This window comes from Ammospiza nelsoni, chromosome 19 (assembly GCF_027579445.1).
Source record: "Ammospiza nelsoni isolate bAmmNel1 chromosome 19, bAmmNel1.pri, whole genome shotgun sequence".
In the NCBI taxonomy this organism is placed as follows: Eukaryota; Metazoa; Chordata; class Aves; order Passeriformes; family Passerellidae; genus Ammospiza; species Ammospiza nelsoni.
In genome coordinates, this window is record NC_080651.1 from 5,364,208 (window position 1) to 5,435,906 (window position 71,699).

Here is a 71,699-nt window from a genome sequence, read left to right on the forward strand (position 1 = left end):
GGGCATCCCTGCATCCCTGTACCTCCGGAACAGCCTCCCGGCCATTCAGGGCATCCCTGCACCATCCGTGAGAGCCTCTGGGCACCTCAGCACCTCCCGGCACAGCCTCCGGGGCATCCCTGCATCCGAATACCTCCGGAACAGCCTCCCGGCCACCCACGCATCCGCCGGCACGGCCTCCCGAGGGGTTCCCGCATCCCCCGGAGCATCCCCCGGAGCATCCCCGCATCCCCCGGCACGGCCTCCCGGACCCCCCCGCTCCCCCCTAAAGGGCTCAGCAGCGGTTTCCCGGCGGGTCCGCCCGCTCCGGGCTTGGCTTGGCCCCCCGCCCCCGCCGCGCCATTGGCCCCGCCGCCGGCCGCGCTCCGCCCCGCTGCCGGTGATGCCTCGGCCGAAGTTTTCCGCGGCGGGCTCCGCACGTGGGAGCCCCGCGTCGAGCCCCCCGCAGCCAGCCGCGCTGTCCCCCGCGGGGGATGCCGCCCTGAGCGCGCCGGGGATGCGGCGGCGGCAGCGCGGAGCCGCCCGGCCCCGCGGAGCGCAGCGCGGAGGGGCCGCGCCGGGCGGCGGCCGCGGAGCAGGAGCATGGCCCGGGCTCCCCGCAGCCCTCTCGGGGTAGCATGGCCGTGAGCGCGGCGGCCGCCCCCGCCGCCGAGCCGCTGCCCCGCAGCATCTTCAAGAAGTTCCTGGTGATGCTCTGCTCGCTCCTCATGTCCCTCTACGTCTTCTACTGCCTGGCCGACCGCTGCCAGACGCTGCCCGGACCCATCATCGCCGCCGGTGCCGCCGCATCGGAGGAGGACGAGGGCGGCGGCGGGGAGTTCCTGGGCGGCTCGGCCGAGCTGCCCCCCTGGCAGGCGGCGGCGGCGCGGCGCAAGCGGCTCCTGCAGCGCCTGAAGCAGCGGCGGCGGCGGCAGGAGGCGGCTCCGGGCGCCGAGGAGCCGGCCGGGGGCGGCGGGAGCCGGGCCGGGGGCTCGGGCGGCGGGGCGGGCACGGCCGGCACCCTGGCGCTGCTGCTGGGCGAGGGCAGCAAGCGGCTGCCGCAGGCCATCATCATCGGAGTGAAGAAGGGCGGGACGCGGGCGCTGCTGGAGTTCCTGCGGGTGCACCCCGACGTGCGCGCCGTGGGCGCCGAGCCGCACTTCTTCGACCGCAACTACGAGCGGGGACTCGCCTGGTACCGGTACGGGACGGGGATAGGGATGGGGATGGGATGGGGATCGGGATAGGGACGGGGATGGGGATGCAGCCGTGGCCGAGCCGCCAGTGCCCCCCGCTGGCCGCCGCTCCTCGCTCCCGAGCCACCGCCGAGCCTTTCTCAGCCCCGCGTTCGTTCCTCCGCTCATGGAGCTCTCTTCCCCGCAGCCTCTCGCTCCACCCGTTCTTCCGTCCCTGCTCTCAAATCCTCCAGCCCTCCTCTCCCGGCTGTCCCCAGGACCCTCCTGTCCCCGCATCCCTCTCCCGGGCTGTGTCCATTCCTCGGTGCCCGCATCCCTCTCCCGGCTGTCCCCATTCCAGAGTGCCCCGGGACCACCAGCGCTCCCGGGGTCCCTCCGGCGCTCCCCGCTACAGCCCGGCTGTTGCCTGCTCCCAAATCCTCCAGCCCTCCTGTGCCCGCATCCCGTTCCCAGTTGTCCCCATTCCTGCGTGCCCCACGACCCTCCTGTCCCCATTCCTGAGTGCCCCAGGACCCTCCTGTCCCTTCATCCCCCTCCGGGCTGTCCCCATTCCGGAGTGCCTCAGGACCCTCCTGTCCCTCCCCCGGCGCTCCCTTCTCCAAAGGGAGAAGCGCTGGGTGCCCCACTGGCCTGGGGACTGCACGGGGATGCTGAGGCACAGCTAAACCCTGCCGTGAAAAGCACAGCCCCTTAATATCTTTATGCTCCCCCAGCTCTTTGCCAAACCTGTGGCTGACCGCTGAGTCTCAGCCGAGCCCCGGCTGCCTCCCCATCGCCTCCCGCCGCTCCCAGCCCGGCGCTGCAGAAGCCACTTTTCCTGTAGTCAGTGTGGATTACTTTTCCTGTAGTCAGTGTGGACAAAACCCCCTTATTTCCCACGTAAATGTTTCGGCATCCCACTAGTGACTAACCAAAAGTGTCGCTTTCAGGAGCACACCCCGCATGCTCACCTTGCCTTTGAAATACGAGCAAAGGGTTGATCGGGTGTTTATTTCAATGAATTAGTGTTTTGTTAAACAAGCCGGTAAATGTGAAAGCCAAGAGGGTTCTCGCTGAAGTTCAGGGGTTTTTTTTGTTGTGTGTTTTAAAGTTAGCAGAGGAGCGTTTTCCCGGCAGCTTGGTTAGGGTGAGAGTGAAACTGCTGTCTCCAGAAGTGTGTCCTGTGTTTGTGGCTCTCTTGAATGAACAAGCAAACAGGAGAGGATTTGGGTACCCCTGGAGTTTGTTTTACTTTCACATAAAGCCCGGCTATTAGCAGAGAGAAGAGGATTTTGGCTCAGCTTGTGGTGACAGCATTGAAATGTGGAGTAGGGTAGTACTGGCAGTCCGAGTGTTGATGTAAAAGTCTTAACACGTGGAAGGGATGAGCTTCCTTGTGTATCTGCCAGTGTCAGAAACACTCTGGGTTCCTGCAGCCTGCAAAGTGTGACTTCTCTTGAGAAGGAAGATTTCCTTTTGTGTGGGCTGAAGCTGTCTGCAAAATTATATTTTTAGTCCGTGCTTATCCGATTTCCACATGCTGACCCTGTGGCAGAAAGGAAACGTTAAAAATGAATCTGAAAAACCTCAAGAACTCTAATCAAGCCTTGACTTTGAAAAATAAACACATGGCTGTGGGGTGGCATCTACTGAAATTTATGGTGGATATGCAGAAAAGCTCATTTGTCAAAGATGGTGTGGAAGCTTTGAGGAGCAGATGGCAGTGGGATAGACCTGCTTGTGGAGCAGTCCCTGAGTGAGGAGTGCAAACCTAGACAGAGGAGGAGCCACAGGCATTTAGGGCAGGGGATATAATTTTCCAGAGGTTTGGTCTTGATCTTGCAGCTCTTTTTGCCTGGCTGTGCTGCCCCGTGTGCTGTTTGTGTAATCATTATGTTTTAGCAGTTGGCACATGAGCTCTCCCATTAATTGCTGCAGTTTGTTTGTTCTGGTATTTGATGTGCTGAGTTCAGTTTCATTTTTTTTTTTTTCCCTTTCCTTTTTGTTTTTGTTGTTTTATTAGCCCTGTGGAGGCTGAAGTACAGTGAATTCTTTGTGTGGGATTATTCCTTTGAGACCTAATCTTGCTGGCTTTGCTTGTGTGAGTAATCTTTGCTAACACAGGATGGCAGAGCCGTGGTGCCAGCACTCTGGTCACCACTCACAAATACTCATTTACAGACCTACCTGTCTGTCTGCAGGCTTTGTTGTGATCTTTGATGAGGGTTCAGGGCTGGGGAAACGGCCAGATGTTTGCCAGAGGTCCCCATTCCTTATCTTTGCCATCAGAGGCTTAGGTTTCATGTGTGCTGCTGTTTCCCAGCAGTCAGACTAAACAGGTTTAGGGTCATTACAAGGTATAAACACTTGGGTTTGTTTTCAGTGCCCCAGGAAGCCAGCACAGGCAGCCAGCACCCAGGGAACAAAAAGCTGGTGGCTGATGCACAGATGGAAGGGGCAGCCAGCCTGTGGAGCTGTCACAGGGACAGGGTGGCTGTGGGGTTTTGGCCATGAGGAAAGCCCTGATTTTTCCCTGGAAATAAAAGAGCTGCTCCCTTAGCAGGGGGAAGGGCTGGGCTGTGCCTGCAGCAGTGGTGATGCTCCTGGAGCAGCCAGCCAGGTGTGCCTGTGGGGTTTGTGAGGTGTTCACAGGGGGCTTATGGTGAGGGAAGAGACGAGCATCTGACCCCATGTCTCAGAAGGCTTGATTTATTATTTTATGATATATATTACATTAAAACTATACTAAAAGAATAAAAGGAAAGGTTTCATCAGAAGGCTAGCTAAGAATAGAAAAGAATGAATAACAAAGGCAGCGCTCTCAGACTCTCTCTCTGAGCCAGCTGACTGTGATTGACCATTAATTATAGACATCCAACATGGGCCAATCCCAGATGCACCTGTTGCATTCCACAGCAGCAGATAATCATTGTTTACATTTTGTTCCTGAGGCTTCTTGGCTTCTCAGGAGGAAAAATCCTAAGGAAAGGATTTTTCATAAAAGTTGTCTGCAACAAGGCTTGGTGACTTGCAGGTCACCTGCTGGGGTGCATGGAAACATCCTCCAGGAAATAAAAGGAGTAACAGTGCAGCCCCTGGTCCCCTGGAGAAGCTGACTTTGTGAAATCCATCCGTGGGATTTCATTTGGTGAGTGTGACGCCTCCGTGTGTGGGTTGAACATCAAGGGCAGTTGTGTGCCCCAAGGAGCTTTTTCTGCTTTGGGTTTGAGTCCCCTCGTGCAGTGGGGACAAAAGGAGGGAGGGGACAGCCCACAATGCTGGCATTGACTTCAGTGCTGAGCTGGCTGCTGCAGCCCTGAACAAGGCTATTGAGCCAGCAGGGTTCAATAGCAGGTGAGCACGGGCTTTAATAGAGTTCAGCTGCCAACCCCCAGCCCAAAACGGCTGCACAGCCTGGGGAAAACTCCCAGGAACAGGGGCTGAGCCAGGCATGGAAAAAAAAACCTGGATTAAAGGGAAATATCTGTGTTTGCGGCTGATACTGCGAATGTGGCTCTTTCCCTCTGATCTTTTGTTAGTCTGCACTGATTGAGCTGCCTGTTGGAATGCCATTATACTGTCACTCAGCCCAGGAACATTTATTTCATATGTTTTAATCTCCCTGCCTCTGTAGCACCGATGCCACTTTCACTAGAGTGAAGCTGAGTTAATGTCATTAGATTCCATCTGATGCAGGGGAAGATGAAAGATAATTCAGAGTTACTCCGTCAGGTTGGGAGTTTAAATATCTCTCCTCCTCAGTGCTTCCAGAACTGGGGAGTTCTGACTCCTAATTAATGTCCTCTTGGGATTTATTTCCAGGTGTTTTTTGTGGGTTTTTTTGCTTCTTTGTAATCTAGGCAATGACATTTCTGAGTCAGAGGGAACAGAGAACATCTCAGATGCTGAAGGGGTCTGAGATGGAGGAAAAGGGGGAATTTTGGGGATCCAGCTGTGAGCAGCTGGATCCCACCTCGAGCTGTGTCCCATCCTCTGTTGCCTCAAACCAGGGTGAAATCAGAGCCTGATGGGGATGGAGGAGTCAGGGGCTCCCTATCCCTGATGGGGATGGAGTTAGGCTGCTCCTGGGGCAGGGGTTTGAGGTCTTTGTGATCATGCAGAGCATTCTGTGAGTGAATTATTGTGGGAGGGAGGAGAGGAGTGTGTGGATGATGTTGGAGGGACATCAGGGCAGTAAATTCAATTTATGGAAGATGGAGCAGGACCGGGTGGCCTTCAGGAGGAAAGAACTTGCTGCAAACGCCCCTGTGTGAGGGAGGTGCTGCTGCAGGAATTGGTTTCCCCACCTTCCTTCTGCAAGAAGCACCAGCTCAGCTCTGTGCCTGTGTTCAGGGTGTGCCCAGCACAGAGCATTGCCTGTTTTATTGGACATTCAACCAGTTTGGGTTCTCCACTGCCAGCTGCAGGTAGGAAGGGCTGGTTTAGCAGCACCTTCTGCTTGTCCTGGGAACATCTCATCCATCTCATCTCCCAAACACATTTGACTCACTAATAGCATCAAGCACAGCCTGGAGCAGTTTCCCTGGAAATTGCAGCCTTGCACGGCCACATGCTGAAGAGGATCAAGGTCCTTGTTTATTTATTAGCTGTGTAATCAAACACCTCCTGAACCGAGCTGGCAGCACCAGGTAATGTATAAAAAGGAAACAAAAGGTGGTTGTGGCCCCAAAGTGCAGCAAATTCACTGTAAACAGCAGATGGAGATGGGCTGAGGCTGTGCTGGGTCTCCTGGGCAAGGAGTCCCTGCAGGTGGAGGATGAGGAGGGTCTGGGGGTGGCTGAAGGGACCTTTCTGTGCTGGGGAAAGGAGCTGGAAATGCTGGGGAAATGAGGGCTGGGAAGACAATAACTGGTTCTGGTGCTTTGCCACTGCCTGGAATTGGATATTCCAAGGGTTTTCAGCAGAGATCTGAAGCAGTTTGGAAGTTTGGGGAGATGTGGTGTGCCCCAGTCGCTGCAGGGCTGGGAGCAGCAGGGCTGTGGTGGGACACATCTCTGCAGCACAGAATGAGGAGGCACAGGGATTCTGATGGGTTAAACACCACCCAGAGCTGTTGGGGTCTCTCGCTGGTCAGAGTGAACTCAAGGAAAAGTTGGAAAGTCTCTTTTCCCAGCCCGGCACTTGAAGAAGCAGTCAGGGCTCTTCATTTCTCAGTCTCAAGGTTGTTCATTTTACCTTATCTATAAAATTCTTTCTCCTGCCCTGCCCAGGTCCATCCAGCAGGACAGTTCCAGGCACTCTGCCTGCCCCCAGGGTGGTGTTATGTCTTTATACTAAAAACTACATGTACAATGTTTACAATTACTTCCCAATACCTATCACCTATGTTAGACAGTGAGCTTCTACTCTAAACCAATCCAAAAGTGCCACCATCACAGCAGAAGATGGAGGCCAAGAAGAAGAAGGAGAAAGGCAGGACATGCCCAGATCCCTCCATCTTGCCTCCTGAACCCCCATACCAGAAACCCCAAAATCTACATTTCCACCCTGTGATAAATTCACTATTATTCTACCTAAACTGTTGTGGCTTGCAAATTACCAACCATATAAGTTTGGTAATTTGCTCTACCAGTCATAATCAAACCCTGAGGTGTTTTGGGCTCTGTGCCAGGGTCTCTGAGACCCCTGGCAGGGGTCTTGGCTGCTCAGGACAGCCAGAGGGATGTCCTGGGTCCTGACAGGTGCTATTTAACCCATCAGAAACCATGGCACAGCTTTGGCTGTCCCCTTGCACCTGGATGTGCCTCCAGGGATGGCACTGCACAGACACTCCTGCAGAGAACTGGGCTCTTTCCCCTCTTACTCCTTAAACAGACCCCAAATGGTTATTGGTTTTTGGTGCGGTTTTCCAAGCAGTTTGTGTCTCTACATATCCCTTCTGTTTTGTGTTAATGGAGGAGTTCATATCTGGGGTTTGTGTCTGTTCCTGGTGATGGAGTGAGCTCTTGAGTTGGCATATTAGAAGTCAACCACATTCCTATCAGAAAGCACCAAAATAAATACTTCAGATTTCACTGGGCTCTTCTTTCCAGATGTTGTGGTCTGAGCAGGGGAGTCTCAGAGGTCTGTAGCCCATCCTCCTCTTCAGTGCTGCTTCACACCCCAGTCCTGGAGAGAGCAGCTCCTTCCTCACCCACTGTGGCTCTGCTGATATGTTTGCAAATAAAGCTCCCCTGGCCCTGTCTGCTGGTGCTGAGCAATTGGGAAAGCATGGCCTTGGCTGTCCAAGAAGCTGTCAGTGAAATTCTCACAGCCAGCTCTCGTGGAGAGCAGCACAAAGCTGCAGCTGGCTGGGATGAGAGCTCATCTATGGCAAAAATTGGGATAAACTTTAGAGAAGCAGCAGATTCACCTGCTCTAACCACTCTGGCTGGGTTTTGTGAGTGTCCAGCTGTGCTCCCAGCCTGTCCTGCTGCCCTGGGGGGCTCCTGGGAGTCATTCCATGGAGTGTGGGACTCAGGGCCATGCCCTGGCCACACCATCCCTGTTGCAGACGTCTTTTCATTAAAATTCCTTTCCTTAGGATTTTTCCTCCTGAGAATCTGAGAGGCCTCAGGAACAAAATGTAAACATTGATTATCTGCTGCTGTGGAATGCAACAGGTGCATCTGTGATTGGTCTCATGTGGTTGTTTCTAATTAATGGCCAATCACAGTCAGCTGGCTCAGGCTCTCTATCCGAGCCACAAATCTTTGTTATCATTCCATTCTATTCTTAGCTTAGCCAGCCTTCTGATGAAACCTTTTCTTTTATTCTTTTAGTATAGTTTTAATGTAATATATATCATAAAACAATAATCAGCCTTCTGAAACATGGAGTCAGATCCTCATCTCTTCTCCCATTTAAGAACCCCTGTGCACACCGTCACACGTCCCCACCAGGATGTCTTTACCACAGCCCAGCTTGGGTTTCACCTTTTGAAGTTTAGAATAGGAGCAGAGAGGTCTGGGGAGGGGGAAGGGAGCTGGTGCACTTCCAGAGAGTTCAGGGCAAAGAACCAGTGATAGAAAACCTGAGAACAGCCCCCTGTGTGAGGCAGGCATTGAAACCCCTGAGCTGCCAATGATGCTTTTCCCCTGGAGGATTCTGAGCTAACCCAAACTGCAGATGCTGGAGAGGGGCAGCAGGGGCAGGGTGTTGTGGCCATAAATCTTTGGAAATTCTCATTATGTGCAGGTATTATGGGAGGGGAGTGAGTTAGGTCAGTTAAATTTGTGTTGCTGGGGTTGGGTACTGGTGATAGCGTTCAGGAACACATAATCACAGTAATGATTATATGCAGGTGCTTTTATTGAAGAGCTCTGGGTGTCAGGGGTACAAACCCAAATCTGACTCCAATATGGGTTTGGGATGAACATGTTTTATATTCTATCACTATATAACTTTCATGTTAATTATTAAACTTATATTGTATACATAGATTTCATCCAAGCATAGGCTCCTTGTGGTCCTCCTCAAACTTCTAACATAGTTTCTTATGATTAAACAAAAATTATATTTAATTACTAAACAATCATCAATCTAACAATTATATCATTTATCATATACTGCTTATGCAGGTGCAATTTCACATGATCTGGCAAACACAAAGCCTAACATTTTCGGAGTATTTTTAACATTTTTCCAGGGCCCCACTAAGTCTAGCCTTTTTCTAATTCCCCAAATTTTATGATTTGAAAACCTTTTACTATCACTGGGGCCATCCCAGGGATTGTGACAGTGGCTGGGGTTTCTGCCTTTCTCCTGCATAACCCACCTCCTGAGAAATTAACTTTTCCACGTTTTGGGGTTAAACACGTTCAGCTGCACACCCACCTGAGCCCTGTGAGCAGGATGGTGCTCACAGTGAGGGTATAAATAGAGCAGCTCGAGGAAGTGAATTATTCCTGGCATTTCTTCCATTGAATAACGAGATTCTGCAGCAGGAAATCTTTCAGCAGAAGGAATTGCTGGTTCCCCTCATGCATGGCAATGCCATCCTTCTTGCTTCCTGGAAGTGAGGAGCCTCGTTCTGTGCTCCACCATCTGTTGCAGGCTTTGAAGATCCCTGCTCAGACTCCCCCCGGCTGCTGGGTTTGTCTCTGGTGGGAAATAGAGGGGGAAATTCTCCTCCCTGCTGCCCCAGGGGAGCTTTGGAAGCCTCCTGTGGTTGTTTTCCCCAAGTGTCACATAAGGAAATCCCCCTGGGGTGATTCCAGGCATCTGGGGGCCTTTCTTGCACCAAACTCCTGCAGTTTCAGTGGGATCCTGCTCTACCCCTTGTCTGCAGCTCCTGAGCACAGCTGTGGGCTGGGATGTTAACAGCTGGATCATTTCCATCCACAGCCACCTTCTCACGTCATCCCCCCTGGGGAGAGATGTTCAGGTTCAGCATCACCATGGGAAGCTGGCTCTTTATCAATTTAATTATTTATTTCTCTCTCTCCGGCGGGGTCTTTTTTTCGTTAAAAATTGCAAAAAGCCAGGCTGGTTTGTTCTGCCATTGCCTGTTGGAAGAGGGCTCCTTCCCATAAACCAAGCTGTCTGGGGAAGCCTTTTATGGAAAAACACCAGATCAATAATTGTGCCTTCTGTGTTTTGCCACGTGTGGCTCTGTGTGTTCATATCTGCAGCTTTCAACTCTCAGTGTCGCATTTTGTCATTACCATTTCGCTTCTGCCTTCATCATCTTGTCTGGTAACACAGAGCATCTTTTGTCGTTATTTAAACACTTGAGCACAGTCTGAGCTGGACTGTTTGGGAAGCCTGATTACAGAGAGAAATCCCAAGAACTGGCTCTGTAGAACAAGTGAGGAAACATCTGGATTTCCCAGCTGTGTCCTGACTCCTCCAGCTCAGAGTTAGTGAGTGAAAGGCTGGAGATGGGATGCCCAGGAGAGATGCTGTGCCAAGGAGGTGCCTTGTTGTATTTGCAGGGATGCCCTGATGAAGGAATGAATTATGAATCTGACTCCGTGTTCTTAGAAGGCTAATTCATTATTTTTATAATTATACTAAAAATACAAAAAAAAACCCCTTACTAAATACTAAAAAAAATTTAAAAATACTAGAAAAACTCCCTTACTAAATACTGAATAAAAATGCTAAAAAATTTTAAAAACTCTTACTAAATGCTAAAAAAATACTAAAAATTTTTAAAAAACCCTTACTAAATACTAATAAAACCTCGTGGCTCGTTCTAGAGTCTTGACACAACATTAATTTATAAAACAACTCACACTAAAATTTAATAAAACAATCTCCAAACACATTCCACACATAAACACAACACAAAAAAAACCCCAAATAAAATAAAAATTACTTTTTTTTCTGAAGCTTCTCAGCTTCCCAGAAAAAAAAAATCTTAAACAATAATTTTTTTTTTCAAAATATATAAGTACCACAGGTGTTCAGTGTGTGCTGAGCTTCCCTTGGCACCAGGCACATCCTCCAGGCTGCTGCTTGTGCTGAAGGTCAGGAAAAATTCCTCTGATACCTCTCACAAGAGTTGAGGGTGCTAATCCTCATGTCTGGGCTAAATTCCATCTCTGGTAATCCTGGTCTGTGTCCCTAGAAATGAGCTCTGCTGTTTGAGCTGGCTCCAGTTCCTTTGTTCCCTGCCCATGGACCTGCTGGCAGAGCCCCACCTCAAGGCTTGGTGTGCTCTGCTTCTGATTGCTGAGAGATGGATGTTCTGAAAGCCAGTTTGGGTTTTTCTGCATGCAAAGCTGCGTGTCACAGCAAGGCACAAAGGGAATATTGCACAATTATCCTCCTGCACTGCTGAACTCTGCTGTGTGAATGTGAATATTTGCCCTTAAATGTTTGCCTGGCGTTCAGCATTCTTGTGCGTGTGTGGCAAAGGTTGTTAGAGCCTTCATCACCTCTAAAGGAGGATAAAAACACAAAGGGAAAATCTCAGTGCCTGCAGCAAGCAGAGAACAGGCAGTGACATGCAGAGCTGGGGTTTGGGGCTGTGCAGGGCTTGGGGAGCCCTGGCTTGTCCTTGTTTGTGGGAACTCAGCACATCCCTTTGGATGTCCAGAGTTGCCAAGAACCCCGTCAGGGTGCTTGGAGACCCTGGCATGCTGCCCAGAACACCTGGAGACTTGATTTTGACCCTTGCAACGAGTTGCCAGCTTTGTATGAGGACCTGAAAGTCACACAGGTTTGAATGGTGTAATAACAAGGTACTCACGGAGTGAAAATATAGATTTTAGGATTTTTGGTATGGGGGTTATGGGGACAAGATGGAGAAATCAGGGCATGTCTAGTCCTTCTTTTTTCTTCTTGTTGTTCTCCATTTTCTGCTGTGATGTTGGCACTTTGGGATTGGTTTAGAGTAGAAGTGCACTGTCTAACATAGGTGATAGGTATTGGGAATTAAGTGTAAATATGTTATACGTAGTTTGTAGTATAAAAGGACAACACAGAGAGTGCCTGTGGCTGCCCTGCTGAGCAGATCTCGGCTGGGCAGAAAGAAAATTTTATAGATAAGAATTAATAAACAACCTCCAGACTGAAAAGAGAAGAGTCCAGACTCGTTCTTCAGTTGTGCAGGCTGAACCAGAGACATCCTGCACATCTCGGGGCAGAGAACATCAACAGCAACCAGAGACTTGTTCATTCCAGGGAGGTTTCATAGGGTGCTTTCTGAGGCACCCTGGCCTCCCCCTGTCCCTCCTCCCCCTCTCAGGTCTCCATCTGTCCCATCAGCAACAGGTTGGAAAGAAGCAGAATTAGAGACTTCCTCAAGCTGTGTGAGGTTAAGCTGTGAAATTGGCTGCCACGGGAGGTTTTTTGCTAAAAGAGTCTGAAAAGTGCTTGGCAAAGAACAATGCACCAGGAGCTGCTGAGTGTGATGGACCAGAAGCAAAGCCCAGCTGAGGGAGCTGCCAAATCTTACCCTGGAGGGACCCATGTTCTGCTCCTGCTGCTGGTGCAGGAATTATCTTGTGGATCACAGGGTGACCCAGGGAGCCTCATCTTCCCAAATGTTACTCAAGGGGAATTATGGCTGGTGTTGTTTTGTGTTTGTGCTGCCCCCAGATGAGGAAGGAAGGAATGATGAATCTGATTCCATGTTCTCAGAAGGCTAATTTATTATTTTATGATACTATATTATATTAAGGAATGCTATACTAAGCTATACTAAAGAATACAGAAATTATCACTGGTTGGGGTCTCTGTACAAATCACAAACAGGACAGGACTCTAGGAACACGTCTCAAGCTGTTGTATTTTCCAGCATCAATCTCATTCCATGGTTATGACAATGGGAAGATGCCAGCAGCTCACATCCCAGGCAGCAGACCCAGAACTCAATGTCACAACTCACTTTAAAAGTTTTTTGACCAATCACACAAAGCAAAAGCACATTGACAGCAGTTCTGTCCAACCACTATAAGCACAGGTACCTTTGGTTAAACAATGCTTGCTTATTTCGAATACAATACCTGCTTGTGAGCCTTAAAACACAATGCACAGAGCTCCATTACTGAGCTTAGAACTCCCTAATATCTCACTGATAATTTTTTCTGCAGCTTAGGGAGTCATTCCAGACAAGGGTTAATACACAGAGCATTGTTCTATTTGTCCTGACTTTTCTACTTTTTACGTAATTTTTCTGCTGACCAATCTCATGGCTGCTGCATAGCTCTAATCACAGTTCTGCTGTCTCTGAGGCCTTTTGCAGCTTTCCCAAAACCCTCTGATTTTATGGATTCCCACAATAAAGGATACCTACAGAATGATAAAAAGATAATAATGAAAACCCATTACTGTTTCTAAAGTCCTGACACAGCTTGGCCCTGATTGGCCAAAGAGTGAAAACAACTCACACCAGAATCCAATGAAACAATCACCTGTGGGTAAACAATCTCCAAACACATTCCAAAGCAGCAAAACACCAGAGAAGCAAATGAGATAATTACTGTTTTCCTTTTTCTCTGAGGCTTCTCAGCTTCCCAGGAGAAAAACCCTGGGCAAAGGGATTTTTCAGAGAATGTGAATGCCACAGTGTTGTTTGGTTAAAAAATCCAAGTTGCTGTGCAGGGAGGAATTTTCCACTGCTTTGCACCATGATCTGGGTAATTTGGGTAGAAATGACCCTCAAACCCCTGCTCCCTGTCAGCTCTTGTGGTCATTAGCCCAACTCCTGCTCCCCATGCAAACCTGCCAGGGTTTAAGGGCTGCCAGAGGTTCCTGAGCAAGAAGAAAAACCCCAAAACAATCCGTGGGTGGGTGTGAACGGCTGAGAGTCAATGTGTGTCCCACAAAACACCAAATGTTTCTTGTCCAGCTGCTCTGTTGGACCCTCCCTAGGAGCAGGGATGGGATTTTGTTGGGCAGCTGGAGGTGCAGGGGCCAGCGTGGGCATTGCCATGGCTGGGACAGCATCTTCTGTGTCGCGTCAAAGGAGGCTTTGGCACACACTCAGCTGGCTGGTGCTGAGAAGGGCCTGATGAACTCACAAAGCTGAGCTCCCAAAGCAGCTGGGAGGGCTGGGACTGGCTTTCCCTGCTCTGTGTTTGCTCTGACCACAGGCAGACACAGAAGGTGCTCAGAGTCTTGCACAAGGAGTCACACTGAGCTGAAATCTTGTTTTTACATGCCCAGGGTGTGATCCCTGATCAGCCCAGCACAGCACCCAGAGCTGTTTGTCACCAGCTGTGATGGTGCTCTGCCTGCTCCTGGCTCACCACAGAATCACAGAATAATGAGCTTGGAAGAGACCTCTAAGACTGTAGCCATGATATTTTATGAATAATCCTTTTGTGAGGATTTTTTCTCCTGAGAAGCTGAGAGGTCTCAGAGGAAAAGAAAAACAATAAATATCTGTTGCTGTGGAATGCAACAGGTGCATCTTTGATTGGTCCATGTTGGTTGTTTCTAATTAATGGCCAGTCACAGTCAGTTGGCTCGGACTCTCTGAGAGTCACAGGCCTTTGTTATCATTCTTTTTCTTTCCTTTCAAGCCTTCTGATGAAGTCCTTTCTTCTGTTCTTTTAGTATAGGTTTAGTATTATGTATCTATCATAAAATGATAAAATATTATTATTTTTATAAAATAGAAATATATCTATATTATTATAAATATAATATATATATTATTATAAACAATAATATTTCTATTATTAATTATAGAAATAAAAATTACCATTTCATTATAATAATAAAATATTATAATTTTCATACTAATATTGATAATATAACAATACAAAATCATTATCTTATATTATAATGTATTTTATATATAATATATGAAAATATATATTATATATAAATAGATAAATATATAACTATATAATATATATTATGTATTTATATATAAAACATATAAAATATATAAATATATATTGTATATTGTATATAGTATATTAAATACATCTATATTTATATTTATATTTATATTTATATTTATATTTATATTTATATTTATATTTATATTTATATTTATATTTATCAGCCTTCTGAAACACGGAGTCAACATTCTCATCTCTTCCCATGTCAGGATTGGGAAATTCCCATGTAAGATCATCAAGCCCAACCTGTGCCCCAACACCTCAACCAGACTATAGCACCAACTGCCATGTCCAGTCTTTTTTAAACACACCCAGAGATGGTGATGCCACCATCTCCCAGGGAAGAGCATTCCAGTGCTTTATCATTCTTTTGGTGAAAAATTTTTTCCTAATATCCAACCTATCCCTCCCCTGAGACAGCAGTACCTCCTCTGGAATAGGCTTCTGAGGAGTTCAGCAGGCACGTTGGAGGGGCTGGGGCAGGGAAGGGCTCCCAGGCTGACCCAGATGCAGAGCAGAGAATTAACACAGAGTTGAGTTTGACCGAGCCCGGTGCCCCCCGGTCGGGTCAGCCCCAGCCCTGGAGCTGCTTTGTTTGCTGTGGGACAGCTTGAGCTCTGCCCTGCCTGCACGGGGGGCCGTGGCCCCCTGTCACATCCAGGGACCTGCTGTCCCCGTGGTGTGATGTGACAGCTCAGTGAGCTGTGAGCTGTGCCTTTGGTTGCAGCCTCATCTGCTCCCAGCCCCCTGATTGCACTCGGGCTCTTTGGCACAGGGACAGCATCTCGGGGTTGCTGCTGCTCACAGTGACTCTGAGATGTGTCACAAAGCCTCTTTTTCCCAGCCTGGTGGTCAAAGAAGGAGTTAAAACTCTTCTATTCTCATTCTCAAGGTTGTTTATTGTTTCTTATCTATAAAATTATTTCTCTGGCCTGCCAATGTCTGCTCAGCAGGTTAGACAGAGGCACACTGGTGTTATATTTTTATACTAAAAACTACGTGTGCATTATTCACCATAACTTCCCAACACCTATCACCTATGTCAGACAGTGAGCTTCTACCTTAAACCAATCTGTAAGTGTCACCATCACAGCAGAAGATGGAGGACAAGAAGAAGAAGGAGAAAGGCTGGACATGCCCAGATTCTTCTATCTTGCCTCCTGAACCCTCATTCTAAAAACCCAAAAATCTATTTTTCACCCCGTGACAAACTAATTATTACTCTTTTGTGGCTTGCAGATCCTCATATAAGGCTGGTCATTTTTTCCATGGATCATAATCAAAGCCACAGGGGTCCTGGGCTCTGTGCCAGGGTCTCTGAGCCCCCTGGCAGGGGTTTGGGCCATCCAGGACAGCCAGAGCTTTGGGGAGAGATTTACAGCTCAGCTGGGGCAGGGCTGTGGGTCAGAGAGGCCCAGTGATCTCCTGGTGATGTTCCTGCTGGAGAGGATGCTAAACCAACGTGGCAGCAACAGATCTACCCCCAGCTTTGGAGCCAAGGGAGGGCAGGGACAGTGGGGACACCCCCTGAGCCCTGCTCTGCACAGGCACCAGCCTTGGGTCACCCTGGCATTGCTGACTCAGCCACGGGCCCTTCCCTCTGCAGAGATTTCCAGGAATGCCCTCCTTAGCATCTCCCACTAGGCAAATCACAGCCAGCACATGCTTAGGGAGAAATTGGATTTACCCTGTAATCTAATCAATGTTAAATAACAGTAATTCTAACTCCAAGCTCCGTGTTTAAAGTGCTGTTGTTCTCTGGGGTTCACTGGAGTTATTTAATCTAATGAAATCCCATTACTGGCTCATGAGGGTGCACCACAGGATGTCCTTCCTAGGAAGGAAGGCAATGGTTAAAGAATTGGGACAAATATTTAGGGACAAATATCCAGGGACAAATATCCAGTAGGGGAAGGGGCTGAGTGCAGTAAGTTGGGGGTTTCACCTGGCAGGAGCTCACAACACTTTGGCTGCATCACTGCAGTGGTGCTGTCATTGCTCAGGACATGGTGGTGTCCAGGTTCCTCCTGTCACCTCCCTGGGCAGGCTGTGTCACCTTTTACCTTTTCCTGGCCCTAACAGGGGTTGTGTTCCTTAACCCATCTCAATACCCCACCCAGCATCACACTTGCTGTGCTTCCTGCAGTGTTGGGTTCTCAGCACTGGCTGTGTTGGGCTTTGATGGAATCAGAGAATCACCAATGGTTGGGTTTGGAGTGGACCTTACAGAGCAGCTCCTTCCAATCCCCTGCTGTAGGCAGGGTCACCTCCCCTAGCCCAGGTTTGTACCAGCCCCATCCAGCCTAACCTTGAACACTTCTGGGATTTGAGATGTTTCCCCCAATCCTGCTGTACTTTCCCCATTTGCATCGAGCAATTTTTCCTAATCTGCTTTACAGAGGCAGATAGGAGCTCTCCCAGGTCACGTTTCCCAGCTGGATTTGTGACAATTTCTGAGCCTTCAATCAATTCCATCCCAACAGAGTCAAGCTGAGACCTTTGCACCAGTTGCTTTCCTGCATGCTGAGCTCATTGTATTCAAATATCTTGGAATTCTCTCAGCAGAAGGCAGGGGCTGTGCTGCTGACAGATCCTGTGTGCTGGGGGAGTGTTCCTTCCCCTGCAGCACGTGCTCCAGTTTCCCTTTATCACTTCTTTAATAAGGCTGATATTTACTCTGCATTGCTCATTTGCTGCCAGAATTGGAACCATTAGAGCAGCAAGTGATAATTAATTACCTTTAGAGCAGTGTGGGGTAGGAGCCCAGCATGGTGCTGCCCCAAAGGAGAGGGATCAAACCTGATTTTGGGGTGTAAATTCCCGTCTCGCTCTATTCCTCACTTTCTAGAACAGCTGGGATGGCTGTCAGGGGTGCTGAGCATCCTCTAGAGGAAGGATTGCACCCAGAGGGGCAGGGAGAGGACACAGCTGGCTCAGTGGCAGTGGATGGGATGGGAATGAAGGGTTGTGGCTCTGTGCTGCTGAGTTATCTTGGGACATCTTCAGAGCTGCCCATCCCCAGGGAACAGCTTGTTTCCTTGAAAACCATCTCCATGCTGGAAAAAAAACCCCAAACAACATTAAAAAGGAGCAAGTCTGGTAATTTAATCATGTTAAGTGCTCCTAAAATCACATCTGCACTGCACAGCAGCATGCCAGAGCTCTCTGGAGGAGCAGATGTGGCAGGGTTGGGTGCAGAGAGATGGGGCTGGTGCCTCAGGTTTTGGCTTTTTTATTTTTCACATTCTGTGCTGCTTTAGTGTGTGAGTTTGGGTTCATATGAGGGGATGGTGAGCTCTGTGCACAGAGCAGGGAGACAAAACAATTCCTGCTCCAGCTGGGCACCAAGGACAAATGACCCAAATCTCAGCCCAAGAGCGCAAACAACATGGGCTGGAGAGAGAAAAAAAAGGATGGGACTGCATAAGCTAAAGGCATAATTAGACAATTAACTCCAAGATGCAGATGGAGCAGAACTGATCAAAGTGAGAGACCCTGTGAACACTTGTGAATTTTGGGACCATTTTGGTTCACCTTGGGTGCAGCCCTGGTGTGGTATATTCACATGGCTTCTGAACAGAGAGAAGCTGTGAGTCAAGCAGAGAAGAAGGGAAACACAATTCTTATCTCGTTTGCTGTGCCTGTGTTGTGCTAAAGCAGAATGCAATATGGAGATTGTTTACCCACAGTGAGGATGTTTTGTTCCCTTGGCCTGTCAGGGCCAGGTGTGTGTGTGTCAGACTGGCACGGGACAGAGATGAGTGCAGTTCTGAGCAGTTGTGAGCAAGAGTGAGTGCGTGGCAGATTCAGTTTAGATGAAATGTACATAGTACAGTATAATAAAGTAATTCTTTAGCCTTCTGATGATGGAGTCACATGCATCATTCTCTCTCCCCTTGGTCGGAGTCGCCTTTGATTTACAATAGCCCTGGCTGGGCTCTTGTGCTGCCAGGGTGGATCCAGTGAGGAGATCCTTTTACTAAATCCCTGCTTTATTCTCTAACTCTGCCCAGCCTCTGCTCCAGCTCAGCCTTCCCCAGGCATCAGGGCAATGGATGGAGGGGGGGGGGGGCGAGATGCCCTGTGCTTTTGCAGCACTGCAGGAGCAGCCCTGGTCCCCTAGGGGGTGGCTCTGTGTCCCCAGCCCCTGGGGGAGGCTGGCAGGGTGCCCTGGCCCTGGGCTGGCCTGGCAGCAGGGGCAGAGCTGGCTGTGCTAACGAGGAGCTGCAGTCCCACCGTGCCTGTGCTCATTACGCACGTCCCTTTCACGCCGCCCTCATTATTCCCCTGCTATCTAGTGTCATTAAGATATCAAGTTCATTTAGGTACATCCACATTGGCAGTTTAATTATGTCTGGGTACTACTCTGTATTTTATTCATGGACTATCTGGGGGCGGTTGTCAAACACAAGGCCAGGAGATAAAGGTTTGGTGGCTGCAGAATGCTAATGTCCTGCTGGCTCCCTTTTGACAAATACACATGCCAGTTATTGCCAAACTGATTATTTCATTCATTAACACCACATACATCAGCTCCCTTCACCCAGCATTATTGTGTACATTCATCTTTTCATAAACAATTACCTGACAAAGTTGAGAGGGGCAAGGATTGGGGAATGAGAGCTGTGCTGGGAAGTTGTGGTGTGGGTTAGGAGCAAGGTGCTGGGGGTGTGCAGGACGCTCCCTTAGCATGATGGCTTCATTAATCAAATTAGGGACAATGGCATGTCACATGTGTGCCCTGCTTCCCAACAGCCTGCTTGTGCTGGGCTCCCTCTTGGGCTCCCTGAGCAGTTTGTGGTGATGGGGTGGGTGAGGTGGAGCCCAGGGGACCCTGTGGGAAGGCTTGGAAAGCAGCCAGAACATGACCTGCATTTCTCATTATGATTTTTATTTTTAGTATTACCATTACTATGATGAGGACTATTTGCATGAAAACAAACATTCTTTGTTTATTGTTTCTGTCTCTTTTCCAGCTTCCTCATACTGCTTTTTCCAAAATTGGAACCATTAGAGCAGCAAGTGACAATTACCTTTAGAGCAGCGTGGGGTAGGAGCCCAGCGTGGTGCTGCCCCAAAGGAGAGGGATCAAACCTGAATTTGGGGTGTGAATTCCTGTCTCACACTGGAGCAGCTTCCTAGGGACAGCTGGGATGTCTGAAGTTGGAACCCTGTGCAATAGGATTAGAAATATTGGTAGGAATGATTAGGACATCACAAGTATGTAACCAGATGGGAACAAAGCCCCCAGCATGATTGCTTTCTGCAGTTTTTGACTGTAAAAGCTGGAGATGGAGAAAAAAATTAGCAAGGAGATGAGAGTAGTGAAGAGTAACCAAAGTCATGAAATAAGTGAATCCTGAAGCTTTCCTAGAGATGGTGGTGAGACCCTGTCGCACACATCTTTTATGAAAATCCTAAATCTTTTAGGATTTTTCCTCCTGAGAAGCTGAGAAGCCTCAGGAACAAAATGTAAACAATGATTATCTGCTGCTGCTGTGGAATGCAACAGGTGCATCTGGGATTGGTCTCATGTGGTTGTTTCTAATTAATGGCCAATCACACTCAGCTGGCTCAGACTCTGTCCAAGCCACAAACTTTTGTTATCATTCTTTCCTATTCTATTCTTAGCTAGCCTTCTGATGAAATCCTTTCGTCTATTCTTTTAGTGTAGTTTTAATATAATATATATAATAATAAATCAGCCTTCTGAAACATGGAGTCAGATCCTCATCTCTTCCCTCATTCTCAGACCCCTGTGAGCACCACCAGAAGCCCCACCAGAGGGACCTGCCCAGAGGAGATCATTCCCATCTCCAGCTCCTCATGTCCAGCACAAATCCCTGTGGAAGGGGTCAGCCCTGGAGCTGCTCCCAGCCATGCCCTGGAACACACAGCCCCCCTGTTCTCAGTGAGGTGTTTTGTTTTATTTCCTCAGATGCTTTGTGCCCTCAGCTGTTCCTGCAGGCAGAGTCTCCCTGGTGTGGAGGAGCAGCAGCTGCAGGAGGCCACCAATAGAGCCAGGATCAATTCAGCCTCTCACTCAGGCAGACACGCTCCAGAAGCAATGCTGCAGGGGTCACGCTGCTCCAGTGCACCATTTGCAAACTAAATAAAGGATCTGAGTGAGTTTTAAGTGCCTAACTCCCTTAGGCCCTTTTGGAAAAAGCCCCACTGGAGTAACTAAGAAGCTTTCAGCGTGCGTTTGCAGGAACATTAATCCCCCTTGCTATGTCAGCTCTCTTTGATCACACTTCAAAACCTTCATCTCCAGGGGTCCTGTCTGGGCTTCCCAAAGTGGCTTAAGGGCAGAAGACCTGGGCTCCCAAGGCTCAGGATCCTCTTCCAAATCCATCCACATTGGAATGGAGGGATCACACCATGGCAGGGGTCCCCCCTGTCCCCCTTCCCTGCAAGGTGGGACCCACCATGGGTGATGGGTGACTGTTGTGGTGGGTTTAAAGTCTCAAAAGTGTCAGCCTGGGCTTGGTCAGTTCTGTCTGTGCTTCCTTGCTGTTCCCAGGGAGGTGTGATGGAAGAGGAAAGGGGGTTTTGTCTTTGGATGCTGAGAAATGAATGGTGAAGGAGGGCTGGTCTTGCCAAGCAGGGCAGGGCTGGAAAAGGAGAGGCTGGAGTCACCTTCAGGAGCTGATCTGAAACCTCCAGCCCATGTTCAGAGCTGGGTGAGGAGCAGCAGTGTCTATTGACCTGGATCCAAATGACCCAAGTTGACTTATGAACTTGATGTCAATAATTGGGGTTTTTATAGTCCATCCATATTCTGGAGAACTCTTCCTTTTCCTTCCTTCCTTCCTTCCTTCCTTCCTTCCTTCCTTCCTTCCTTCCTTCCTTCCTTCCGCCACTTCCTTCCTTCCGCCACTTCCTTCCTTCCGCCACTTCCTTCCTTCCGCCACTTCCTTCCTTCCGCCACTTCCTTCCGCCACTTCCTTCCGCCACTTCCTTCCTTCCGCCACTTCCTTCCTTCCTTCCGCCACTTCCTTCCTTCCTTCCGCCACTTCCTTCCTTCCGCCACTTCCGCCACTTCCGCCACTTCCTTCCGCCACTTCCTTCCGCCACTTCCTTCCGCCACTTCCGCCACTTCCGCCACTTCCGCCACTTCCTTCCGCCACTTCCTTCCTTCCTTCCACCACTTCCTTCCGCCACTTCCTTCCTTCCACCACTTCCTTCCTTTTATATTATATTTTATTTTATTTTCCTGTATTCACTCTGAACAACCTCGGTGTCAGTGCCCCATCCTGAGCCTCCACATCCCCTCCCTGTGACACAGAGCTAAGCATGGTGCAGACCCGCAGAGCAGAGCTGGCTGCTGTGCCATTTACTCCTGAAATCTGCATCTGCTGCAAACTAAAACTCCCTGAAATATGTCAGATGGCTCTGGTAGTGGATCAGACAGTGATGCATTCCCTGGAGAAGGTGGAATTGCTGAGCTCAGGGAAGAGCTCTTGCTACAGGATCTTGTGAGAAATGGCCAAATTCCCTGCCTTGGCCCTTGCCTTGCCCAGAACTTGCACATTAGGCCAGGAAGATTTTTTTTCAGCTTTCTGGAGACTTTTCCCCCTTTTGCACCTGACTGCTTTGCTCTGGGAATGAAAGTATAGAGCCCTTTCCCAGCTCTTAAAGTTTCATTTAGCAAAAGGACAAAGAACTGGCACAGGAAGGATGCAGAAGCACTGCAAGAGTAAACTTGTGTGACTCTATGTATTTTAGATCACAGCCTGAGGTCAGGCTCCCTTTTCTGTAATACAAATAAAGGGGTTTTGGCCATGCAGCAGCAGGAGATGTGTAGTGACACATAAAAAAAGTCACTTCTCAGCAGAATTTAAGGAACAGCCTCTGTTCTCAGCAGTGAGGTCTTTGAGGTGTCTGGGTGTTTCATAAACCCCCAGCAGATACACTCACAGATGTGCACTCAGCATCTCCAGCAGCCCAGGGCATGCCACAGGAATTTCCAAAATTTATCATAATCTCTGCTGAACTGTTGAGGACTCCACAACACTGTCCTGGCTGGCAGATCCTTTTGCCTCTGTAGATAAGGGAGAAAATCCATCTCCCTGCTCCCCAAACCCCATCAGCCAGTTCACAATCTCCAGAGACACAAGGGTGCCCAGAATCCCCAGGTGTGGCTGTACAGCCCAGTGGGTCCCAGCCTGCTGCATCCACTGCCCATTTCCAATATTATTTCTCTATCTCCAGCTTCAGCTGCCTTTATTTAGCCAGTTTAGTCCCTGCACTCATTTTCAGTCTCTGAGATTTGGTGGCATTTCTTCAGATGGAAGGAGAATGGAGGAACACTGGGTTTGTTGGGATTTTTTTTTTTTTTTTCACAAATCACCTCCATTTAGTGTTTTTTTCTGTGTCCTTCCAATTTTCAGACAACATTTTACTCCCCTTTACATTGTGTGCAGCTTCTCAGCCCCCACCCCTGTCTCCAGCTCCATTTCCCACCCCAACTCCTCTCCTTCCTTCTCCTTTTCCATGGCAGGAGCAGTGAGTGTGCATGGCCTGCCCAGGCACCAAGGAAAAATGAGGCAGACATGGAAAAGGAGCAAATTGCATTATTATGTATTGCAGGCAATAATGCAGCTCCCAGGGGACAGAGATAATGCAGTGAGAGACAAAGGAACAAGAGTTTTTGCTGGCCTGAGCACTCACTTGATTGTGGCCTTTCTGGAATTATTCCTGACTTTTGCTGGGTTATTGTTTGTGTCACCCTTTTGACTTTTCACTTTTGTCTGGCTTGAATTGAGCCCCAGGGTATTGTATTTGTGGGGTGCCCTGTGGCAGGAGTGATGAATCTGGCTCCATGTTCTCAGAAGGCTGATTTATTATTTTATGATACTATATTATATTAAAGAATGCTATACTAAACTATAATAAAGAATACAGAAAGGGTAATTACTGAAGGCTAAAAAGATAACAATGAAAACTCGTGAGTCTCTCCAGAGTCTGGACATAGATTGGCCAAAGAGTGAAAACAACTCACAGCAGAATCCAATGGAACACTCACCTGTGGGTAAACAATCTCCAAACACATTCCACATGAGCACAGCACAGGAGAAGCAAATGAGATAAGAATTGTTTTCCTTTTTCTGTGAGGCTTCTCAGCTTCCCAGGAGAAAAATCCTGGGCTAAGGGATTTTTCCAGAGAATGTGAATGCCACACAATGGTTTTTGCTGGCCTGAGCACTCAGTTGATTGTGGCCTTTCTGGAATTATTCCTGAATTCTTCTGGGTGATTGTTTGTGTCACTCCTTTGACTTTTCCCTTTTGTCTGGCTTGACTGGAGCCCCAGGGCTGTTGAGGGATCAGGATGTGGGCAGAGGCATCCCCCAGCACGAGGGATAGGGGTTATTTCCAAGCTGGCTGTGATTTTTGGGGTTTGTCTGTCTGGGGGACTTTTTTTGGAGACCTGATGGTTTGGGTTCCCATTTTCTGGTGGGGGCAGATGTGCCATTGGCAAAGGGAGGGAAGCAGTGGAGATTCCCTGAGTTTTGGGTGCAGAAAGAGGCATCAGGATGGAGCTGCTGGCATCAGCCATGCAGAGTGTGTGTCCCAGGCCACATCTGGGCTTGGGGCTCCTGCAGGACGCAGTGATCCATGGGTTTGCAGGGCACTGAACTCTCCCTGAGATGGGGATGGGTTTCCTCAGCAGCCCAGGTGGTGAGAAGCTGCCCAAATCAAAGCTCCACCAGCTTTTGGAAAAATCCCATCTGAGATGTTTGCCTGGGGGCTCCCCAGGGTCCCCCTACAGAGACAGCCAAGGCTCTAAGATGTGCTTTGGACTCTTCTCTTCTCTTCTCTTCTCTTCTCTTCTCTTCTCTTCTCTTCTCTTCTCTTCTCTTCTCTTCTCTTCTCTTCTCTTCTCTTCTCTTCTCTTCTCTTCTCTTCTCTTCTCTTCTCTTCTCTTCTCTTCTCTTCTCTCTTTCTCCTTCTCTTTCTCTTTCCCTTCTTTTTCTCTTCTCCTTCTTTCTCTTCTCTTTCTCCTTTGCTTCTTCCTCTTTCTCCTCTTATCTTTCTCTTCTCCTTCTCTTCTCCTCCTCTTTCTCTTCTCCTTCTCTTTCTCTCCTCCCCTCTTTTTCTCTCCCTCTCTCTCCTCTCTCTTTATCTCTCCTGCTTTTTCTCTCCTGCCTTTCCACCTTTCTGAGATATAAGCAAATTCCAGGGAGGCATCAGTTGTCTTTAACACCCAGAGGAAAAATCGAAGGGAAGGGTTCAATTACCCACATGAAAAATGAGTCTCCTAACAGAGCTCTATCCATTTGCTAGTTGTGCTTGTTTTAAAACTGAATTATAGAGACTGCACATTTTTCCAGAGACAAAAGCATTAATTTTTCTCCAAACAGACAAGGGAGAAGCAGAGGGAAAATAAGATAATAAGAGTTTCCACAGTGATTTATATGCCTTTGTGAGAAATAATGGGGGCAGGCAGCAGCGTGCTCCAGCAGCTGGGAGGAAGGGGCAGGGGGGTGGCAGGGACAACTGCAAGGAAAACTGCCAGAAGTCCAAGTCTGATTGTTGGTTTTAGATGATATAAGATCACTTTATGTCTCTGACTGGCTTGAAAAATCTCTCTTCCTCTCTCTCTCTCTATATATATATACACATATAAAATATAGACCATATGATGCACTTAGAGCCAGCCCAGACTGTGGTGTTTATACAGGAAAGGATTGTGTTTCTGGCCGACCTCTCCTTCTCCTGACCAAGGATAAACTGGGACCTTTAGAAAACAAAGTGGTGGCTGCAATTTTTAACAGATTTGCTCTTGTATATATTTATACAGGGCAGGCAGGCCCTTCCCCAGGGCAGCCTGCTTGTGCCTGTGGGCAGAAACCAGGGGGGTTGAGTTTATTTTTTTTTTTTTATCTGTTCACTTGGGTTTGATTTATATGGTAAAAGAGATATTTTTATTATAGTGCACAGTAAATTGGGTTTCTTTATTGCTCATGAGAGCTGTTTCCCAAAATTGGACTATTTATATAGCACACTGATTGCAATGTATTTCTGATCTTGATGTCTAACTGTAGGGAATAAAAAAAAAATTACAGAAAATCAGATGTTTTTTAAGAAAACCTGCAACTTCTCTTGAAATAAAATAAAACTTTTTCTCAAGATGATGATGTAGCTCTCAGCATCTCCCAGGAAATCATCTTGGGTTGGTGACTAAAGACTTTTGGTGGGAATTGGAGGCTCTGAAGCAGTTTTGTGGTTTGTCCATTGGTGTAATCCACAGGAAACACATCCGTGGGGCCAAAGGCCACCCTGGCTGTGGTACCTCCACTGATGTTTCCCTGCAATTACGGGAATGATTCAATGAATGAATTCCCACTTGGTTTCCCAGCAGAAAATCCTGCAGCGTTCAGATGGACGTGAGGGTGGAGGGAAGTGATGCTTTACAGCAAATCTTAAATCTGTTCCAGGGCAGATGGTTAATTGTGGAGTTCCATTTATTTGCCTAATGCAAATCATGTCCCATTTGCCCATGGCGCCAGGGGAACCAGATTCCTGTTTGTTTTTGCTAAAAGCTGGATTTTCAGGGAATATTCCGCAGCTCCCATTTATGGCCTAGGGGAGGATGACTTGCACATAGGACAAGCAGTGGTTCCTTGGAAAGGTGCTGGGATGAGAAATAAACCCAAATTTCTGTTTGTTTTTGCTAAAAGCTGAATTTTCAGAGAATACTCTGCAGCTCCCATGTGAAGCTCCCATTTATGGCCCAATAAGAGGATGGCTTGCACACAGGACAAGCAGCATGGAAAGGTGCTGGGATGAGAAATAAGAACCCAAATTCCTGATTGTTTTTGCTAAAAGCTGATGTTTCAGGGAATATTCTGAAGCTCCCATCTATGGCCCAATAAGAGGATGACTTGCACACAGGACAGGCAGCATGGAAAGGTGCTGGGATGAGAAACTGAGAAATAAGAACCCAGATTTCTGTTTGGTTTTGCTAAAAGCTGAATTTTCAGGGAATATTCTGCAGCTCCCATTTATGGCCCCAGAGGAGGATGACTTGCACACAGGACAAGCAGTGGTTCCTTGGAAAGGTGCTGGGATGAGAAATAAATCCAAATTTCTGTTTGTTTTTGCTAAACAGGGAATTTTCAGGGAATATTCTGCAGCTCCCGTTTATGGTCCCAGACGAGGATGACTTGCACACAGGACAAGCAGTGAGTCCCATGGAAAGATGCTGGGATGAGAAATAAAGCCAGATTCCTGTTTGGTTGTGCTCAAAGTTGATGTTTCAGGGAATATTCTACAGCTCCCACGTGAACCTCCCATTTATGGCCTAGGGGAGGATGACTTGCACACAGGACAAGCAGTGATTCCCGTGGAAAGTGCTGGGATGGGGATAAGCTGCCCACACCCTGTTGGTTTGCAGAGTTCAGCCTCTTATTCTCATGGTTCCATACCTGAGAAGGTGCTTTGGCCTCCTCTTTTCCCATCCCCAAAGTCTGTGGGGCTGGATTCCTGCTCTGGGCCATGAGGGTGTTTCTCAGGGAGCTTCCCAACTTCCCAAAAGGGCCTAATTGAAGCCTGTAGAGATTTTTTTTCACAGATTCATGGCTTTTCAAAGGAGAAATTTGCATATTAATAAGAAGCTGTTCAGACTGATTGGCTTAATGTGTTTGGTGTAAGTATAATTAAATGTCAAGGGAAATATATCATGAAGTAATGGAGCTGGAGTTAATTTATCAAAAAGAAACGAATCCTAAAGAGGGAGACACTTCCAATAACAAACAGTTCTTTAACCTTCCTCCTTGAGATGATTTGCTTAGTCAGGGCTGAAATGTGGTCTTGGAGATCCTTGAGTGAGGGAGAATGAAGTTGGTTTGGGGATGGAGGTTTTTCCACACTCTCCCATTTACAGAGCCCTTTTTCAGATCCTGCACTTCTTTAGTGCATAACTCTAACCTCCATACAAAGTGTCAGCTGCTGCCTTCACATTTTCGTCAGACAAAACAATTCCTCTGGGCCTGAAACTCAAGGACACCCTACAGCCTCAGGCATCAAAAAGTACAAAAAAAGTGAATTCGGAGGGGAGAGCAAACTGAGGGAATAGGACTCCATTACCTGAAGCTGTAATTGGACAATTAACCCCTGATATGTCAATGGACCAAAGTTAAAATTGTCTGAAAAACTCATGACCATCACCCATCCTGGGTGCAGCCCCTCTGGGAGGCTTTTGAGTGCCCAAGGTGTGTCTATTGAAGGCCTTTAATAAATGCCATGATAAATTGAAGGTCTTTAAACAGAAGGTTCCCCCAGGTCCAGGTGGGGAAGGTGCAGCCCTGCTCCCTCCAAGGCCAGCAGCAGCTCCAGGGAGGGTTTCTGGGTGGATGTACCCCTGTGAGACTTCAGAGATGCCCTTAGAGGGGAAGAATGAGATGGAGATTTATTTGTATCAGGTGCTGGGCCATTTGTAGCCATTTTTTTGGTCAACCCTCAGTCTTTGCTCTTTGAACTTTTCAGAGCACGTGCTATCACCCTGCTCTGTTCACATCCTAGCTGGGCACAAACCCACAGCCCACACAAACAAAAATCTCAATGCAGGTGCCAAAACTGGGTGGTTTAAGATTGTAATTGAGGGAGGTGAGGTGCAGGCTGAAGGCTGTGCTGATCCCTTCAAGGCTGTGGCTCCTGGCATCCATCTGTGGGATGGAAAGAGGCTCCCTCTCCATGGGGCAGTGGACAAACAGGCCAGGACTTCCAGCAAAACTCTGCTTTAGGTGGGTGTGGGTCCATGGATTCATGTCCAGCCACGTCCTCTGCTGGGATGAGAAACAGGGACTGACCCTGCTGTGTGCTGGGATGGCAGAAGGGAGCTCTTGATTTGCACTTGCAAGGGATGTAAAAGGATCATGTCCATTGTCTCAGCTGGAAAATCCTGCTTTGACATGACAGACATAGAGGGGAGTCAGCAGGTTGTGATAAAGAATCCCTTTTCATTTGGGAATGGCATTGAAAATGTGATGAAATCACTGTGAGCCTGATTTTCTCCCTTGTAAGAATCAGCTGGTGCTGCAAGAATTTGGCAAAGCTCCTTGAGTGATGCTCTGCCCACTGCTGGGGTTAAACTGGACATGGTGCTGGGGAGACCAGAGGTGATGAGTGTTGGGTCAAGGAGGAGTTTGTCCTTGCCAGTGCATGACTGGAGCTGCTGGGAGTGCTCTGGGTTAAAGAGCCCAAGGGGATGTCACAGAAAGGGCAGTGACACCAAGCACTGCAGACATGGCACAGAAAGATCCTTCAGAAGATGCCTGGTGGTGTCTCCATTCCCATACAAAGGTTGGACACGTGTTGAAGGAGCTGTGACCAAGAGCCCTGGGGCTCCTCATCTGTTCCTCGTGGGCAGAGGGGCTGGGATTTGCCAGCAATTACCCATTGGAGAGAAAACAATCTGAAACACCTTTCTCCAAAGGCCAGCTGGACAGCCCAGAGGAGCTGGAGGTGCCACCTGTGATTGCCTCAGCCCCGACGAGTTTCTTGTTCCAGCAGAGAAAATCAATGGCTTGCAGGGCTAATGGCACCAGGGAGTTTCTGCCTGTCAATAGCACTTAGGCCCTACTGCTCTCCAGATGTGCCTTCCAGCAGGGAGGGTTTTTTGGGAACCTCTTGGCACAGTTTGCTCTCCCAGACTGGTCACGGGATGCTGGGACATGGGGGTCACCTCTCAGCACAAGGAGACCCCAGGGCACAGCACTCCCCATACCTGCTGCCCTCAAAGCAGCAGCTCAGCCCCTCAATAATTCATCAGAGCAATTAGACAGAGGGTTTGCGTGCTGTAATGAGCTCTGATCCACACACTCTCCATCCCAGAGGAGCAGAGGGGCAGGGGCTGAGCACAGGAGGCACAGCAGGGCATGGGATGGAGAGCAGAGCCCCCTCCTTGTGTGCAGCTGCTGCCCCTCACTGCGCTGCCCCGAGGCTCTGCAGACAGGGCAGTGACACCTTGGCACCTGTGACCCTGCTCTCCAAGATCTGCCGTGCCTTCTGATGTTTACATTTTTATAATGAAACTTCCTTACACGCTTTTCTGTAAATAATTATTGTTTGATGTTCTTTCCTGGAGGAGGAGATGGACTGTTGGTTTGTCCAGTGTCTTTGGAGAGGTGGCACTGCCACCCTCCAATCCACTGTCACCTTTGGAAATCTGTAAATGTTGGAGGCAGAAATTAAACTGCCCTTCTTCTTACCTTGGAGGTTCCAGTGCCCATGTTGTGTTATTTTGTGTCCTAGAGGGACAGACACCAAGGATAGGCATACCAATAGGAGTGACACCTGTCACCCTGCTCTCTAAGTTCTTCCAAGCCTTCTCATCTTTGCATTCTTCTAACAAACTTTCTCATGCGCTTTTCTGTAAATAATTATTGGTTTACGTTCTTTTCTGGAGGAGGAGAAATTTGATGGACTCTTGGTTTGTCCAGTGTCATTGGAGAGGTGGCAGTGTCATCCTCCAATCCGCTGTCACATTTAGAAATCTATAAATGTTGGAGTCAGAAATTAAACTTCCCTTCTTCTAACCTTGGAGGTTCCAGTGTCCACGTTGTGTTATTTCGTGTCCTAGAGGGACAGACCCCAAAGGGAGTGACACCAAGGAGGTGACACCAAGGGGGTGACACGAGGTCACTCTGTGCTGCTCTGGCAGAGTCTCTGGGGGTGTGTGACCCCCTTATCTCAGGGACACTGCTGTTTCCTGCCTTGGCTCCCTGAGGTGCAGGAAGGATCTTCACCTCTGGAGCGATCAGCAAACAAGCTGCATCCTCCATGACATTCCTTAGATGGATTTCCCAGCTCCTCAGGAAGGGATGAGGCTTCCTGGCTGTGACCTCCTGAGAGCTGGGTGTGTCAGGCCATTCTGGAGGCAGTGAGATCCCTGCAGTGGGTTGTTTTTAAATGCTGAGGTTGTTCAGCCCAATGGTGGAAGGAGTGGAGGTGCCCGTGGCACTGGGTCTGCAGCTGGGAGGGTCTGCAGAGGACTGTCACAGACATCTTTTATGGAAAATCCTTTCCTTTGGATTTTTCCTCCTGAGAAGCTGAGAGGCCTCAGGAACAAAATGTAAACATTGATTATCTGCTGCTGTGGAATGCAACAGGTGCATCTGGGATTGGTCTCATGTGGTTGTTTCTAATTAATGGCCAATCACTAGAGTCAGCTGGCTCGGACAGAGAGTCCAAGCCACAAACCTTCGTTATCATTCCTTCCTTTTCTATTCTTAGCTAGCCTTCTGATGAAATCCTTTCTTCTGTTCTTTTAGTATAGTTTTAATGTAATATATATGATAAAATAATAAATCAGCCTTCTGAAACATGGAGTCAGATCCTCATCTCTTCCCTCATCCTCAGACCCCTGTGAACACGGTCACAGAGGACCCCTGGATGGGAAATGGATTTATAGGGAATCCTCAAAACCTGACAGAAGGCTCACACAGTGTGCATCTGTGTGCAGACCTTGAGATAAGAAATGCTGACTTAGAAATGCCATGGGATAGGACAGACATTGAGCTAGAAATGGAGAAATGGAGCTAGAAACAAGTTTGGATATATATAAGATATATAATATATATATATATATATATATATATATATATATATATGGGTTTTTTTGTAAAGGATGGCCTTGCAAAAAAACCCCATATATATATATAGGATATATCTATATGATATATATCATATAGATATATATGTATGGAGAAGAAATTGTGGGCAAAGAGGATTTTTCAGAAAATATGGCAGTGACAGGAGGGACTTCACTGTCCTGGGCACAGGACGATGCCAGGGAGGCAGGACAGCCACCTCAGCACATCCTGAGGGAGTAAATAATTCAGAGATTGTTTCCTGACAGTGGGAGTGAGGCAGAGCTGCTGGAAACCTTTCTGACCACAGGCAAGGGAAAAAACCACAAATATTTCAGCAGGTGACACCCTCATCCTGCCTGGCTTGCAGTGCTTCCATGGGGATGGAAGAGCAGAGACACAGGAAATTCCAAGGCCCCTGACTTGTTTTGTGAGGGTGCAGCATCCCCTGAGAGATGGCAGTTGTGTCACAGATCCCTCCAATAACACCAGAATTTCCCTGAGCTGTATCTTTGTGCAGAGAGAATGCCTGAACAGCAGGATGGGGAGGGATAGGAGACACCCAGGGCTCCTTGTCCTCTCCCAGGGCTATTCCTGCCTCTTGTTTTGCTCCAAGCCCAGCTTAATCCATCCTCATTAAAATCAGTGGCAAGAGTGTCCTTTTGCTATTGGGTTTGATTTCACATCCAACACCACAGTGAGTGATTTTCTTTTTTTCCTTGCAGATCTCTCTGATCTTTTGCCCCTCTCCTTTCAGCATGCTCGGTCTCACAGCTTTTCTTGGAGGTTTTTTCCTTTAAATTTCTCTCAGTTTCCTGAAATGCATCTTTCCCTGTATCGATTTCACGTGAGATCTGAGGGAGGGCAGAGCAGGAGGCTCAGCTGACTCCCATGCACACTCACAGCTCATCAAAGCAAGCACAGAGCCCTGTGAGCTGCACAGCCCCTGGGCTTAGCAGCTGCCCCCATGGGAGGGAGGAATTAATCTCTTTAGGCAGCATTCCTGAATTTATATGTCCATCCACGCTGCTGGTGACATGGAGTTATCACTCTTTGCTAGAGCGTCTTTCTTTTCAATCATCTCCTGAACATGCTGCAATGGCACTTCAGGGAGTGTGGGCTGGGCTGGGGGAAGGGGAGTGCTTGTGAGAGCTGGGTTTGGGTTTTTTATAAATTCCTCTTGCAGAATCACTGCTTAAAATGCTTTGGAAGAAAAAGAGAGATGGTGGGGTGTGGGAATTCAGGACATTGCTCTGGCTGCCCTGGAGGACTCCAGACCCTGGCAGGGGGCTCAGAGACCTTGGCACAGAGTCAAAACCACCTGTGCCTTTGATTTTAACCCATGGAAAAAATTACTAACCTTATATGAAGATTTACAAGCCATGATTTTAATTAGAATGATAGTTAATTTGTCACAGGGAGGAAAAGTAGAATTTTGGGGTTTTTAGAATGGGGGTTCAGAAGGTTCAGAAGATGGAGGGATTTGGGTGTGCCTTGTCCTTCTTCTTTCTTCTTCTTCTTCTCCTCCATCTTCTGCTGAGATGGTGACACTTCTGGATTGGTTTAGAGCAGAGACAGACTGTCTAACATAGGTGATAGGTATTGGAAAATTATTGTCAATAAAGTACACGTAGTTCTTAGTATAAAAAGCCAACACCACCCCAAGGGCAGGGACTGTGCCACAACCCAACCTGCTGGACAGATCTCAGCAGGTCAGAGAGAGAATGGAATAGATAACAGAAAATAAAAGAACCTTGAGAAGCAGAACTGGAGAATCCTGACTCCTTCTTGGATTGCAGTGCTGGGAAAAAGAGACTTTTAATACCTTGGGGTCATCTCAACCACAGAGAATCTGAGAGTGGGGGAAGAAGAAGACAAAGAAGAAGAAGATGAAGGAGAAGAGAAGAGGAAGAAGAAATAGAAGAAGAAGAAATTAGTTGCTGGTGGCAGCAGTGACCCAGGGAGCTGCACACACCCCTGTGGGGCTGTCAGTGAGGTTGCACCAAGCCAGGATGCTGGCTGTGCCTCAGTTTCTCTGTCCGGCTTGTCTGGTAGCTCCATGCTGGAGGGGGCTCTGTGTTCCCCCAGGGCTGCCAGCCCTGTCACACGCCTGTCACCGCCGTGCCTGGCTCCTGCCTGGGGACAGGATTCTGGCACTGGTTCTGGGGAGCAGTTGGAGATGAAACAAGCCCCCTCAGACCGTTCATTTTCCCTCTCTGCCCTGCTGCTCCACCCTATCTAGAGGGTCGCATCCACCCTGTGACCTTGTTGCATTTCTGGGAGCAGATCTGGCCCCTCCTTTCCCTTTTCCACAGCACCCAAGGCTGATTGCAGAGCTGTGCAGCTCTTTCAGAAAGAGCAGCATTTCTTTAATAAGTTTTCCCTGCAATGACCCTTCAGTGGCACCTCCTTAGAACAGCACTTGCCACCACGACAGATTTCCTTTCCTACCACTGCCTCAGGCTGGGGTCTCCAATGCCAGCCAGACCCTGGACATTTCTCCAGAGGAAAATCAAGCTGCAGCAAAGCAGGGAAAAGCTAACAGAGGGCTGATTTCCCCTTTGCAGTTTGCTTTAAGGTGTTACCACATCCACCGGCAGCTCATCCCAAGCCATGAAAGCAAGAAGGTGCTCTAACACCACATTATTGTCAGTGGGGATTTCCTTTACCTTCACATCTTCAGGATGCATGAGAGATCTTTCATACTCCTCAGCTTGCCTATTCCCCAGCCTGAATGTCCCAAATTCCTGGAGTTTCCCCCAGAGAGAAACCCTCAGCAAAGGTTTGACTTCTCTGGGAGCACATCTTTCTCAACCCGTGTCAGGTGGTTGCAATTGCTTTAGGAAGGGCCATTCCTTGCTCTCTCATTTGTAACATAACAGCCTGGGGTTTGGTTATTATTGCTGTTTTTAGCTGCTGTTGGCTTTTCATTGTTGCTTTTTTGATAGATGGGTTCAATTTTGCTGGCAGGTTGCTCGGGTTTGCAAAGCAGATGCTGCTGCTGCAGGACAGGGAGCATTCACCCCATACACGGGGTCAGAGCCAAGGGGGCAGGGTATGGGGGCTGCACTGCCAGGAGAGCTGCTGGTGGCGTGGTGGGGAACCTCAGAGGGGCTGCAGCCACCCCCCAGCCCCCCTGGGAAGGATGGGACCGTGGAAGATCAGCTGGGGAGAGGGAAACTGCTGAGGATGGGTTTGTGTGTCACCACATGATGGGTGGGAATTTGTAGATGCTCCTGAGAAGGCTGACCTAGAACAGAGGCTGGACAGAGTTAAAGAATAAAGCAGGGATTTATGAAAAGGAACTCCTCCATGGATCCACCTTGGGCAGCACGAGAGCCCAGCCAGGGGTGCACCCAAGTTGGACCAAAATGGTCCCAAAATGAACCAAAATGGTCCCAAAATGCACGACCGGGCACGGAGTCTCTCCCTTTGATCAGTTCTGCTCCATTTGCATCTTGCTGTTCACTGTTCCATTCCAGCTTTAGCCCATCCAGTCCCATCCTTGCATTTCTCTCTCCAGCCCATGTTGTTTGTGCTCTTGGGCTGAGATTTGGGTCATTTGTCCTTGGTGCCCAGCTGGAGCAGGAATTGTTTTGTCTCCCTGCTCTGTGCACAGAGCTCACCATCCCCTCATGTGAAGCCCACACCCACACACTAAAGCAGCACAGAATGTGAAAAATATAAAAACCAAAAGCTGAGGCATCCCTGGCTCTGGGTGTGGTGTAGCAGTGATGTGTGTGAGGGATGGGATGTGGTGTGGCAGGCAAGAGGGATGAGGAGGACAAGGAGAGGAGCTGGGAGTCACCTGCTCCTGTGGCTCCTACACCTCACTTTGGGTAAACAATTTCCATATTGCATTCCATTTTGGCACAACACAGGCACAGCAAGCGAGATAAGAATTGTGTTTTCCTCCTCTCCTCTCCTCTCCTCTCCTCTCCTCTCCTCTCCTCTCCTCTCCTCTCCTCTCCTCTCCTCTCCTCTCCTCTCCTCTCCTCTCCTCTCCTCTCCTCTCCTCTCCTCTCCTCTCCTCTCCTCTCCTCTCCTCTCCTCTCCTCTCCTCTCCTCTCCTCTCCTCTCCTCTCCTCTCCTCTCCTCTCCTCTCCTCTCCTCTCCTCTCCTCTCCTCTCCTCTCCTCCTTCTCCTTCTCCTTCTCCTTTTTCCTTCCTCCAAGAGATAAGAATTGTGCTTCCCTTCTTCTCAGCTTGTCTCTCTGTTCAGAGGGCACGTGAACCCCACACATTTTGGCACTGACATGTCCCTCATTCCCCCTCTGCAGGGAGCTGATGCCCAGGACCCTGGAGGGGCAGATCACCATGGAGAAGACCCCCAGCTACTTTGTCACCAAGGAGGCCCCAGCCCGCATCTCCTCCATGAGCAAGGGCACTAAGCTGATCGTGGTGGTGCGCGACCCCGTCACCAGAGCCATCTCGGACTACACCCAGACCCTCTCCAAGAAGCCTGACATCCCCACCTTTGAGAGCCTGACCTTCAAAAACAGGACTACAGGCCTCATAGACACCTCGTGGAGCGCCATCCAGATCGGCATCTACGCCAAGCACCTGGAGAACTGGCTGCTGCACTTCCCCATCGGGCAGATCCTCTTTGTCAGCGGGGAGAGGCTCATCAGGGACCCCGCGGGGGAGCTGGGCAGGGTCCAGGACTTTCTGGGCCTCAAGAGGATCATCACGGACAAACACTTCTACTTCAACAAAACCAAGGGCTTCCCGTGCCTGAAGAAGGCGGAGGGCAGCAGCAAACCCCACTGCCTGGGCAAGACCAAGGGCAGGACCCACCCTGACATCGACCAGGACGTGGTGCAGAGGCTGAGGGACTTCTACAGGCCCTTCAACATGAAGTTCTACCAGATGACAGGGCAGGACTTCGGCTGGGACTGAGGCTGAAAGAAATAATTTAAGAAAAGGAAAATATAATATAATATATATCTATTTTTTTTACCTATCAGTAGAGAGGCGGAGGGGGGGAAATAATGGGGAGAAAAAAATAATAGCTGTGCTGAAACACACTTTGGTTTTTATCTTTTTTGTTACACTGCTTTGTTTTCTTTCTTCTCTCAGAGAAAGGGGGCTGTGCACACCCAGAAAAGGAGGCTGTGGAGAAACAGCCTGGTCCCAATGACATGGGCAGCTTCCCTCAATGATTTTTTTCCCCTCTGTAAAAAAACACAGGTGCAAAGTTTTTAGCAGTGACAGGGGTGCTGGGGGCAGCTCAGATTCTTCCTGAAAGTTCAGCCAGGTTTTGGCTTGCAAGGGCCATTTTGGCCAGACCTCACCACTTTTGACAATAAAACAAAGGTGGCTTAATACCTAATTTGGCTTTCCAAATGTTACCTTAGGGGATTTTTTTTTATTACATGAAACATTTGGTGAATTTTGCTTCCACTTATCCAATTTTTTTGTTTTACTTTTACCCCCCTTTAAATCAAGCTCTTTTCATCAGCCGAGCTTATTTTTCCTCTTAAGGAAGCCAAAACCAATAATCCTTTGTTTTGTTTTGAGAGAAAATAATTTTGGTAGCCAAAAGTGAAAGAACACAAACGATTCTTTTGACTCTATAATGAAAATTGCCAGGTAGTCAAAAGCCTCATTCACAGGAGCTGGCTCTAAACCAAGGCTCCCTATTGCATCCCTTTTCCTACTCTGACAGCAAAATAGTTTTTTTAAGGGTTTTTTTTTTCTAAGAGAGGCCCATCTGAAGGGATTTTGGGGATGGGAAGGAGGTTCCACACTGAGATGATGCTCATGGCACACCCTGAAGGTGTTTGGGGCACCCACCATCCCACCAGGGATGTGCAGGAAACTCCTTGGTGTCCAGTGGACATGGTGTAAGCCATAATGAGGAATGCTTTAAGTTGGGCCAGTCTTAAATAGACTGGAGGAAGGGTTGGTTGGGAAAAAGTGAGTAATAATCATGTCCAGAAAGAGGAATTAGGAAACAATTGTTCTTTCCTAAAGGAGAACTGAGGGTGAACCTTGAAGGTTGTGAAGGATGTCAGGCAAAAACCTTTACCACGTGCGTTTAGCTGGTGGAAATGATTCAGTGACAGAAATCTGTTAGTGAAGCAGAGTCTTTTATTACCATGGCTTCATTTATCTGCTGGCTCTTGATCTTCAGCATTTCTGAGCTCTGGGAGCACCCAGTGACACCTTGGGGCTGCATAAACCACATGGAAGTGCTCCCTGTCCTGAGCCCAGCTCTGAAGGGGTAAAACTTGAGGGGCATGTGCAGGAAACTCCTTGGTGTCCAGTGGACATGGTTGAAAACATAATGATGAATTTTTTAAGTTGGGCCAGTCTTAAATAGACTGGAGGAAGGGTTGTTTGGGAAAAGGTGACAATAATCATGTCAGTAGACTGCAGGAAGGGTTGGTTGGGAAAAGGTGAGCAATAATCATGTCCAGAAAGAGGAATTAGAAAACAGTAGTTCTTTCCTAAAGGAGAACTGAGGGGGAACCTTGAAGGTTGTGAAGGGTGCCAGGCAAAACCTTTACCACGTGTTTTTAGCAATCTGCCTGTGCTGGTGAGAATGGGCATGAGCTGTACCCAAAGGGATGGTGGGGAATTGTTGGAACAAATATTCCAAGAGCAAGGTTTTGGGCAGGAATGGGGATGGACGGCCCCCCATGCTGTGCTCTTTATTCACATGGAAAAACCCAAGTGGTAGCAAGGCTGAGGCCTCAGTCACTCACAGGCATAATCAAACAGTGCCAGAACCAGTAAGGCACAAAATCTGAGGCCTTCCAGCTGAAAAGAAGATTTTAGCATGCTATTTCTTTGGTATTTCAAGGAGAATGAAGGCTGGGATAATACAGACATAGCTTTCACAAGTTATTGTGGTTTAAGCCCAGCTGGGATCTCAGCCCCACTCACTCCACAGGTGAGACAGGGGGAGAATTGAAAGAGTAAATCTCAGGAAACCTGTGGGTTGAGATAAAGACAATTTAATAGGTAAAGCAAAAGCAAAGCAAACCAATAAATTAATTCCAGGCTTCCCATGGGTGCTCAGATGCTCATCCCCAGGACAGCAGAGCTCCCTCACATTTGGAATGGCGACTTGAGAAGACAAACACCATCACTCCAAAAATTCCCTGCTTCCTTCTTTCCCCACTTTTATATGCTGAGCATGATGCCATGTGGTCCGGAATACGCACATCCAATATGAGCATGATGTCATATGGTCTGGGATATCCCTTGCATCCACCAGGGCCAGCTGTCCTGGCTGTGTCCCCTCCCAGCTCCTTTGCATCCCCATTTTCCCCACTGGAGGAGCAGGAAAAGCCTTGATGCTCTGTAAGAACTGCTCAGCCCCACTGAAAACACCCCTGGGTTATCAGCACTGTTCCCAGCACAAACCCAGACCTATTTTGTCCTGTGAACAAAATGAACCCTACCCCAGCCAAAACCAGCAGACAAATACAAACATCACTTTAGGAGTGTGATGCTTTAAAAAATCAATAGAGTTATATTGCTGTTTTCTCCCACACGGTCACATTTGCACTGCCATAAAGCAGCTTTATAGGGCCACAGACTGGGCTCCCCATATTGCACAAGCTGCAGCAATACCAAGCATTTTTTACAGCTGAATATCTGCACCTGCCACCAAATCCCTGCCATTAAATCAGCAGAGCCTTGATATGTACAAAAACCCATCAAATGTGCCTTTAAAAACTCTTCCCAGCACATCAAGCTCAGCCACTTAGGAATCCTTTCCCCTAAATGCTTCAATGTTTTGCTCCCCTCATTTCCAGGGGTTTGAATACCTTGTTGCACACCTTGTAAAGCTATTTAGGGATCTGGGGCTGTGATTGATTGCTTTTGATCTGGGCCATAAGTAGTTTGGAAAATCCCTCCACGAATGAACAATGGCTTTTAAAAAGAGGTCATGCAACCAAATTGCTTTGAACTCTAATAGCATTTAAGCCTCTAAACTCTTTAGGCTTATTTGAAAATCCAGCCATGAAGTTTAGATTATTTTAACCTTAAGAATTGGGAGGTAAACTGTTGAAAACCACATCCCTCCTGGGCCTGCAGTGCTGGGCATGTGTATTGGAGGGGAAATCAAAAGTAGCTATAAATAAAAAAGTGTTTTTCTTTAAAAAAAAAAAAGGCAGAAAAATCTAAACATTAACCATGAGAAAATAAAAAAATTGTTAGGTTAGTAAAATGGTTCTGGTCTCAATAATCTGCCATTAGGCATTGATGAAGCTCAGGCATGATGCAACATTTTGATTTTAGAACAAAATCCAAATTTTGGATTTGTTTTGAGGGAAAAAAAAAAAAACAACCCACACCAATCTTTCTATCAGCATCAAGTATCAAAATGATCATGAATTTTACAAAATGAGGCCTGGGTTGCCCAGGAGGTGGATTCCCCATCCCTGGAAGTGTCTGAGGCCAGATTGGCCTTGCAGCATCCTGGGGTGATGGAAGGGAATGAGATCAGCTTTGTGGTGGATTCCAGTCCAAACCATGCCCTGGTTCCATGATCTTTGAGGAGACAGACACAGCCTCAGATGGCACCACAGCTCTCCTGCACTGAGAACACAGCAGTGTGGGTTTGGGTGTGCTGAGCACCAGGATTGCCCCAAAATCTTCTGTGACGGCGTTCACAGGGGTCTGAGGATGAGGGAAGAGACGAGGATCTGACTCCATGTTTCAGAAGGCTGATTTATTATTTTATGATATATATTGCATTAAAATTATACTAAAAGAACAGAAGAAAAGGTTTCATCAGAAGGCTAGCTAAGAATAGAATAGCCAGAATAGAATAGCCAAGAAGAATGATAACAAAGGCAGCTGTCTGGGACTCTCTCTGTGTGCCAGCTGACTGTGATTGGCCATTAATTACAAACAACCACATGAGACCAATCACAGATGCACCTGTTGCATTCCACAGCAGCAGATAACCATTGTTTACACTTTGTTCCTGAGGTCTCTCAGCTTCTCAGGAGGAAAAATCCTAAGGCAAGGATTTTTCATAAAAAGGTGTCTGCGACAGTCTTCAAAAATCATTTTTTCCCCCACTGCTGCTGACATGCTTTGGCACAGGCTCGTGGACCCCAGCCCATTGAAGGTGAGATCTCCCTTTAACCCATCAGCAACAGCTTTCAGCCAAACCTGGAGGGTGGGGAAGCTCTTTGCTCTCTGTTTCAACTGAAAAAATCAGAGAAATGGGGTTTTCTTTACCAGTGCAGTTTGGCAAGGCAATGCCAGGTGTGTCTGCTGCTATAAAATCCATCCCTGCCATTCCTGGCAGGGGCTGCTGTGCCCGTGGGATCCTTGGTGCTGATTTTGTGCCACGGGGAATTTTATCCTCGGCTGCTGTGGAAGTGCTGCCACTCCATGATCCACACAGATAAAATGAGTTTATACATCCTGGGGATCAGTGTGTGACACTCCTCTGCCTGATGTCGGGGTGGCCTTGGGGTGCAGCACTAAGGAGCCAAATTTCCATCAATAATTTGGCTTTTCCCGCCCTGCACAGGGTGATTCTGGCTTGCACTGATTCCCAGTTCTCCTTCACACTTCACAGCATCAAGTCTCCAGATGAAGGGGAAACATTCCCCATTTTCCTAACCATTAAAACATTCCTTGGTTGTATACAGCAGGTTCTGGGGTTTCTCTCCTCCCTCCTCTTCACTTGGTGATACTGTCATCCTTCTCCCTTTGGTGCTATTTCAGGATGGAAAAAAAAAAATTAATTTAATTTAAGAATGAAAAAGCACACGTTTAATAAAGTTTACGGGTACTAAGAGGCTGTGCTCTCTTTTTGCTGGTGGCAGCAACATGGAAAGAGGGGGTATAAAAAGAGGGAAAAACCACACAATTTATGAAAAAAGGAGGGAAACCACAAAATTTATGAAAAAAGGGGGAAAACCACAAAATTACCCATTTGTGTCTGATTTCAGTGTTCTGAACCTCACTCACTCCATGGCTCTGCCTTCTGTGAACTCCCCAGTGGCATCACTGTTCCCATGACCTCTTGTCTTGCACCACATCAAGGTCAATGCCATACTCCTTTCTTTAAATTGCAAAAATCCTCAAAAATTCAGGTTTCCCTTAAAAATTCAGGTCTCCCTCAAAAAGTCCTGTTTCCCTGTCTCCCCCAGTGCTCAGCCCTTTGCTGTCCCTGGCCCTGCCTCGTCCACAGCATTTCTCCACTGAGATGGAAGAATTCCTGCTTGCCCTGACCAGGATTGTCCCAGTTCACAGTGAGTGAAACCCGAGGGGAAAGGAATTCCTCAAAAAATATACACAGTGGAGAAACCCCCCTCCTGTATCAGCTTTGCTGTGTGGTCAAGTAAAATGATATTCTATTTACTTTTTTAGATGTATAAACAGATTAAGTCCCAGGGAAAATATGCTCCCAAACTTCATAATATTTTATTAAATCACTGAAGTTTAATATAATCTTTTGGCTTCCACAGAAAAAAAATTTCCATTTCTTTTTCTGAGTACCTTTGATTTTATTTTCTTTTAATTACGGTTATCCGGAGTTAACGATCTGGGGTTTGCACTCCACCCAGAAAGGACTATCCAGATTAGGAGTGGGGAATTCTGCTGAAATACAGAAATACAGAAATATCCATGTGGTGGTAAGAAGTCAATGACACCAGAGCAGAAAACTCTGTAGAAACCAATGCGCAGAATTAATTGTGGCTGCATTCCTCAGTTCATTTCTTACCTAAAATATTGGCCAGCCGTGGCTTTTGTGAAGAGTTATACCTCTGTCACTGTAGGACACGAAAGAACACAAGCTCACACTGCTGCTCTCAAGGTGAAGAAAAAGGGAAGTTTATTTTCTGACTCCAACATTTATAGTTTTCTAAAAGTGACCGTGGATTGGAGGGTGACAGTGCCACCTCTCCAATGACACTGGACAAACCAACAGTCCATCAACTCTCTCCTCCTCCATAAAGGAATGCAAAACAATGAGTTATTTACAGAAAGTGTGTGAGAAAGTTCACTACAAGGATGTCAACATCAGAAAGCTTAGAAAATCTTAAAAAACCAGGGTGACACACCTCCTCCATCTTCTGTCCATGCTGCTTTTCCATCCTGGGGAAATCTCTCCTGAGCTCATCTCCAGCTCATGAGCTCAGCCCTCATGGACACAGCCCTGGATCATCCATCGGGGTGTGAAGATGCAAGAGAAGCCAACACCACCCTGAGCCTGGAACATACAGCTGGCCCCTGACGTGCCAGTTGTGCTGGCCAAGGAATGCCCCACAGGCAGCCTGGCTCCTGGGGAAAGCTGCTGGGAGCCAAGCAAAGCCCCTCAGGAAAGACCCAGCGCCTGCATTTCCACGTTGTTAATTAGGAATGATGATGGCCATCGTAGTGGTGTGGTTCTTTTCCAGTTGTGTGGATTCTGGAGGTGTGAGCATTGCCTGAGGTGTTCAGGGCTGCAGAGGAGCTTCAAATGTTGCTTGTCAGCCCCACCAATGTGTCTCTGTAACTCAGATCAACTTCTTGAAATGGAGATCAGCTCTGGAAATGGAGAGCAGCTCCTGGAGAAGGAGAGGAGCTCCTGGAGATGGACATCAGTTCTGAAAATGGAGATCAGTTCCTGGAGATGGAGATCAGCTCTGGAAATGGAGATAAGCCCTGGAAATGGAGATCAGCTCCCTCCTCAAAATGGAGACCAGCCCTGGCGATGGAATTAGCCCTGGAAATGGAGATCAGCCCTGGAGATGGAGAACGCCTTCTGAAAAGGGAGATCAATTCCCGGAAATGGAATCAGCCCTGGAGATGGAAGGTGCTCCTTCACACCAGCCTCTCTGAGTTTCCCCATTGGTGCCCAGGCAATGGTGAGGCTGGAGGTCAGACTTGCCTGGCCAGAGTTTCTCCATCTCATTTCCTTTGTTCTTCCACCAGCTGCTGTGATTTAGGGGTGTGGGCAGCAGTCCAAAGGAAATGACTGAGAGGTATTGGCTGGGGGGCAATCACCTTCCCTGGGAGAGAATCAATAGATTTTCTATCCAGCTCCCACTGGGGACCCCCAAGGCTGGGCACAGAGGAGGTGGCAGGGCAGTGGGAACCTTCTCTTGAGCAGGACAGGATTGAGAACACAGGGGAAAGAGGCCAAATACATCCTATTGACAGGGCAAACACAGTCACCATCTAATTCCTCACCTTTCTGCTCCCTCCCAGCTCTGCAGGGCTCTGCCAGTGCACAGTGAGCACCAGTGGTGTCCTGGCATCCAGGGCTTTGGGGTGTGCAGGGCTGGTGGAGGCAGAGGGACCATCCCACCAGGCCTGATGGAATGCCAGGAGCCATCTCCCTGCTGGGTTTGAATCAGCTCTGTTCACTTCTGACAGGGTCTGCTGGCCCTGCAGTCCAAGAAATGCAATTTAGGGGCACCTCCTCTCCCACCCACCTGCCACAGGAATTATAAAGAAAAACCCAATGGCAATGATACACCATGACTCAAAACCACCTCGCTGCTCCCCTTTCCTTTGACTCAAACCTTGCATTGTCCTGGGACCAAAACTCCTTCATTTTTCCACAAGGGGAAGAAGACTCAAGATTAAATGAAGAAATTATTTGTATGACTTCTCCTGGGAGCTGCTGGGGCTCAGGGCACAGCCAGCTCTGCCTGTAGAAATTGGATATTAACCCTGAGTGAGCAAGATGGGAGCTCTGCCTGACCTGCAGTGAGCCTGGTGTCTGGGAGATGCTGTTGAGGGAGTAAAGGGCTACACAAACACTTCTGGGGTCATATCTGGGCTTCCACCAGCTTGGAAATCTTGTAAATTGGGAGGTGAACTATTGAAAACCACATCCCTCCTAGGCCTGCAGTGCTGGGCATGTGTATTGGAGGGGAATTTAAAAGTAGCTATAAATAAAAAAGTGTTTTTCTTAAAAAAAAAAAGGCAGAAAAATCTAAACATTAACTATGAGAAAATAATTAGGTTATTAAAATGCTTCTGGTCTCAATAATCAAATCTGCAATTAGGCATTGATGAAGCTCAGGCTTATACACGATGCAACATTTGGATTTTAGGAGAAAATCCAACTTTTGGATTTGTTTTAAGAAAAAAAAACAACCCACACCAACCTTTCTATCAGCATCAAGTGCCAGATTGACAGAATTGACCTTTTGACAGAATTGACCTTTTTCCAGCAGAGCCTGGTCCTGGATGCAGCATTCCACAGCAGATCCCAGAAAGGTTTGGGTGGGAAAGGAGCTCAAAGATGATCTCATTCCACCCAGGCAGGGACACCTCCCACTGTCCCAGGCTGCTCCAAGCCCTGTCCAGCCTGGCCTGGGACATTTCCAGGGATGGAGCAGCCACAGCTTCTCTGGGATTTCCAGGGAATGGGCACCCAAATTCAGAGTTTGGTGTCTGAACCACCTGAACCCCTGTCAGACACGATGTGCCCTGGATGGGGATGGCTTGGGGACAGAGAGGGGCTCGTGGTGTGTGACACACACAGGGGTCTTGGGATGAGGGAAGAGATGAGGATCTGGCTCCATGCTTCAGAAGGCTTGAGTTATTATTTTATGATATATATATATTACATTAAAACTATACTAAAAGAATAGAAGAAAGGATTTCATCTGAAGGCTAGCTAAGAATAGAATAGGAAAGAATGATAACGAAGGTTTGTGGCTCGCAGAGTCTGATCCAGCAGACTCTAGTGATTGGCCATTAATTAGAAACAACCACATGAGACCAATCACAGATGCACCTGTTGCATTCCACAGCAGCAGATAATCAATGTTTACATTTTGTTCCTGAGGCCTCTCAGCTCAGGAGGAAAAAACCCCAAGGAAAGGATTTTCCATAAAAGATGTCTGCAACAATGGTGCACGTTGGACCCTGGGCATTGTCACCCCAGAGGGCAATGCCACCCTCTGCAACCCCTGCCTGGACAGCCAAACCACCCCACCAGCCTGGGAAATTCATCCTGCTTTGACACCCCATATTTTACCAGCTTCACTGAAGGGAAAATTGTCATATGCTTCCACTTTTCGAGGAGCTGAGCTGTCCTTTTGATAGCAGCTGCCAGCATAAATATACATGAGAAACAGGTTTTCAGTTCCTGAAAAATGTCTAAAAATTGTAAACAATCCCCAAGTCATATGGGGATAAACAGTCAGAATTTTAATATTGTTTATAGTTTAAAAAAGCAACAGTTGTCTGAGTCGAGTTAAGCCAAGTCCTTTTGAACAGATAATTTTCAAACATTTGGTTTCAATTCTCCCAAACCTTCAGCAGAGAAGTCCCATTCATGGAATATTTAGCTTACAATTCAAAATGAAAAATATTACAGAGTAGAAAATGGGATTGTCTATTTCAAAAAATAAATGGCCTCAGATACTGAACCATCTTGAAAACCCTTTTTAGAAAAAAAAAATTAAAGGAGAAAAAAAAACACTCAGCCAAGAAGTTTATTCAGGCTGTTCTGCTGCTGAAAATTCCAGTTTTGCTGAGTTAGTTTTTTGTTTCACTTAACAGACAGGAATATTCAATCAAAAACACAGTTCTGCTTGTCAGGCTGAGAACAGACCTGGCCCTCCTTGTCCCCCACCCTCCAGCATAGAGATTCTGACACTGGGGAGAGTGGAAAAGAGTTCTTTAATTTCCTTTTTGCATTAGAGTTCATTAGGAAAAATCCCCCTCATTGTGCCTGCATTTGCATGTCTTCTGTGGATGTTTAAATTGTATTTTCCTGTGGTTGTTTGGATTTATTTTTTCCAGTTTCATGTGTCTTTCCTGTATCACTGACACTGGATGGCTTCCCTGCTCACAATTAATTCCTGAAATAATTTATTTCACTTCTGTCACTGTTTCTCAGCTGGATGGCTCACACAAACAGAATTTGCTAGTTGTGGTGGTGGGAAATTATTTATTTAAGCTATTGGTATTGGGGAATAATCAGTCAAGTTTCATGGCAGGACTCCTTTTCCCAGACTGGATAAGACATTTCTCAGGAAGAAAGGAAAAGTTACTAAAAAGCTTTACTGGATGCATTCTGGATGCTTCACTTTCCCTTATCATAGAAAATAATTAAGTTTGGAAAAGCCCTGTAAGATCACCAAATCCAACCATTAACCCAGAACTGCCAGGCCCACCACTAAACCATGTCCTCAAGGGGCCACATTTGCACGTTTTTTTAACACGTCCAGAGATGGTGATTCCACCATTTCCCTGGGCAAAAATGCACCAGATCTGATGAGTTTTGAACCAGAATTTGTTTTTTATTCAGAGGGTGGGCAGGCCCTGGCACAGGGTGCCCAGAGCAGCTGTGGCTGCCCCAGGATCCCTGGCAGTGCCCAAGGCCAGGCTGGACAGGCCTCGGAGCAGCTTGGGACAGTGGAAGGTGTCCCTGCCATGGCAGGGGTGGCACTGGATGGGCCTTAAGGGCCCTTTTCACAAAAACCATTCAATCAATTGACATTTTGGTGTGGATTATTGCTGCTGTCCTCTGCCCCAGATCTCCTGGATGCACACAGAGGGGTTCATGTGGGACACCAGAGCAGTTGGAGCTCTGGCAAACCCTCTGTGCAGAGCATCAGAGAGTTCCCGCCCTGAAACACAGCAGAAGCAGCAGAAAAAAAAAAAAATAAATAAAAGAGCTCCCAGATGTTCCACTTGACTTTCTATCAGGCTCTTTGCTACCTGTGTGGCCTTGGCAGAGCCCTGGGGTTTCTTGGACGTGAGCTCCCCTGCTCCTGCTGGATCCATCCCAGGCTGGGAGCTGGCTGGTGCTCAGGGAGGAGCAGCCAAGCTGCAGCTATTTCCTCCTTCCTCTCCCAGCCCGTGGGCTGTGCTCCAGTGTCTCTGCTGAGAGGAGAAGTTTTTTTGGTTCATCAAATGAAATAAAGATTGGAGGGATGAAAGGGAAGGTTCCAGGGAGCTGCAGGTGGGGAGACCTCACATAGCTGGAGGGCAGCTGTCTCTGTAGGGCTCAGTCCTACAGAATTTGTGCTTCACCCTTTTCCCTATTCCATCTCCAGGAATGAGAGATTTTTCCACCCTTCCTTTCCCCCAGCCCTTCTCCCCCTCACGCCCAGGGCTTGGGCATTGGCTTGTCACAGACATCTTTTATGGAAAATCCTTTCCTTAGGATTTTTCCTCCTGAGAAGCTGAGAGGCCTCAGGAGCAAAATGTAATCAATGATTATCTGCTGCTGTGGAATGCAACAGGTGCATCTGTGACTGGTCTCATGTGGTTGTTTCTAATTAATGGCCAATCACAGTCAGCTGGCTCGGACAGAGAGTCCAAGCCACAAACCTTTGATATCATTCCTTCTTTTTCTATTCTTAGCTAGCCTTCTGATGAAATCCTTTCTTCTATTCTTTTAGTATAGTTTTAATGTAATATATATCAAAAAATAATAAATCAGCCTTCTGAAACATGGAGTCAACATTGTCATCTCTTCCCTCAACCTGAGACCCCTGTGAACACGGTCACACTGGAGAATGCTGGGCACACTGCTCACCCACACTGTGCTTGGAGAAAACAGTGACCAAACCCTGACCAAACACTGACTAAACACTCATTAAACACTGACTAAACACTGATTTTTCTATCAGATACTCTCAGAATCTCTGCTGCTCAGAGTGACCCAATATAGAAAGTCTCTATTCCCAGCCTGGCAGTCGAAGAAGGAGTCAGAACTCTTCTATTCTTGTTCTCAAGGTTGTTTATTGTTTCTTATCTATAAAATTATTTCTCCAACCTGCTGAGGTCTGTCTGGCAGGTTGGGGTTGAGGCGCACTAGTGTTATCTTTTTATACTAAAAGTACTTGTACATTATTTACCATAACTTCCCAATACCTATCACCTATTTTAGACAGTGAGCTTCTACTCTAAACCAATCTAAAAATGCCAACATCACCCAGAACATGGAGGCCAAGAAGAAGAAGAAAAAAGGACAAGGCACACTCAAATTCCTCCATCTTGGGACCCCGAGCCCTCATTCTAAAAACCTCAAAAATCTATTTTTCACCCTGTGACAAACTAACTATTGTTCTACTTAAAATTTCTTGACTTGTAATTCTTCATATAAAGGTTGGTAATTGTTTTTCCATGGGTCAAGATCAAAGGCACAGGGGTCTTGTGCTCTGTGCCAGGGTCTCTGAGCCCCCTGGGTTGGGGCTGGAGCCCTCCAGGGCAGCCAGAGGGATTTCCTGGGTTCCAACAAGATCCAGGCTTTGGGGCTTTCCATGCCCAGCCCTTGGCCCTCATCCTTCCATGTGCCAATCACCCAAACTCAGAATGAAGCAGATTAATGAGATCCAGGGCGTAAAAAATACTCCCTGCCTTAGTAATCCCAGTTCCAATTTATTGGCACACAAACCACCAGTTTCCCTTGGTTACTCCCTGTTGGAAATTCCTTTTCCAAGCTCTCCTTCCTTTCCAGCTCCACCACACCCATGTCCAAGCAGACATGACACCAAGAACTGCTGCAAATCTCCATGCACAGAGGGTGCAGCTCCATCCTCAGGCTACCTCCTTGTTTTTGTGCCTGCCCATATCCATCCCCTGCTCGTCTTCCCTTCAGCTTTTTGCTGAACCTACAGCAAACATTTTGGCCATGCCTCTTTGGTGCTGTCACAGTGGAAACCTTCACATCCAGAGGGGCTCAGTACTCAGCTCTTCCACTGTGTGGAAAAGTGGCTTGGGAGGATGTGACAGTGTTCACAGGGGTCTGAGGGTGAGGGAAGAGACGAGGATCTGACTCCATGTTTCAGAAGGGTCGATTTATTATTTTATGATAAATTACATTAAAATGATATAAAAATATACACTAAACTATACAATTTACAATATACATTATTATTGTAATGTTATATACAATATAATGTATATAACAATGTAATGTTATATACAATATAACACTAAACTGTAAAATATACATTAAACTATAAACTATACATCCACAACACATAAATCTATATAAAAATATAGATTAAAACTATACTAAAAAATAAAAGAAAGGATTTCATCAGAAGGCTAGCTAAGAATAGAAAAACAAAGAATGATAACAAAAGCTTCTGTGTCAGAGAGTCCAAGCCAGCTGACTGTGATTGGCCATTAATTAGAAACAACCACATGAGACCAATCACAGACGCACCTGTTGCATTCCACAGCAGCAGATAATCACTGTTTACATTTTGTTCCTGAGGCCTCCAGCTTCTCAAGAAGAAAAAATCCTAAGGAAAGGATTTTCCATAAAAGATGTGTGTGACAGGGGGACCTGGAGCTCCTGCTACTGCTCTGAAGAGCAAGGACCAAGGGATCTGTGTCTCCCTGGAAGGATTTCCATCCCCACAGCAGATTTTCAGCAGCATTAACAGCCAAAGCCTGCACAGAAAAATGTCTGTTTGTGGGTAATAAAGGCAGACAGATGCCCCCTGCATGCAAACTGCCAGTGCCTCGGAGACAAGAGGCTCTAAATAAATAATAACAAATCCTAGAGCTGAATGCACAGTTCCTATTTGCATCATAAATAAATGAGGAGGCTTTTATTTACTCATTCTGGGGGCAGAGCACAAACCAGAGGAAATCCTCAGAGCTCCCAGAGATTGTCATTAGCTCAGCACAAGTGCTCTGTCCCCTGCAGCTGCTGCCCCAGGAGATGCCCTCAGTGCTCATCAGTGAGAGGGAGAACCACACAGGGCCTCTGTGAGGATGGAGAGCTGATGGAGAGCAGGGAAAGGGACCTGGGAATGCTGGTCAATCCTGGGCATGTGTGATTTGTTCACAGGGGTCTCAGGTTGAGGGAAGAGACGAGGATCTGACTCCATGTTTCAGAAGGCTGATTTATTATTTTATGATATATATGACATTAAAACTATACTAAAAGAACAGAAGAAAGGATTTCATCAGAAGGCTGGATAAGAATAGAAAGGAACGATAACAAAGGCTCTGTCTCGGACTCTCTGTCTGAGTCAGATGGGTTGTGATTGGCCATTAATTAGAAACATCCAACATGGGCTAATCACAAATGCACCTGTTGCATTCCACAGCAGCAGATAATCAATGTTTACATTTTGTTCCTGAGGCCTCTCAGCTTCTCAGGAAGAAAAACTCCTAAGGAAAGGATTTTTCATGAAAAAACCCTAACCTTTCTCCTTTCCTTTCTCCTTTCCTTTCTCCTTTCCTTTCTCTTTCTCCTTTCCTTTCCTTTTTCCTTTCCTTTCCTTTCCTTTCCTTTCCTTTCCTTTCCTTTCCTTTCCTTTCCTTTCCTTTCCTTTCCTTTCCTTTCCTTTCCTTTCCTTTCCTTTCCTTTCCTTTCCTTTCCTTCCCTTCCCTTCCCTTCCCTTCCCTTCCCTTCCCTTCCCTTCCCTTCCCCACCTAAGCTTTTGCAATGCAAAGCAGGAGATGCTGGAAATGCAAAGGGAGCCTCCATCAGCTGTTCCTCCTCTAACCAGCCACCCCTTGACCCTAAATCTGACCCAGGCAGCCCCTGGGGCAGGCTCATGCATTTTTCATGGTCCATGATGTCCATGCTTCACCCCTGGGGATGGTGGCAATGAGGAAACCCCCAGTGACCAACACCAGCTTGCCTCTGGCAGCCCGGGCTGTGCTGTGTGAGTGTGTCAGGATTTTCAGCTTCACAGGAAGAAAGCCAACACTGTGTGCAGAGTGGGAGAGATCTCAGAGAAATCCCCTCAGCCTGGTGTTCCTTTTACTGTGCCAGACACTGAAACAGCCCTGGGATTTTCCTTGTGAGCATTGATTTTGGAGGTTTCCCTCAGCTGAATCATTTCTCGTTATGGCACTGAGCGACTGCTCTGCCTGGCTCTGTGCCACCTCCATGGCAGGGGCCACGTTCTGTAATGCTTTGTGTTTCCCCATTAGAGGAGAGCAAGCCTGCCCATGTTTCCTTGGCAGAAAAGCAGGCTATGACATGAGGTCTGTGGCCAAGAATCACCATAAACCCAAAGCTGTTTCATTTTAAATGACAGCTCCATTTACACTGTGGTGGGAATGAAGAAAGGCCTTCCCCTACAATCCTATTTGTTTATTTTTCCATGCTCATTGCTAACAAGCGCAACAGCAAGTTTTTAACACTGGCCATGTCAACCCATCCCATTACAGTAAATTCCTGTGTTGCATGAGCAGCTAGAGACATGAATAATTTAACCATGGTTTAAACAACATTAAACTAAAAGTTTAATCAAGACCAACTATGACATCTTTCCCTAAAAGAATCACAGAACAAGGCCCTGGCTCTGGTTTCACTGCACCAGAAGGACACACAAATCCTCAGTGAGGTTTCAGACAGACCAGGGAACATGACCCAGGTACAGCAGGAGGAGCAAGGGGAGAGGCAGGCAGGAGCTTGGTGCTCCTGTGCTGTGCTTGCTGCAAGGATGGAAATACCATGGAAAATGCAGGGAAAAGGGGCAGAGTAGCTCAGGTGGTGGATATGAAAATGGCAAAAACTCTTGGGCTAAACAGAGACCAGTGGGAGGAGCAACCATGTGCAGGAGGCAGGAAAATCAGAGCCCAGGCAGGAAAATCTCAGCTCGGGCAGGAAAATCACAGCCCAGGCAGTGGGAGAAACCTGCTGAATCAAACAGTGCAGGAAGGATCATCCCTGAACATAGAGACAGTCATCCATGAACAGAAACAGACAGGATCATCCATGAACAAACACAGAAAAGATCATCCATGAACAAAACCAGACAGGATCAGCCATGCACACAGAGATGGTCATCCATGAGCAAACACAGAGGGCCATGCATGAACACAGAGAAGGAAATATCATGGAAAGATGGAAACAAACACAAATGAACAAACACAGAAAGGGTCATCCATGAACAGAGAAAGGATCACCCATGAACAAACACAGAAAGGATTATCTATGAAAAAACACAGAGAGGGTCATTCATAAGCAGAGAAATACCATGGAAAGATGGAAACAAACACAGATGAACAAACACAGAGAGGGTGATGAACAAACACAGAAAGGATCATCCATGAACACACAAAGGACCATCCATGAGCACAGAGAGGATCGTCCATGAAAAAACACAGAGAGATCACCCATGAACAAACAGAGAAAGGATCATGCATGAAAAACACAGAGAGGGTTATCCATGAACACAGGGATGGAAATACCATGGAAAGATGGAAACAAACACAGATGAACAAACACAGAGGGGACCATCCATGAACAAACACAGAAAGAATCATCCATGAACAAACACAGAAAGGGCCATGCATGAACACAGAGATGGAAATACCATGGAAAGATGGAAACAAAAACAGATGAATGAACACAGAGAGGACCATCCATGACCAAGCACAGAGAGGATCATCCATGAGGAGAGAGATGGAAATACCATGGAACAAACAGAGAGGGCCATCCAGGAACACAAAGAGGGTCATCCATGAAAAAACACAGACAGAATCATCCATGAACAAACACACAAAGGACCATCCATGAACAAATACAGAGAGGATCATCCCTGAACACCTGCTGGTCTCACCAAAGGACCAGAGAGCCACATTCCTCTCATTCAGTGTGGGAGCCCTCAGACACCTGAGGTCACAGTGTGTGGCACACCCTGGCACATTTCTAATGCCACCAACATCAGGGAAAGCAGATGCTGACGTCCAGCTCCCCTCGAGCAGCATCAGCCTCTTCAGCTGAAACCCACATTTCCCCAGAGGATTCTGGAGGAGAAAAATTGACCAGTTACAAGCTGAAACTCAATGGCAGCCAGGCAAATCCTCCCTCTCTGGACCTTTCAAATCACTTTCTGAAGCCCTTGTGCAGCCCAGGCCTCTCTCTGCCCACGAGCTCTGATTTATTAAGTGTTTTAAAGGATTTTATGGCTGTTTCTGCAGTGGGAGATCACCACAAAGGCTCAGGCCACACTGCTGGCTCGGGGCTGCATGTTTGTGCCTCTCCAAAATTCACAGCCACGCTGATTTTACTCCAAGCAGCCAGGGCATCCTGCAGTCCAAATGGTTCATTATCTCCCTTTCTTTAAAAGGTCAAGAAATGCTCTCTGCTTGGCAGATGGACTAGGGTAGGAGTCGTGGAGTCTCAGGATTTGTAACATAACAAGGTTATTAAACTGCAAACCCTGAGCAGAGGCAACAGCAAAAATTTGCCTGAAGTTTTAAAGAATGAAAAAAAAGTGATATTTTGAGAAAATTATTTTTTCCCTTTTTTTTACCAAAAAAGCTGGCTCTCAAAGCAAATAACTCTGCTTTCCAAGTAACTTCATTTCTCATTCTTTATTTCTTCTCTGACCTGTTGCTCCAGGCCCTTCTTCCCTTTTGCTATATATTTTTTCCCTGCTGCAGCTACTGGAGAAAAGAAGGAAAAGACGAGAAAAGAGTAGGAACTCCCTCCCCTAAAAGTTACTCATTCAACACGTTCAGCTCCCACTGCCTTTGTGTCAGATTGAGAAATCCAAAGCTCATCAGGACCAAGTACAACACCCAGCTGAAAGCGCAGGAGGAGCTCCTGGTGCTGCAAGGGAGCATCTTTGGGTCCAGGGCTGTTTTGGGATGGATTGGCACCCACACCCTGTACTGATGTCTCACATGAGCACCAGGAATGGGATCACAAAAAGAAATAACAGCCCGGCATTAAAAATATACATCCCATCTTCACCTCTTTGCTGCTGAGTCTTGCTGACTGTTTAAGCTGGAAGGGACCAAATGAAGACAAATGCACTTAATAATGATGAGTCCCCAAACCAGAAAACCTCTGAGAGTTTGTGGTGCTTTTCTACTGCTGAGAAATCCAGCAACAACACTCCTTGGCTCTCTTGGCTTTCTGGGGTTGAAATGGCTCCTGAGGTATTAAAAAGTCTCCTTTTTCCCAGCCCTGCGACCAAAGAAGTCGAGATTTGTCGGTTTTGCTTTTCAAGGTTGTTTATTTTCTCTTATCTATTGCATTCTCTCTCTGACCTGCTAAGATCTGTCCAGCAGGTTGGTTTGTGGCACAGTCCCTGCCTTTGGGGTGGTGTTGGCTTTTTATACTAAAAACTATGTGTGCTTTATTTACAATAATTTCCCAATACCTATCACCTATGTTAGACAGTCTGCTCTAAACCAATCCAGAAGTGTCACCATCACAGCAGAAGATGGAGGAGAAGAGGAAGAGGAAGAAGAAGAAGAAGAGGAAGAAGAGGAAGAAGAGGAAGAAGAAGGAGAAGGAGAAGAAGAAGAAGAAGAAGAGGAAGAAGAGGAAGAGGAAGGAGAAGGAGAAGGAGAAGAAGAAGAAGAAGAAGAAGAAGAAGGATGAGGACAGGACATGTCCAGATTCCTCCATCTTCCTTCTTAACCCCCATTCTAAATCCCCAAAATTCTACTTTTTCACCCTGTGATAAATTCACTATCGTTCTACTCAAACTCTTGTGGCTTGTAACTCTTCACACAAAGCTGGGATTTTTTTTCCATGGGCTAAAATCAAAGGCACAGGTGTTTCTGACTCTGTGCCAGGGTCTCTGAGCCCCCTGCCAGGGTCTGGAGTCCTCCAGGGCAGCCAGAGCAATGTCCTGGGTTCTGACATGCTGGCAAACAAGTTTGGCCCCAAATTCCATGGGCTGGGTGCTCAGGAGCTGTTCCTGTACAACCCTGATTGTCCTCATTACCCTTGGTACCCCCAGCTCTCCATGGAGCATTGGCCAGGAGCCAGGAATGCCAGCCCCAAATTCCCAGCCTGGCAATGCTCAGCAGAACTCAGACTTTCACCTCTGCAGGGCTTTATGCAGCCCTAGCTGAGTTTTATTGACTCCAGTAGCTGCCTGGACAAAGCATTCTTTGTAAACCCCATTAAGCTCCTGCTTCCAGCAAACACTTTTTCCTTCCACGTTGTAATTATCTGCCAACAGAGCAGAAAGCAGGATCCACTCCGGGGGCTTGCAGCACCCATTTCTGTGCCACAGGTGCTTTGTCACAGTGGCACAATGGTGCATTTCTGCAGTCATGGGAGGAGGAACAGAGGGAAGGTGGGTGCAGGGGGAGGTTGCAGGCTGGAGGAAGAGGAGCAGGAGGAGTGATGATCATTGGGATGAAGCTCCTGCCCAGATTCTCTGCTTCGCCTGTGCTGAAGCAGCACAAAGGGTGAATGTCACTATGGGACACGAAATAACACGATGTGGACATGCAGCTCTTTCAAGGGTAAAAGAGTATATTTAATTTTTGACTTTAATATATATAGATTTTTTAAAGTGACAGTGGAATATAATAATATTTATATTATATTATATTATATTATATTATATTATATTATATTATATTATATTATATTATATTATATTATATTATATTATATTATATTATATTATATTATATTATATTATATTATATTATATTATATTATATTCATATCATAAGAAATTATATACTAAAACTACACTAAAGAGAAAGGATATCTCAGAAGGCTAAACAAGAATGAATAATGAAAACCTGTGACTGACCAGAGAGTCTGACCCAGCTGGCTGTGATTGGTCATTAATTAAAAATAATTCACATGCTGGGTAAGCAATTCTCCAAATCACATTCCAAAGCAGCAAAACATGGAGAAGCTGAAGCGTCCCTGGAAAAGAAATCCTGGTGAAGGGATTTTTTCATAAAATACCACAGTGATAGGGTGTCTGTGCTGTCCATTAGCTCAGAGAGGACTTTCCCCTGGGAGCAAGGCCTGCTGGAATCCAGGGAAGCAGCCCTGGGAGTGTCCAACTTTGCTCAGGGTATCCTGGCTCCTTTAAACAGCCCTTAAACACCTTCTCCTTTCTCCCTGCTCACTTTCTTTGTGTCACCTGCAAATTTAGATTAACAAGGAGGTTTGACAAAGTGCTGCTGTGTATGTTAATAAACCCATTAGTGTCGGCCTGCCTGACATATAACCTGCAGAGCCTCCAGTGTTTACTAATATGATTGTCAAAGCAGAGGAACATTACTTTTTAATGACATTTCATATCACTTCAGTTGAAGTAATATCCTGGGACACGATAATCAGAAAGCCATTTAGCCACAGAACTATGTGCTGAATCGAGGCTGGTGCATGAAAAAATGCTCATTTTGTCAGAATTAAAACATTTGTGTTTGCTTCATAAGTTGTAAGTGCACTTGTGGAGGAGAAACATGTTGTGAAATATTTATTGGAAGCAGCCAGGCTCAGGTAAATGGGGCTTCAAAATGAAATGCTGGGAAGGGTTATTATTCTAGTCGCTGTCTCTTTTGCATATGATACATCAACTGACAATTCAAATGCATGAAATGCTTAATAAAGCAATGAGATTTTAGAACTTCTCTTTAAAGAGAAGTTCTGAAGGGCTATGAGTGGCCATAACCAGCCCAGCTGAATTTATTGCTGCTTTCAGAGCCAGGCAATGGCTGCAAGATGGACTGAGAGGGAGTTTGATTTTATAGCGCACCTCACATGCTCCAGGTGATTCCAAAATGTAAAATAAAATGAGTGTGGTTACAAAGGCAGCAGGGAATGCTGCCCTGCTGCTCTCCACAATCGTTCTCTCTCCAGCCTGGCTGTCCAGGGCCATCTCTGAGCTTTGCTCTGAGCTTTAGAGGCAGCAGATTGAGGAGCAAAGGAGGAAAGTCAACTGGGAAACTCCTAGAAACACCCTCAGGGCTGCACTGGAGTCATTGAATAAAACAAAGAAATCATCCTGGTTTAGATATAGATAAATAAATTAACAATAACTTCATAATTTCTCCTTTTTTTTTTTGAAATAAAGAACCAAGGGGATCCCTCTTTCAATGTGGTCAGAACAACCCTTCTGATAGAAATCAGCAATTGATTTAGTTCAACTCTCCTCTTGGATGGTGGAGAGAGCTGATTAAAGCTATGCATGTACTCCTAATAGGAGCAGGATGCCTTTCTGTCATTATTATTAATTATGCTACTGTGATTACTATCTGTTCATCCATCCACTCATTCCCCTTTCTAGCATCCCAGCACTGGACACGTATGTATGAATACAGATTTTTATTATCTTTTTGTTCCAGGTTTTCCAGGGAGAAAAAAATAAGAAACAAACCAAAGCCCCCACCAAAAAAAAAAAAAAAAAAAACAGAAAGAAAACAACCCAAAAAAACCCCCAAAATTTCCCCAAAACAGAAACAAAACAAAAAAACCAAAAAAACAAAACAAAACCCAAAAAACCGAAAATATACTCCCAAAAAACCAAACAGGAAAAAAACCCAAAAAACCACCAAACCAAACACAAAAAAACCCAAAAAACAAACCAAACCCCTGAATCTACAGGATTTCTTTGCAGAATGTGTGAGAATGTGAGTGTGTCTGTGTGAGAAAGTGGTGGGAGATGCGTGGGTGTGATGTACGTGGGAGCATTTGGCTGTGACAAATGCACAAAGGGAAGGTTAAACCAGGAAAAAAAAGAGACTTTTTGTTTAATTTGGACCCACTGGGCTCTTCCAACCTCCCCTGCCACAGAAGAACCTGGGTGTGAGCCCTGGGAACCTCTGCCACTCTCATTCTCCCACCTGGCACTCAGGTTTTCTTGACTGGCCCCAGGATGGGCAGAAATTCTCCTTCACCAAATAATTAGGCTGTGATAAGAGGAAACAAAGGAGCAGTGAGGGCTGCACTAAAAGATGAATTATTAGGCCAAGATGGAAATCTCTGTTGATAAATGACAGGCCCCAAGCAAGGAAGGACTCAGCAGAACACAGCGACACCCTTGTTGTGACACGAGGAAGGAACAACATCAAAAGGCACAACAAAGACCCTGTGCTGCCACCTTGACCAACTGATTAATCAAATGCTATCAATATTTCCCTCTCTTTTTTTTTGCATCAGTTCCAGCCTCCAAATGTGGTGTGCAGGATGTTGTGTCCAGTCGTGGAGCTGGTTTGAAACCATGCAGAGCTCCCTGGCAAATACCATGAGGGTAGAGTGAAGCTGCCAAAACATCCCAAGGATTGCTGCCAAAATCCAGTGGATCCTCACAGCACTTCAAAGTTAACACTCCAGCACTGAGCCACAGCAGTCTGGGGACAAAAACAAAAAGAAGAAAGAACCAGTTTTTTCCATTTCTCTCCCTCAGCAGGGTGGGTGATGCCTTGCCCTCCAAGTGGAAGAGCTGCCATTTATTAATGCTCAATTCCTGGGATTTTTAAATCCTAGTTTAGAGCTGGGGAAACATCTACTGGTGTCACTGAAAACAAACCTGACACTGGGTAAAACACTGGAATCAGCAGGTTTTGACATTGCAGCTACTCCTGGGCTTTGGGAGGAGAGGGGCAGAAAGTTTTTATGCCAACAAGGTGCAAGAAGAACCCTGGGATTGACACCAGCCATGATCAATGACACTATTGGAGCTCCCTGTAGACTGGAAAGCAGCTATCACTGAGGATTTTTTTTCTTTCTTTTTTTTTTTTTTTTTTTTTTTTTTTTTTTTTTTTATTCTTTTTGGAAGAATCAATAGAAACAACTAGCAGAATTCACATATTCACATGTGTGTATATGTTGTGTATACCTATATACACACACCTTTAAAAAACTGAAATGGCTTGATCTGGAATTTCTAAACTTTTCCTTTTCCTTTTCCTTTTCCTTTCCTTTCCTTTCCTTTCCTTTCCTTTCCTTTCCTTTCCTTTCCTTTCCTTTCCTTTCCTTTCCTTTCCTTTCCTTTCCTTTCCTTTCCTTTCCTTTCCTTTCCTTTCCTTTCCTTTCCTTTCCTTTCCTTTCCTTTCCTTTCCTTTCCTTTCCTTTCCTTTCCTTTCCTTTCTTCTCCTCTTCCAGCAACCACCACCAAAATCCACCTCTCCATTTAATGAGATTATCAAGGTACCATGCTAGATCTTTATTAGTTAAAGCTGACCACGCTGCAGAACTTAGCCTGAATTGTAATGAGGTGACTGCCAGAGTGAGGAGTGAAGCCAGCAAGCAGATTTATGCCAAATGGGTCTCTGCCTTAGGGAATATGCTTCCTGCTCTTTAACTCCCTGCAAACTGGTAGTTTTCAGGGAAAACCCTGAAAGTTCAGCTTTCCTTGCCTGTGGTGCCACTGCTTCATGCTCGCACCAGCTTAATTCCACTGCTGTGGTGATTTGCATGAGCACAAGGTAAGACAGAAATGGATTTATTTGCTCTGATGGCTCACAGCAGGATTTAGCATTGAGGACAACTCTACATGGCAAGTCCTGCCTTCTCTGCTTTACTTGACTGGCAAATTGGAGAGACCAAAATATCAAATATTAATACTGTTGGGTGTTGATATCAGCAGCATTTATTTTTACAGCCATCTTCTGCCCTCAAGCCAGTTAATTTGGATCCCAGTGTTTCATTTTGTGTAAAATGGGGGCAGGAAGGAACAAGTGAGAGAAAGTTCTGCTATCAAACAAACAATGCTGGCTTTGCACAAGGGAGAGATCTCCTGGACATCCTTTGGTACAGGAGCCCCAGAGGACAAAATGCATCTCTGCAACTGGATCAATTAAAATTGGCGTGGAGGAGAATTGTATTTGTACAATTTATAAAATTGTATTTGCAGGGAATGTCCCAATGAAGATAGGAATGATGCATCTGACTCCATGTTCTCAGAAGGCTAATTTATTACTTTATAATACTCATAATATAATACTATATTAAATTAATATAAAGCAATAATATAATACTATATTATATTAATATAATACTATATTAAAAAATACTATACTATACTATACTATACTATACTATACTATACTATACTATACTATACTATACAAAAGAATACATAGAAAAGATATTTATTTCCCTAACAGGGTGATGATGATGATGATCCCAGGCTGATAGGGGCTCAGTATTTCCATCTCCTTAACCAGGCAGACTCTAAACCTTTCCATATATTGATTTTTATGGCAGCAGTATTAGTAACAGTGCCTTGTGTACTCCACTGTGTGCAGCATGTGATGAATAAGACCATTAAAGAAGTTTTCACAGTTCAAGAAAGAGGGGGAGATGTGAGAAATGGATTTGTAAAGAATTCTCAAAACCTGACAGAAAGCTCACACGACCTTGTACATCTGTGTGCAAACTTTGGGATAAGGTGTGCTGGCTTAGGAGGTCCATGGAATAGAGTTGACATTGTGGAGAGAGAGATTGAACTGGAAAAAAATTTCAACAAGTTTCAAAATGGAGCTTTGCAAAAACACCAGATATTTTAGAGAATTAGAATTGGGGAAAGATGCATTTTAGCAGGACCACATGGGGAAAAAATATAGGTGATGGGTGTTAAATATAGGCGAAAATATAGATAAAAATAGAGGTGATTGGTGTTAAATATAGGTTAAAATAGAGGTGATTGGTGTAAAATATTGGTTTGAATAGAGGTAAAAATAGAAGTTATTGGTGTTAAATATAGGTAAAAAATATCGGTAAAAATAGAGGTGATTGGTGTTAAATATAGGTTAAAATATAGGCAAAAATAGAGGTGATTGGTATTAAATATAGGTTAAAATAGAGGTGATTGGTGTTAAATATTGGTTTAAATATAGATAAAAATAGAGATGATTGGTGTTAGAAGTAACAGCAGCATTCTGGGGCAAAAAGCTAATAGGCTGAAAAACATCTCTAAGGTATTGTTAGCAGGAAATGGATTGGCTTCTGATGGAATGGAGTTGAGTTTTACATCCCTTATGTCTCACCCTTGATCGAGACTGATAATGGAACAAACTCTTTTAAAATGCTTCTGATTTGCCCCATCTCTGTAAAGACTGGGAAAGCCAAGCCCTGCTCTTCGCTGAGCACACCGGAGGAGGCTGTGATTTATCCAGGGGCACGGGGGCAAGTGGCTGATCTTCCAGAGGCTCAGTAACTCGGACCAGCTGCACACTGACTGCCAGGCAGCTTCTCCCCATCCCTTTTTTGCCTCCATGGAGGACAAGGAGCAGCCCAGATCTGAAGGGAGGTGCAGCTCCAAGCAGGGCTGACGCGCCTCTATGCCAGCGTGGGATGGATTAGAATTAGTTTTTGCTAATTTGCTCCACATGGAGCCTTCAGTTTGAATTCTGTCTCCTGAATCAAGAGGCAGACCACCCTCTTGGCATCCTGACTGCTGTATTTCCCAAAGTGGGGGATGAATTCCTCATCCATCCTGTGCTTCAGGCAGGGCTGTACCCACTGCTCCAGGGAAAGGAGTGTGTGCATTCAACTTCCCCAAACCCCACAGCTGATCCAAACTTGGGCAGTCATTGCAGAAAAGTCATCTGGAAAGATGGGACTGCATCACCCGGAGCTGGAATTGGACAATTAACCCCAATATCTAAATGGACCAAAACATAAAAGTGTGAAAACTCCTGACTCTGAGTCCGTTTTGGTTCATCTTGGGTGCAGCCCTGGCTGGGCTCTTGTGCTGCCCAAGGTGGATCCTTTGAAGATCTTTTTAATAAATCCCTGCATTATTCTTTAACTCTGTCCAGCTCTGTTCCAGGCAGCCTCTCAAGGCCTCACTGTCACAGGCTGTCCACTTTCACTCTGCTTTCCTTCTCCATCTGGAACTGAGCAGTCTGATATTTTTGTTTGTGTTTTACAGCACAAAAACCCTCATGCAAGCTGGAAAGGCTTTACCATTATTTCCCCAACACTGAAATATGTGTCTGCAGTGTGGTGCTTTTTAGCACAGCATCCACTCAGATGGTGGGGAATTCATCACAGCCCAGGGTGAGTAATTCCAATGGCTCATTACTCTTTCAATTACAAACTGGCACTTTCTTTGCAGTCTGAATTTGTCTAATTTTGGTTCCGGCCACTGGATATTGATATGGCTTTGTCTGTTAGATTAAAGAGAGTTCTGTTATATCTCATCTTTCGTAAGTGCTCTTCATCTTTAATAAGATACTTCTTGATCTCCTTTTGATAAGCTGAATTATTAAGCACCTTCAGTATCTCAGTGTGAGCAGCTCAGCTCCACCCCACAGCCCTCACTCTGTACCTTCATTGTCCTCCTGGATTCCTGCTTGGATACTGCTTGGTTGCCCACTAAGCCCATCATGCCACCATGAGACCTCAGTGTGGAGCTGCCACATCTGCCACATCTGCAGGGGCACTAGATGTGGACATCTGCATTTAGGCACCTGAATCAAGCCCTCAAATTCCAGAAAGAGGAAAGAAGATTCATCTCCCCTAAACTGAACCACCAACAGGTATAGCAGTAGAGCAAACCTGTCACCTCCTCTCCTGAGGACATCTTGCTCAGTCACAGCTCACAAGTAGTTTTGTGGTATTTAAATTAACACTGATTTAAGGTGCCAGTGTTCAGAGGGTGGCTGTGATGCATCTTGTTGTGGTTATGGAGCCACTGGTGTGACTGAGACCTCTGGGCTTCTGTCAGCTTTATCCCTGTGGGTTTGGGAGGAGGACATGCTGCTGGTGCAGGCCCCTGGCCTGCTTTGCCAGTAAAATCCAGCGGAGTTAAACTGTTTGATGCTGTTTATTGTGGCCTCAAGGACAGAGTGTCGTGTCATCTTCTGTTGTTTGGTTCTAGGTACTTCAGAAATCATCCCAGCCTTTGTGCTGGGGTTCAGACATTGGCCAGGAGCTCTCAAGGAAAACCCCCAGCCATGTTCTCCACCTGCACGTCCACCTGGGGGGGGACCTGAACAGCACTGCCAGATTTCTCATGGCTCTTCTGAATCCCTTGGCTTGAGATGGCCCCTGCTCTGATGGTGTTTCAGAGCTGTTCTACAGGACTGTGGCTGTTAGTTGTGTAATTTGGATTTATATACAGTGACTGATCATGTGCCAAGAGTTTTATTATGGACAACAAATCCCATTCAATCAACAGCAGCGCCCAAACAGCCATTGTTGAACCCCAGTGCTTAGAACAGAGTTGGATGACTCCAGGCAGGCCAGATGGGACCCACCACCCTCACTGTGCTCTGTGTGAGCTATCAGCATGTGGAGGGGCTGCAGATTCCCTCACCAGCTGTGCTGGTTCCAGGCCCAGCTGGAGAGTTCTGCTGCCTGGAATGGTTTGAGTGCAGGAGGTTGTGCAGTGTGCAGTGAGTCAGCCAAGGTGGGACCTGATGGGAAGTCCTTGCAGTCAGAGTGCAGCAGAGCAGAGAGCCTGGCTATTCTGCCCCACCAGACAGTTTATGTGGGAACCCAGAGCATGGGGAACATTGCTCTGTCTGCTCTGACCCCCAGAGAAACAGTGCCTTTAGCCTGCACCCATGGAGAGGGCTTCTGAGGCTTCGGGATAGGTTAGAATTTACCAAGGCGTGAAAATAGATAATAGAGGGTAGTACAGTATGTCACTTGGGTGAGAAATTTAGGTTTTGGGATTTTTAGTAGCCCCTGTCGTCATCGTCGTCTTCTTCTTCTTCTTCTTCTTCTTCTTCTTCTTCTCCTTCTTCTTCTCCTTCTCTTTCTTCTTCTTCTCCTTCATCTTCTCCTTCTCCTCCTCCTCCTCCTGCTGACATTATGGCTCAAGATGCCTTTACCTTTGAATGCTACTGGAGAGTCTCCAGAAGGGAGTGTCTCCAGACATCTAAACTTCTGCAGAACTCTGCTTCTCCTCCTTTTTGTCACACTGTACAGCAAGTAAATTACTAGGGACCTTAAAACACGGTGATATATTTCCCTACTGGTGTCAGTGAGAAACCCTGGAGACAAGAAGGGGACAGCTGATATTGATTATTGACTGATTGATTACAGTGGGTGCTGCTCACTGCCCAAACTACCTTCTGCCTGTAGCCATGATATTTTCTGAAAAATCCTTTCCTTAGGATTTTTCCTCCTGAGAAGCTGGGAGGCCTCAGGAAAAAAATGTAAACAATGATTATCTGCTGCTGTGGAATGCAACAGGTGCATCTGTGATTGGTCTCATGTGGTTGTTTCTAATTAATGGCCAGTCACAGTCCAGCTGTCCAGACTGTCTCGGTCAGTCACAAGCCTTTGTTATCATTCTTTTTCTATTCTTAGCCAGCCTTCTGATGAAATCCTTTCTTCTCTTCTTTTAGGATAGTTTTAATATAATATGTATCATAAAATAATAAATCAAGCCTTCTAAAACATGGAGTCAACATTCTCATCTCTTCCCTCATCCTGGGACCCCTGTGAACACCGTCACATACTGCCCTTTCAGCTCTGCTAGAGAAAGGCTTTTCTTCTGCCTTCTGGACTATTAAATCCAGATGCCATCCACCAAATAATGTCTGGATAGCCTGCACTGTTCCTTTGGAGTGGCCATCACTCAACCCAGCTGCAAATTCACTGGAATTTGTGTCAGCCCACACCAGAGCCACTCTGTGGGCACAGCCCAGCACCCTCTGGATAACCCAGAACCTTTACAGGAACTACCATTTTCTTTTCCTTTCAGTGGAATGCACGAGGGATTCTCAACACTTTCCTTATCCCCCTCCTCCTCCTTACCCCCATAAAATAACTCTCCAGCTTTGCCTGCTGAATGCTGCTTTGCAGCTTTGCTCCAGGAGCAGTTGCACTTGGAAACACCCAGAAAAATCTTATCCAAGAGTTTATGAGGCATAGCTCAGAGGCAGCCTGAAAAGTGCAGCATGCTACCTAGAGTGCTGCAGATTATTATTACTTTTTTAATCTTGGTATAGTTCTGGGGAAGGTTTTAATTGGGCATAGTATTTCAAAGCCAAGGAGCAGGACCTATGCAAAGCACTGGATGGTTTCTGTATTAATTGACCATCAAATCCTTCTCCTTTGCATCTGCATTTTATTATTAGAGAATGTAAAGCAGTTTATAGGGCTTTTAACCTCTTCAAGCAAACACTCTGTGGAAGTTATGCTGCTGCAGGGACCATATTAGCTTTATAGACTTCATTTCTAATCCAAGGAGGGGGGAAAAGTGGAGAAGAGACAGAGCAAATGAATGATTTTTGATGGTATAAATTCAGCTGGTGTAAATCAGCACAACTCCATTAACTTTGCTAGAGTGATGCTGATTTATGCCAGTTTAAAGATCAGACATTTGATCTGCAATGAGGTCCTCATTCCCAGAAGGCCAAAACGGTATCAGACCAATCTTCACAGACCATTTATCAGCCTTCACAAGCACATCCTTCCCTGCTGCATGGAAAAGCCCTGCTCAGATGCCAGGGCTGGCAAACTGGGTCCCAGTAATCAGGAAAATCATCTCATCAGGACCCTTCCATCACCTGAGTGCCCTTACATAACCAGGTAAGACAAACCATGTTTGAGGTCCTCTTTGAGTGCTGTGCAGCAGGATAAGAAGTGAAATTCTGCAGGACAGGAAGGAAAATTCTGCAGGATAAGAAGGAAAACTATCTGCAGGACTAGAAGGGAAATTCTGCAGGATAAGAAGGGAAATTCTGCAGGATAAGAAGGGAAATTCACCTCCTCACTTCCCTTTTCCCCTGTTTTCTTCACACCATTGTTCCACCACCCCCCAGCAGGTGGGATTCCCACTTTGCAATTCCCTGCCCTATTTTTTTGTTCCACATTAATCCCAAATGCCACCAGACAGAGCCCTGGACAGTGATTATGAGCAGGCAAACAATGGGATAAAGGCCAGTATAATTATCTTGTTCCTAAGCATCTCACAAGGCTCCCAAATATCTTGTATTGAGTTACTTGGTGAGGTCCTGAACGTCTGACTCCCAGCCACTGTGGTTTTATTGCTACAGAATAAGCCAGAAACCACTCAAAAGCTCTAAAAGGTCTTTTTTAAATAGTCAGAATGAATTTACAGTGTTGGCTGCCTGGCAAAGGCAACAGGCATTTCAAGTGGAAAGGAACAGTTCTTTATTGCATCTGCTCCTGGCATTTAGGGCACCCTGATCACCAACAATTCCTCAGCTCCAAAGCTCAGAATCCTGCAGGCTGGGCACAGCCAAGGGGGAAGACAGCTGAGAAAAAAAGTCCTGCAAGAAAAGGAAAGCTGGATTCAGAGTTAGCTGGAGATTTTTGTTATGGTTTACCAGAAAATGATCATTTTTCAATTAAGTGTCGCGGAAATTCCTTGGTTTCAAACACCTGCAAGTGAAGCCTTCTCCAGATTTTCCTGCCCAGCCTTGACAGTCTGAGTGCCAGCTCACCTCAAGGGTCTGGAGGATTTTTGGTAAAAGCTCTGGAAGGGATTTCTGAATAGTGCTGAATTTCTGACTAGTCCTTGAGTGGCCCTGCTGAGGACACAGGGCTGAGGGGGACCCCAAACCAACCTCAAACCCTTCCTCCAGCCACTTCAGGGCTACTGAACCCCCATCTCAGCCTCTTCATGGCATCCCCATCATTATTTAACCAATAATTTAACCAATTTAACCAGGGCACCTGGCCTCAAGCAGCATGGGAAGCGGGAGGAAGAGCAGATGACTTTCCGATGGTCTGAAAAGCCCAGAACTTTTGATTTTTTGATGGTCTGAAAAGCCCTGGTGTTCTCTGGCCATTACTTCCCCATTCTGGGCACAAATAGGGCCACAAAAATTGTATTTCTTCTCCAGCAAATCTTCTACATTTAGGAAAAATGCATAAATATCAGAGCCAAGTCCTCTATCCTTCCCTTCAGAACTTCTGGAAAATGCAGGTTTCCTCAGGGTACTGGAGAAAGGCAATTAGCAAAGAAGAAGGTAGTCAGGAAAATGCTTTAAAAAGACTAACTAGAATAATTTAAAGGTATTATTATTAATGATGCCTATTACAGTACTAGAAAGCTCAGTGATTTTTCAGGCAAGACTGAAAAGGGAACAGGAATAAAACAAAGTAAACTCTACAAGAGTGCAAGGGATGCACAATAAGCTCTGGAAAGCAAACAAATCTCAGGGCAATCAAACCAAATTCTCTGCTTCAGGACACAGTGTGGGTTCCCAGGAGTTCAGGGGAAGAACTGTGCTTACCTGTCATGGACATATTTTCTGAAAATCCTTTTGCTAGAATGTTTTCTCCTGAATTCCTCCCTTTCTCCTGATGTCCCCAAGCATCTCTAGATCTCACATATTTCCACAGCATTTAGTGTACTCCCAAACAATTTATTCTTATTTACAGTTGTCCAGAATATATTTTGCTAATGAGACCTTTGATCTGCCTTGATGTAAACCCATGAAATACTGTGGAGCAGATTTCAAGGACTTGTTTTTCAGAAAAGATAGCATTAAGTTACCAAAAAAAGACCCATTTAAGTCAAGAGTTTTGCAGGTTTGCTGTGGCAGGAGAAAATCTCAGGATATCAAGCAGTCAGGGGAGGAATGTGGTACTCAGCTGAGACAATGGACAAGCAGTCAGACACAAAAGCTTTTCTACAGCTCTGACAAGCAATATCCTCCAGCCCCTGTAGGGCTAGGTTTAAACCAAAAGGACAGAAAAAGGAGACAAAACATGGAATTAAGACATTTCCCCTCTGCCACATTAACTTCAGTAATGTGGTGGCACACCATGGCATAAGAAATCTTAAAGTTCATAAGAAAAACTTGACTAGAAAGAGACACAGTGAGGATTTTTCAATTACATCCTAGAAATGGACAATTGAGGCATTTTAGACCTTTCAAACCACAGCACAGGTACTCAAGACTTTATCCACATTCACCACAGGCAGTAAGAGCTGTCAGGCATCAGCAACAGAGAGCAGGAGTCCCGAGCAGCTCTCAGTGGGTCTCTGGCCCCACAGGGCTGGGGTTTAGCTCTGACCACAGGTATTTATAACCCCAAAAACAGAGAGATGGTTGAACAGGATTTATCAGGAGCAGAGGCAAATGGCAGTGGGACTGCTCAAAGGCAACCATGTGCCAGCAGCTTGACCCTGCAGTCAGCTGAAAGGAGGTGACACATCTCTGTTCAGGGATGGATGGGCCTTGGAATGACCCAGTGTAAAGAAAGATGTCCCTGCTCATGGCAAGCGTTTTGGAACAAAATTATCTTTAATTATCTTTAAAATATATATTTAATTATTGTCGCAGACATCTTTTATGAAAAATCCTTTCCTTAGGATTTTTCCTCCTGAGAAGCCAAGAAGCCTCAGGAACAAAATGTAAACAATGGTTATCTGCTGCTGTGGAATGCAACAGGTGCATCTGTGATTGGTCTCATGTGGTTGCTTGTAATTAATGGCCAATCACAGTCAGCTGGCTTGGACAGAGAGTCTAATCCACAAACCTTTGTTATCATTCCTTCTTTTTCTATTCTTAGCTAGCCTTCTGATGAAATCCTTTCTTCTATTCTTTAGTATAGTTTTAATATAATATATATAATAAAATAATAAATCAAGCCTTCTGAAACATAGAGTCAGATCCTCGTCTCTTCCCTCAACCTAAGACCCCTGTGAACACCATCACAAATTATCTTTAAAAAATATCTTTAATTATCTTTCGGTCCCTTCCAACCCAAAGCATTTTGTGATTCTATGATTTCTATCCTTTCAGGGTGTTGAATGCTGCACCTCTCAACACTTTGGGCCAGCTGATGTCCACCAGACACCGCCCAGGGAGGTCCTGGTGCACTGCTGGCTCCCTGTCACATCCTGACATGTAAAAACCTGGCTCAGAGGTAGCCCAGGAGTGAGCAAACAGGCAGCAGGGACAGAGCTCCCTGCCTTTCACCAAAACGCTTTGACCCCTGCCCTCCTGGAATGAATCCAGCCCCTCCAAGGAGCCGCCACGAGGAGCAGAAAATCGCAAACGACTTAAAGTGGGGTGGAAACCCCCTGAGCTCGACAATCACAAGCTGAGGCCACTAATCTTCTTGTCATGGGAGCAGACTCACCCAGCAGAAGGGAATTCCTGCCTTTGACCAGACTAATTAGAGACAGGGAACTCTGCTCCCATTAGGGCTGAAGCGCCGTAATTGGATGTGACGCTCGCCGCGCGCGAGGGACGCGGCTCCTGCTGAGCATCTGGCACCTCCCTGCTCCCTCCCTCAGCCCTGGGCTGCAGAAACACCCATCCCACCCCCAGAGCCACTACCAGCCCCGCCTGGGGGGCTGCTGGCTGTAGAAGACTCCCCCATTTCAGGGGGAGAAGTATGGGCTGACCCAACATGGAAAGGACGTTTGGGAAGGTGGGGATGTGTCGTAGACATCTTTTATGAAAAATACTTTCTTTAGGATTTTCCTCCTGGGAAGCTGAGAGGCCTCAGGAACAAAATGTAAACATTGATTATCTGCTGCTATGGAATGCAACAAGTAGATTTTTGATTGGCCCATGTTAGTTGCTTCTAATTAATGGCTGATCACAGTCCAGCTGGCTCAGACAAAGAGTCCGAGCCCCTAACCTTTGTTATCATTCTTTGCTATTCTATTCTTAGCTAGCCTTCTGATGAAATCCTTTCTTCTGTTCTTTTAGTATAGTTTTAATGTAATATATATCCTAAAATAATAAATCAAGCCTTCTGAAACACAGAGTCAAATCCTCGTCTCTTCCCTCAGCCTGGAACCCCTGTGAACACGGTCACAGGGATGGTGTTGGAGTTCTGGGTGCTTAGAATTTTAGACTTGTTGTACAGTCAGATTCTGATTCCCAGGAGAGCACTGCATTTGACCTGAGGCTGTGGAGAAGGCTTCCAAAATTGATTGATAGCACTGGGGTTAGGAGTGTGGAGTTGGTTAGGAGTGTGTAATATCACAGGGTGGAAAAGTTAGAGATTGGGGTTTTAGAATATAGTAATATATACATAAAGCAAGATGGAGGTTTAGGGTGGAGGCAGGTTGTTCTTCTTCTTCCTTCTTCTTCTTCATGGATTTGGGTGGCATTTTGTAATTGGACAGAAAAATCTGCATTGCAGACTTCAAGGAATCAGTTACTGGGTTAAAAGTGAAAATAATTTAGGCGTCATTTCTTAATTGGATAGTTTAGCCTTAAGAGACCTTTTACCAAGAGATAGTTGGCCATTTTGTGCCTTGTTAATGAAGGACTGCAGAACTCATGGCTGTGAGATGGTAATATTGATAAGAAATAATAAAAACCTGAGTCTGAATGCAAACTATTGTCTCAAGTGCCTTCAATCCTGACCCTGATAGAGGTAGAAAAAGGAAGCTGAAAACCAGCAGGGATGGGCCTGGGATTCAAAGCCTGGCTCAAGTGAAATCAAGGCAGAAGGTGCTGCAGGAGCAGTGCCTGTTCCTCTCCTGCACAGGTACAGCAACAATCAGCTGCTGTGCCTCAGGAGTGCATCATATTTCCAACCTTACAAAGCTGTAAAGATCTCAGATTAGAGAAGATTTAGATGCAGGATGAATCAATGGGGTGTTTGGCTAGAGTGGTGTGAATCTTCAGCTCCTGTCCAGCCCTGGCCCTTTGAAGTCCAGAGGTGAATCATCACACTCTGCAGAATCCTGGTGCAGCCCTGGAAAGAACTTACCTTAGATACTGGTGGGAGAAAGACAAATTTCACATTTCTAAGCCAAAAGCCCTCTTTTCGACAGAGCACCACAGAATGGGGAGCAGCACAGGGTGCCCAGCAAGGCACAGGACATCCCTGCAGCCCTCTCCAGTCCTGCTGAGCTCTTAGAGAGCAAAATCTGCCATAGGGAGGGCACTCAGTGCAGATGAGCAGAGATGTCTGAGCCATTGGAGCACCAGGCTCTGCAGAGCTGAGCTGAGACACTGGAAAAAATAAAGCTTCCTCAATGGCACTGCAAGAACTCAACTTTTCTCTTCAATTATTGGGGGTTTTTTGTTTTTTTTTCTGCAAAAGATTAGAATCCCATACCTCTATTACTTGTACTGTCAACTAGAAGTGTTGGCTGGCTGGGTCGTAGGGCAGCAGGCAGTGTGTTCACATCTGAAGGCCCCAAGTTCATTTCCAGTTAATGATCCATAAGAGGGACTGCAGCATTCCTCCTACAAGGACTGCCTGGAAGCTCCTGACAGACTGCTTAGTTCAGGGCAGAAAAAAAGCTCTGAAATAGTTCCATGATTTATAAATCAGGTCAAGTCAGCAATGCTTTATAAGGAGCAATAACATTTTGTGCACACTAGTACCAATAGCTGGTCAGTAAAATCTCCTTCAGAGTAAAAAAAACTAAAACTAGACAGTGATTTCAGTACAACCAAAATGCAGAACTTGCTCAAGTTCATATATAATAAAGCAATTATTGTTTATTATTGAAGTACCAATTGATTATTAAAAACACATTTATAGAGGCTGGACCACAAGGTAACAGATATGTACCTCTGGCATAGCTGTGAAACCTCAGTAAATAGTGATTATTAGAAACAGATTTATTGAGGCCCAAGGATATGGTAAGATGTGTATCAGTTACAGAGCTTTTAAACCCAATCAGTCTGTTCCTAAGCCATTTTTACTGAGTTTACAGCTCAGCAGTAGGGCTCAATGCCTTCATCTAAGCCACATCTTATTGCTGGTTTGATATGTAATTAAAGGAGTTTGATGTAATTAAGGGAGTGTTTGCAGGGATAACTACACTGAGCAAGGAGAACCAGCATAAAACAATCTATTCCTGCTTCTAGAAATGAAGAGCAGAGCAGAGTTGCTGCTGCTCAACCTGTGGTTGAATCTTTTCATACATCTCTGACCCCCCTTTCAATGGAGTGTGCAGACCATGGGCAGTCTGAGGATATGACCCATCCAGTGCCCAACATCATGAGCAGAACTGTCCTCCTCCCCTCCACCATGCAGCTCACACCTCTGCTAGGCTTGACCAGCTCACATCACACTCCCTTTATCAAATCTTGCTGAGTATCACTGTTGTAAATGGTAAATCCAAGGTACAGTGGCATTAAAACTGGGCT

General features: G+C 46.4%; 1 protein-coding gene across 1 annotated transcript; it reads left to right on the top strand.

The window, feature by feature from the left end:
• Positions 1 to 457: 457 nt before the first annotated feature.
• Positions 458 to 40,755, top strand: LOC132082052 (heparan sulfate glucosamine 3-O-sulfotransferase 3A1-like). The gene is made up of 2 exons (XM_059486106.1): positions 458 to 1,180; positions 35,333 to 40,755. Exons 1-2 carry the CDS (start codon positions 618 to 620, stop codon positions 35,949 to 35,951), a joined length of 1,182 nt encoding a protein of 393 aa, XP_059342089.1. The 5' UTR covers positions 458 to 617; the 3' UTR covers positions 35,952 to 40,755.
• The last annotated feature ends 30,944 nt before the right edge of the window (positions 40,756 to 71,699 follow it).

Bases quoted from the DNA above. Each gene is read 5' to 3' on its own strand.
- LOC132082052 (XM_059486106.1), top strand. From the start codon at position 618: ATGGCCGTGAGCGCGGCGGCCGCCCCCGCCGCCGAGCCGCTGCCCCGC. The intron at 1,181-35,332 runs GTACGGGACGGG...CCCCCTCTGCAG, and splicing joins CGGGGACTCGCCTGGTACCG to GGAGCTGATGCCCAGGACCC.